This window comes from Lepus europaeus, chromosome 18 (genome assembly GCF_033115175.1).
Source record: "Lepus europaeus isolate LE1 chromosome 18, mLepTim1.pri, whole genome shotgun sequence".
Lineage (NCBI taxonomy): Eukaryota > Metazoa > Chordata > Mammalia > Lagomorpha > Leporidae > Lepus > Lepus europaeus.
The window spans coordinates 74,579,568-74,651,656 of record NC_084844.1 but is presented as its reverse complement, the minus strand read 5'-3'; the positions used below and the strand labels follow the sequence as shown (position 1 = coordinate 74,651,656).

Sequence of the window (72,089 nt, the reverse complement as noted above, 5' to 3'; positions counted from 1 at the left end):
TCCCCCCAAACTGCAACTGATTATTGCATGTAGCTACTCTTCTGGGTAGCAGTCTGGATATAAAACCAACTGGAGTAGTAAGTACCAGAAAGAAAGAGAAAATATTAGGCCAGCACCGTGGCTCAATAGGCTAATCCTCCACCTGCGTCACTAGCACACCAGGTTCTAGTCCTGGCTAGGGTGCTGGATTCTGTCCCGGTTGTCCCTCTTCCAGTCCAGCTCTCTGCTGTGGTGCGGGAGTGCAGTGGAGGATGGCCCAAATGCTTGGGCTCTGCACCCACATGGGAGACCAGGATAAGCACCGGCTCCTGCCTTCAGATCAGCGCGGTGCGCCGGCTGCGGTGGCCATTGGAGGGTGAACCAACGGTAAAGGAAGACCTTTCTCTCTGTCTCTCTCTCACTGTCAACTCTGCCTGTCAAAAAAAAAGAAAATATTAGTGGACAAATGGCAGACTAGAAAACACATATTCACAAGACAAATGAATCAAAAGAGATGAAGTTATTTAATATCTTTACACATTCTTCAAATCAATGTATAAAATGTAAATGACCAAATAGAACAATGCCCCAAGAATTCGAAGAAAGATAAGGGCCCAGGAGTCAACAGTCAGCAAATGGTGACTCACCTGCAGCAGGTCATTGCAGGCTCCAGCTCACAGATCCCTGTGGGAACAGAGGTGCAGTGGCTTCGGCTGCAGGGTAAGTCACAGATGTGGAGGAAGCAGCTTCTCCCCTCACTACCGCAGTCCGCACAACCCCATGTCACCGCCCTCCGTGCTACAGAGGATACTGATTGGCTACACCTTTATGCCGTCATAGGTGCGCTCCAGCGCTGTCAACTGTACGATCAAGCATGCGGGTGGCAGCACTACGTCATCCCGCAGGGTCTTCACGCCGCAGTCCCTTCCCAGCTCTGCTGTAAGGGGTTAAAGGGGTTCAGGCTCTGCCCCCTGTGTAATGGAAGCCAGACGCCTCAGAAGCTGGGAAATAGTGCATGGAGCTTGTGTCCTGGGAAGGGAAGGTGAAGTTGGTGGACCTGCTGGAACTGACTGCAGGGGGACCTGCACCTCCCGGTGGTGAGCTCTGGAATCTGCGGACCTCAGCCCACTACTGGGACAGTCTTCCCTGTGCCCCTTGCCGCCTGTGGGGTGTGGGCTGGGTCGGGGACTCCAGGCAGCCTGTCCCATCCGTGCACACAGGGGCCGCCGCTCAGCCCCTACACCCTCGGCAGCCCTGTGGCACTGCCCGGCCTCTCCCTCTGCCTGAATTCACTGCACAGAACTCCTGGTAAGATCTTGAATACAAAAAACAGGAGTGGACCTCCTCTGATGTTAAGCAAAAGCGTCCCGTGTACACCGAGTCTGATGTCGGCTGCAGGGTGTTCATCTATGCTCTGAATTCCAACACTGCTAATCCATGTTCAAGGTCAGCAATCTCATCTAGATTTAACGGCATGTCCACAGGCAGGCATCATTCCCACATCAGTCTTTTTTTTTTTTTGACAGGCAGAGTGGACAGTGAGAGACAGAAAGGTCTTCCTTTTCTGTTGGTTCACCCCCCAATGGCCACTGCAGCTGGCGCACCACGCTGTTCCAAAGCCAGGAGCCAGGTGCTTCTCCTGGTCTCCCATGTGGGTGCAGAGCCCAAGCACTTGGGCCATCCTCCACTGCCTCCCCGGGCCACAGCAGAGAGCTGGACTGGAAGAGGAGCAACCAGGACAGAATCCGGTGCCCTGACTGGGACTAGAACCTGGTGTGATGGCACCACAGGTGGAGGATTAGCCTATTGAGCCACAGCACCAGCCCCACTTCAGTCTTAAATGAGGAGGTGGAAGCCCCAGAACCACTTTGCAGAGATCAACAAATCTTGCCTCAAGTCTGACAAGGTCTGGGTGGCCATGGCCTTGGGCAAAGTACAGTGAGTGGCAAGCTTGATGGTCCTCCCCTTTACCTCCAGTCCAGGGAGGCCAGAGCACAGCCTGCAGGGTGACAATGCTTAGGTGATGTTTCCAGTCTCTTGCTGAAGTTTTCTATGCTAAGGATGCATTTGTTTCTTCTCAACAATATGGTGTGCTAAAATGAATCTGTTTCAGCCTCTGCTGTGGTGTAGTAGGGTCTGCCACAGCCTGGGAGCCTGCATCCCTTTTTTGAATGGCCATTTTGAGGCCAGCTCCCCTGCTTCTTATTCAACTACCTGCCAATGTCAACTTTTAGTATATCAATAAAATTTATTTGAACTCCTTGTTTAAGTATTAAGACAACCTTACTTTCCTGTGATAAATCATTCTCCTTAATTTAAATAATTCTTTTTCTGTGCTGTGTTTGCTTTCTGTGGCTGCCAGAACAGGAACTTGGAGAGGGCTGCACTCACTCCAGAGGCACTAGTGGTTCAGCCATTCCCTGCTGCTTCCAGCTTCTGGTGGTGGCCGGTGTGACTGGACTTTGGGTCCCATCACTACAACCTTCAAAGCCCAGAGGGGCACACATCTCTGCTCTGGCTTCACAATGTCCTCTCGTTTCTTTCACTGAATCTCTTCCTGGCTTCCTTCTATAGGGAAATTGGTGGCATTTAGGGCCCAATTAATCACCGCAAGGAATGCAGAGTTTGGAATTTGAATCCAGCCGATTGACTGAAATGTGAAACAAAAATCATTTGAGAAGTATCACATGATCTCTATAACATCATTTAAAATATCCAGGAAGAAATTCAGAATCAACACCCACGTGAAGAAAAAATGTGATTCATATTCAAAAGGAAAAAAATCAGTCACTCGAAAGAAACATGTTAGTCCAGATTTTGAAAGTAGAATATAGGATGCTTAAGCTATTCTTAGATATCTCTCGGTGTATAAAGGTTGGCATTAAAATAATGCAGAGGATGATATATCACGATTATCAGCAGAAAAAGCAACTGCAGGAGTAGCAGCCGAGGTCTCCAAGTGGGCGCGGCCGGGCCAGGCCTGGGGCGCAGAGGCCTGGGACCGCGGAGGTGTTCCCGGGAGGGAGGGGCAGAAGCAGGCCCTGGAGGCATGCACGGAGGAGCCCCCGGGAGCGCAGAAACGACCCCCTCCCCGGAGATCGCCGGTGCATCCCCTGCCAGCGCCAGACACGGATGCAACTCCTCCTCCGGGATTCCAGGGCTCCCTCCTGGCAGTGAGCGCTCCGAGGCTCAAGGATGTTGACCTGCGTGCCCAAGGTCACGCAGGCCAGCTGCATACCACCCAGCTCTGCGCAGCCAGCCTCTCTCTGTGCCCCCTGCCAGCGGCGGGGAGGGCGAGGCCCCTGGGTTCCTGCAGCTGCCCCCGCAGACACCGCAGACACCGGCTGACAGGTGAGGTTGGAGGGTCCGGGCACCTGGCTGGTCAAACCCAAGGTGTGGGCTCTGGTGTGACCCCTGCGGTGGGGAGCTGGGACCAACACACCCGATGGCCATGTTAGTGCATCATTTCTGGAACCCGGTGGGTTCCCAGCTGAAGGTCAGACTTATTCTGGGAAAGTCCAGCTTGTGACCGCTCTCTGGTGGGTGGTGTGTGCTGAGCGTCCCCAGGGTAGCAGCCGAGGGATGTGGAGTAGCTAAGGAGTAAGTGCCTGTCTGCACCCCAAACCCCGTCTTTTTCCTCCAGAAGTGTTGAAAGAGCAGAGTATGGTTTCCAACATTTAGTCTGCCACTCCTGGATGGATTCTGCAGAGCCGGCAAGGGGCATCTGTTCAGTCTTGTTCCATAGGGGAGACCTGGGGGCTCAGGCCAGAGGCTGTAGGGATTCCTGGCTGAGGGGTGTCTGCCCCGGGTAGGGGCAGGGTCTGTGGGGGTCTGGTCAGCAGAGGGAGGGGGAGACTCGGGAGATCCCCGGAAGGCCCCAGGCTGCTGACCTGGGAGGCACTGAGTTCTGGTCCAGGAACCTAGGCTGTGTGCTTGCACTGGCCACACACAGCCTGGTAACTCCACCTGAGACTGCCTTGTCTCAGCCTCAGTTGCCTTGTCTGTGACATGAGAAGCTCTTCTTAGGCAACAAGGAGACAGCTGTGCGGGTACACAGAGCACCTGGGCATGACCAGGGGACAGTGAATCCTTGGGGTTGTAAGAGAGTGACCCAGGGTGCTGCCCAGGGCTGGCCTCTGGCCCTTAGCTCATCACCTCCCCTCTCTGACCTGGCCTTTCCGGGGTCTCCTCTCTTCTGGGTTCCAGGTCTAAAAGGCATCTCAGTGAGACTGATTGATTTGGATGATGAGTGGGGATGGAGGTGGTTGTACGTAAGGGGAGCTTGCCCTGGGCAGGTCCCCAGGGGCATGGTGTGCTCTTATCAGGTGGGGGGTGTTGTGGAGCTTCCTGAGGAACACCCAGGCTGTGGGGACACTGCCAGGCTGCGAGGCGGGCAGGCTGACCTGTGTGTGCCTGGACTTCCTCAGTGGTTTGTCAGGCATGGGAGCAAGGCGCTGGCAGTGCCCCTGTCAGCAGTGGGCTCACATTCTGTGCACTTCAGTCTGGCTGCTGGTGTGGGGGCCGAGGGGTGAGGAGCATACGCCCTCCTTGTCTCTTCCCACTTCTCCTCCTCTGTCTCCCTATCTTCTGTCCAGCAAACAACCATGCAGGACCTGGGCTCTGCTGGGCCATGTACAGCTGGCAGAGAGGACCCGGACAGGGCACTGGGACCAGTATTGTGCCTGGGAAGCCTCTGGGGCTCAGTCCATGCAATCATCACTGACTTCACGACGAGTGACCCATCAGTCTTAAAAATCTGTTCAGTAGGCCACTTTTTTAAAGTGAGATACGATAAAATAAAGTGTATGAGTGAACTAAAAAAAAAAAAGAAAGAAAAAAGAAAAAATAACTGTTAAACCCAATGGAAATTGTAGAGTTGTATGATACAGTAGCAAAAAGAAGTACATATGGATTAAACTACAGTTACAAAAGGCAAAATAATAACCCATATTTTAGCTTTAAAAATGCTATGGTTTTAATATCTGCCCTGCAATCATATGTTGAGAATATATATACATACATTTTTTTGACAGGCAGAGTTAGACAGTGAGAGAGAAACAGAGAGAGAAAGGTCTTCCTTCTGTTGGTTCACTCCCCTAAAGGCCTCCACGGCTGGTGCTGTGCCGATCCGATGCCAGGAGCCGGGTGCTTCCTCCTGGTCTCCCATGTGGGTGCAGGGTCCAAGCACTTGGGCCATCCTCACTGCCTCCCCGGGCCACAGCAGAGAGCTGGCCTGGAAGAGGAGCAACTGGGACAGAACCGGTGCCCCAGCCAGGACTAGAACCATGGGTGCTGGTGCCACAGGGGGAGGATTAGCCAAGGGAGCCATGGCATCGGCCAACATATTCTTTAATGGAACAGTTTCTGTCCTTAGGAATGGATTAATGCCAGTGTTGAAAGGATTGAGGCAGAGTTTCATTTCTTGCTCTCTCTCGCTCTCTCTCTCTCTCTCTCTCTCTCTCTCTCTGTCTCTCATCATGCAATTTTGTCTGCAACGCTATGATGTGGTGAGATGACCTACTCTAGATACAGACTCTTGACTTCATATTTCCTGAACTACAGATTATAAGAAACAAATTTCTTTTCTTTTTAAGCTGCTAATTCTGTGGTATTTTTATGAAATCAAAACATATTGAGAAAACAATAATTGTTATCTAATCTTTATGAAAGAAAAATGTGCAGAGGTCTAAAAACACATGGACTGATTTAGAAAGCAAGCTAATATACAAAGGCACTTCAAAGGTTTGTGGAGAGTGGAAATAATATATAATTACATTGTGGGGTGAAAATGGTGAAAGCTATGAATAGTTTTTCATAATATCCATTTTCATCCACCTTATGAAGCCCCTTATATGCATAGATTTGAAAAAAAAAAGCGCCAAAATAAGCTTTGCTTTTATATCTAATTTTTGAAAATTTCGAAAAAGATTTATTTATTTAATTTTAAAGTCAGCATTACACAGAGAGAGAGGAGAGGCAGATAGTGAGAGAGGTCTTCCATCTGCTGGTTCACTACCCCGTTGGCCACAACTGCCAGAGCTGCTCCAATCTGGAGCCATGAGCCAGGAACTTCTTTTGGGTCTTCCCACATGAGTGCAGGGGCCCAAAGTTGTGGGTCATCCTCTACTGCTTTTCCAGGCCATAGCAGAGAGCTGGATCAGAAGTGGAGCAGCAGGGACTCACCCATATGGGTTGCTGTAGGCTGTGGCTCTACATGATACACCACAGCACCGGCCCCTTATTTCTACTTTCCAAAAACTTTTTGAAGTCTACTCAAATATGAAACTAGAATTTAAGAAGGAAAAAAAGAACAAATAAATGTATGTTTGAAGAAATGGCTAAAAGTTCCTCTGAATTTTGTGAAAGACCCCAGTTTATAGGTTTAAAGTGCTCGATAATCAGGATGGATCCATCCACTCCATCTAATAATCAGGATGGATACAAAGAAAACTAGATGAGGCAATCACAAATTCAAAAATCTCAAAAAAATTCATCTTTTTATAAATTAAAAAAGTTATATATGGGGGCCGGTGCCATGGCACGGTGGGTTAAAGCCCTGACCTGAAGCACTGGGGATCCCATATGGGCACTGGTTCTAGTCCTGGCTGCTCCTCTTCTGATCCAGCTCTCTGCTGTGGCCTGGGAAAGCAGTGGAAGATGGCACTAGTCCTTGAGCCCCTGCACCCACGTGGGAGACCCGGAGGAAGCTCTTGGCTCCTGGCTTCAGATCGGTGCAGCTCTGGCCATTGCAGCCATCTAGGGAGTGAACCAGCAGATGGAAGACCTCTTTCTGTCTCTACCTCTCTCTGTAACTCTACCTTTCAAATAAATAAAATAAATCTTTAAAAAAGTTATATAAAGAGCAAGTGAATATTTAACATTTTTGTTTATTCTTATGTACCCAAAAAGGAGAGAGAGAAAGAGAGTGAGTGAGAGAGTGGGAATGCAAGTGGAGCAGGCTGAACTTGAACCATTATTCATATGAGATGATGGTGTTGCAGGCAGCAGCTTATCCTACTGCACCACAAAGTCAGCCCCTCGTCTCTTAATTTCATTAAATATGCATGATTTTTTAAAGCAAAACATATCATATTATGTCTGATACTCATATTTTGATTGCATATGTACATATAAGGACAAATTATATGGATCACTATTGTATAATGAAGAGATCATAATGAAGAAACCATCCATTTTATGTCCCCCAGTACTCACACTATGCTGTGATTAATATGTACTTTGTAGGGACAGTTGTGGCACAATGGATTAATTGCCACTTGAAAGATCTGCATCTCAGACAGGAGGGCCAGTTTGAGTCCTGGCACCTCTGCTTCTGATCCACCTTGCTTCTAAGGACATCCTAGAAGGCAGCAGATGAAGGCTCAAGTTGTTAGACTTTTACAACCTATGCAGGAGACCTAGATGAAGGTCCAAGCCTCCATCTTCAGACTGGGCCAGGCATAGCTGATGTGGCATTTGGGGTAAAGAACCAGCATTGCTGGTATGAATATAGAATGACAGAACTAATATGGAAGGTAGTACTGAATTTCCTAGAAAAACAAAACAGAACTATCATTTGATTTAGCACTTATCATAAATTTCAGTCCTGAGAATACATAAGAGAAATAAAAGCAAGGACTAGAATATATTTGTATACACATGTTCATAGCAGCTTTATTCACAATGGGTAAAAGAGAGGAGCATCTCAAGCCTCTAGGAAATGCATGCATAAACGTCGTGGGGTATTGATATATTATTCTGTTTTCTGTTGCTAATAATACCACATCACAGACTGAGCCAATTGTAAAGAGAAGAGGTTTATTCTTACAGTTCTGGCTGTTGGGTAGGGAGCTTTATCTGGTGTTGGCCTCTTCCTTGCTTACAAAGCCAGAGGCAGTGCTGAGCACCACACTTCAAGACACAGGGTGCAAGAAATTATCTCCTTGGTCTCTGTTTTTTCTAGAGCCACCAGTACCCAATCATGGGGAATTCAACCTTCTTTCTACTTTATAATAGGAATTAAAACCCTTTCAAACTATATTCTAACCACAGTAATGCACAGTGCAATGACATTGACAAATTTATAGACATTTTACTACATTAAATAAACTACCAATAGGAGAACAAATACTGTCTGATTACACTTATAGAAAGTTGCTAAAATAGACAAATTCAGATACAATAGGGTTAACCTCATTAGTATAAAGTAAAATTAAAATAGTTCTTTGAAAAAATTACGAGTCTGAATAGCAGAGGGAGAAGGAAGGAGGGTTGGAGTGTGGGCAGGAGAAAGGATAGGGTAGGAAGTATTAATATGTTCCTAAATCTGTATAGATAAAATACATGAAATGCATATACCTTAAATAAAACTAAGAAAGTCAAGTGGTGATTGACAGGGTATGTGGTAGAGGGAAACAGAGGGGAAGATAAAAAAATTCTTCAGGTGGATGATGTGATGTACTTGATGCCACTGAAGTGTATACTTTAAATGGTTGAAGTGTCAGATTTTAGCCTATGTGTGTGTGTATGAATTAAAAACATTGTTTTTATCTGATGATTGACCACAGTTATAGGACATAATCATTAATGAGTGATAAATATATTTTCTCCTTCTCATGTATAAGTAAATAGATGAATAACAGAATGCAATTGAACATCTGAATGCATGAAAAGTAATTTTTGCTGTGGAAAAATAATTTAATATTAGTAAAATCTGTAGATCCTTGTCCTTAGTCTTTGTGGGTCATTTTCTTGACTCTATTCACATGAAACCCATTAACTCCTAAGTGCTTTCTACCACTGACACTCAGCGTTCTCACAGTACAGCTGAGGAAGGATTCTGTCTCATCACTGAGCTAATGCACCCATCAGCTTTCACTACAGCAAAGGGTGACGTTTCTGGTACAAAAAAAGGAAAGTTCCTTGATTGACTTTTGAGCATCATCAGCCCCTCTTCCTTTATACAAATTGCTTATAGACATTAGATTAAAAAATACATAGATGAATTTGACAGCAGATTGAATTCAATTTCAAATAGAAGGAGGAGTCCAGGAAAAATCCCATCTTTGTGGTCTGGGATGAGGCTAGTTGGTAGCAATCCTATATAGGAGGATAATGGAGGAAATTGACATGAGTTCCTCATTGTGCATTTGCTGGGCTTGAGGTGCCACTTGGAAAGCTACAAAGAAGCATTCCACAGGCAGTTGAATATATGGTCTAGAGGCTAGGGAAGAGGCTCAAGCTGTAGAGAAACAGGCATGTAAGAGAACAGAGGGCCAAAACTATCTTGGCAAATTGTAGAATAAAACAAATGGGAGACCACATGGAACACCAGGATGGACCATATGAAGAAGGCAGTAGAGGAATTCATGGAAAGAAGAAAAATCAGTGAGGTCATGATAGAAACCAATAAAGAATTACCAGGAGATCATGGACAGTGGTTTCAAAAATGGCAGAAAGAAACTTAAAACTGGAGGTGAGCATTTACCTAACAGTTAAGATGTCAGTTCTGTGACCCTAGTTCCACATCAGAGTGCTTTCAGTCTCTGTGCTGGCTCCTGTTCCAGCTTCCTGATAATGCACATCATTGCAGTCTGCCAAGGTGTTCCCTCATGTGGGAGACCTGGCTAACATTCCTGGCTCCTGGCTTCAGTCTTCAGTCTTCATCCAGCTCTGGCAGCTGTGAGCATTTGGGGAATGAAACAGTAGATGAGAGCTCTCTGTATGTCCATCTCTCTCTCTCTTGGTCAACCTGTCTCACTACTTCTCAAATAAATATATAAAAATTTCAAAATGCAGAGCAGAACATTCAAGTAGGAAAAAACTACAAAACAGTCTTTAAATTTACCAGAATTTAAGTTATTTTTAAAGTTTGGGGATATTAAGTTAAGACTATATTGAGTAGGCTAAAGTACAAAGAAGTGATATACATGTTCTCCTGAAAATAAAGCTTTGGATAGTCTGCAATACACTCTGCATGTATAGACTGAGAAAATGTACAGAGAGCTATTTAAGAATCTGCAGTAGGGGTTGGCATTGTGGTGCAGTAGGTTAAAGCCTCAGCCTGCAGTGCTGGCATCCCCTATGTGTGCCAGTTCAAATCCTGGCTGCTGCACCTCCAATCCAGCTTCCTGTTAATGTGCCTGGGAAAACAGTGGAAGATGACCCAAATCCCTGGGCCCCTGCACCCATGTGGGACACCCAAAAGAAGCCTGGCTCCTGGCTTCAGATAGGCTCAGTTCTAGCCATGTGGCCATTTGGAGAGTGGACCAGAAGATGGAAGACCTCTCTCTCTCTCTCTCTCTCTCTCTCTCTCTCTCTCTCTTTTGCTTTTCCTCTCTCAATCTCTGTCTCTACCTCTCTCCATAACTCTGTCTTTCAAATAAAAAAAAACAATCTGCAGTACAGTCTCTTCTCCACGCATTCACAGTTCATGAATCACGTACAGCCTCTCAAAAACTATTGAGGACCACACTATGGTAGCAACTCCAGAAAAATCTTTTAAATTATTGGCATTTTAGCACTAAGTAATGGTTACCAAAATATAATGTCAAGTATTAATTTCCAGCTTGGTATTAATACACCATCCACTATATCATCTATGTGGAAATAAAGATACTTACAGACTTCATGTTTCCCAAGAACTTAACAGTTCTTCTCTAAGCTTCAACTTGAAACTTTGAAAATTGCAACAAATTTTTTGCTATGGCCTCAGAAAGAGCTGAGACCCATTTGCCCTCAGCTTATATGGCTTTAAGATATTACAATTATAGCCACTTGGGCAGGTGCTGCAGCACAGTGGGTTAAAACTCTGGCCTTCAGTGCCAGCATCCCATATGGGTGCCAATATATTATCTGGATGTTCCACTTCTGATTCAGCTCCCTGCTAATGTACATGAGAAAGCAGTGGAAGATGGTCCAAGCCCTTGGGCCCCTGCACAACTCAGGAGACCCAGAAGGAGGTCCTGGCTCATGGCTTTGGATCAGAGCTCAGCTCTGGCCATTGAGGCCATTTGGAGAGTGAACCAGTGGATTGAAGACCTCTCCTCATCTCTACCTTTCTCTGTAACTCTGTCTTTCCAGTACATAAAATAAATTTTTAGAAAGAACTATGGCAGTTTTATCTTATTTATGTATACTCTCTGATGCTGGATTTTATTTTTATTTTCCATTTTATTTAATGAACCACACAAAGCTCCTAAAATATAATGTAAAAAAAGCTGAGGACTAAATGAATACATAACTTACTGTAGATGCATTCATTTTCTTTGGACTTGGAACATATCAAAAACTCTAGAATTACACCCGGAACAGAAGGTAAATGAAAGTGCCAGTATTGTGGTATAGCAAATTAAGTCATAGCTTGCACACGCTATTGGTTTTGATTTTAACTGCTCTGCTTCCAATCTAGCACCCTGCTAATGCACCTGGGAAAGCAACAGAAAAGGGTCCACGTACGTGGGTTCTTGCCAACTTGTGGGAGACACAGATGAGTTCCTGGCTCCTGGCCTGAGTCTGACTCATCCCTGGTGATTGCAGCCATGTGGGAAGTGGATCAGCAGATGGAAGATATTCATTCTCTCTCTCTCTCTCTCTCTCTCTCTCTCTCTCTCCTTCTCTCTCTTTCTCACTCTATCTCTCTCTCTCCATATTTTCCTGATATCTTGTCTTTCAAATCAGTCAATAAGTAATTTATTCAATAAATCAAAACAAGATCATGATAGAAATGGATAGAGAATAATGGACACATTAGCTGGAAGAACAAGAACAATCAGCCTCCCTGTGGGAGAAGAGTCCTTTGCACATGAGGAGGGGCAAGAAAGAGCTCCTTCAAAGACCACCCACTATTTTACTAATTGGCATAGATTAAGCACATGTTATCAGGCTAATAAAATTGATCTAGTAAAAATTGTTATTGCACAAAATAATCTTAAGGATGGTTCTACACAAAGTTTGTCAAAGTAAAATGTGCTGTCACTAAACTTTACACTATAGGAAAGTAATTGGTAGTATTAAATATTTTCCTGTTAATGTAGATGAACTACACAGAACTCCATATTAAGTTTTCTACTGCAATACCTCTGACTTAATATACATAAAATTTCATAGAAAGTATGCATCTTGCAATCCAACATTTTTCCCTAGTTGTAAAAAAGGTATATAATGTATACCGTGCAGTACTCTTTTCCAGTAACAGTTCCAAATGACACTCCTCCTCATATTTATGCCTCTATGTAGCCCTCTATAATGATTTTCATTTCTCATTTCATTTGCTTTCATCATAAGACACCAGGGAATGTAATACAAAATATATTTTTGAAAAGTATAAGTCTAATATTTTTGCCTTATTAGACTTAGTCATGAAAATCCTGGGCCAAGATACAGGACAAACTACCAGACATATGAGTGATTCCATCTTCAAGGCATCAGTCTCAGGCAAGGTCTAATGGCTAAACCCTTATTTGTGATCCCAGGTGGCACAAGCATCAGAACTATTCAGCAGAACCAACCCTAAAATGCTGACTCAAAAGTATAAATCAAATGCTGGAAAAGCAGTGGAGGATGGTCCAAGTGCTTAGGGCCCCTATACTTATGTGGGAGACCCGGAAGAAGCTCCTGGCTTCTGTCTTCACATTAGCTCTGTTCTGGCTATTGGCGGCCATTTGATGAGTGAAGCAGCAGATGGAAGATCTTTCTCTGTTTCTCCCTCCTTCTCTCTGTAACTCTACCTCTCAAATAAATAAATAAATATTTTAAAAAATAATTCAAAATGCACACTTAACATTTTTATTTAATAACAGATTTAAATTTACAAAACAAAAGTCATGAAGCAGTGCAAAGAGTTCCTATATGTTCCACACCCAGCTTCCCATTTATTAACATCTTATATTAGTAATATATATTTGTCATAATCAGCTTCCCATATTAACATTTCATGTGATATATTTGTCACAGTCAACCACACCTACCTTTTCCTATTTTTTATTCAAATTCGTTCTGTTCTCACCCCACCCAATCTCTAGTAGTCAACATTTTGAATATATGTAAATATTCATAAATCATATAACTTCCTTTAACAGCCTTAGAATGATGAGTATATTCACTTACCATGTAATTCATTCGTTAAATGTGTCCAAACCAATGTTTTTCAATACATATGACAACCACCACTGTCAACTTGAGAATATTTTATCACCTCAAAAAAGTTAATCAACCATAAGAATATAAACACCCCAATTAAAAACTTGAGAAATATGTGAAAAATCACTTTTACATCCAACATATACAGATTAGAAATAAGCAGATACATGCATCCAACTGGAGCAGCCTTTGAGTTCTGATCCCCAGCTTCCTTATAGATTGTCTTCCAAGCATCTCATGAACACAAATGCAATGGAGAGCCTTATTTATCTCTACTTTAAACAAGGTCTTATTCATACTTGCAGACCCTGAGAGGAGATGGAAATGTCTTCAGTCATTGTGGCATCCAGATTGGAGGCTTGGATTACATCCCTGCCTCCTGGCTTCAGCCTGGTGCAGTCAGGAAATGGGCATTTCACAGCAGTCTTCTAGTAGATGAGGTGGCCACTGAGAAATCCTGGCTAATAGAAAACCACATAGGATACTCCAAAAATCAGATTTGCTTCTGAAATATTCAGTAAATGTGCCAGAAATGAATCTTTTGAGAATAATTGAGATCACATGCCATAAATCCATTTTAAAAGAAACCCCAAAGAAGCACATGGCAATCATAACACATTTCAATCAAATCAAACAATATTTAAAAAAAAAAAACAACTCACTCTCATTTCGAACTACAGGATAGCTTTTTTTCAAATTCCCATGTCATATGAAGTCAACCACTTTTTCCAAAGAAAGTTGAAGAGAAAATGTTTCCTTTTCAAGTTTGTCATTTTTTCTTTGTTTTCTACATACAGATTTAGAAACACAGTGATACTTGCTACCCTTTCCCCCCTCACCATCATGCTCTCACACCCCTTCCTCATCCCTCTTCTATGCCCCCATTATTCTTTACAAAGATCTATTTTTAGTTAATTTTATCCTTATTATATTAACCCTACACTAAGTAAAGAGTTCAACAAATAGTATGCAGAAAAAAACGCTGTTCCTCAACTGTCAAGATAAGGAATGTAAAAATCATGGAATCTTAAAGTGTCAATTTCACTACTATAGAATACATTTTAGATACTCTATTAGTTACTATAGATTGCAGAAAATATGGTATTTGGCTTTTTAGGACTGGCTTATTTCACTAATATAATGGTTTCCAGTTGCATCTATTTTCTTGCAAAAGACAGAATCTCTTTTTCCCACTGTATAGTATTCCATAGTATGTATATATATATATATATATATACACACACACACACACACATCATCATCATTTCTTTATCCAACCTTCAATTGATGGATATTCATGTTGATTCCATATCTTAGCTATTGTGAATTGGGCTGCCTTAAACCTGGGGGTACAGGGCACTCTTTCATATGTTGATTTCATTCCGTTGGGTAGATTCCCAGGAGTGGGATGGGTGAGTCATATGGTAGATGTATATTCAGATTTCTGAGTTATCTCTGTACTGTCTTCCACAGTTCCTACACCAGTTTACATTCCCACAAACACTAGATAAGGGTACCTTTTCCCACACCTGCTTGCCAGCATCTGTTGTTTTTTGATTTATGAATGAGAGCCATTTAACTAGGGTGAAGTGAACCACCCTTGTGGTTTTGATTTGCACTTTCCTGATGGCTAGTGATCTTGAGCATTCTTTCATGTGTCTCTTAGCCATTTGAATTTGCTCTTTAGAAAAATAACTGTTTAAGGCAGGCACCGTGGCTCAATAGGCTAATCCTCTGCCTTGCGGCGCCAGCACACTGGGTTCTAGTCCCGGTCAGGGTGCCGGATTCTGTCCCGGTTGCCCCTCTTCCAGACCAGCTCTCTGCTATGGCCCGGGAAGGCAGTGGAGGATGGCCCAAGTCCTTGGGCCCTGCACCCGCATGGGAGACCAGAAGCACCTGGCTCCTGGCTTTGGATCAGCGAGATGCGCCTGCCACAGTGGCCATTGGAGGGTGAACCAATGTCAAAAAGGAACACCTTTCTCTCTGTCTCTCTTTCTCTCACTATCCACTCTGCCTGTCAAAAAAAAAAAAACCCGTTTAAGTCCTTTACTATTTGTTAATTGGATTGTTGTTTTTGTTGTTGTTGAGTTTATTGAGCTTTTTATAGGTTCTTGATGTTAATCCTTTATCAGAAGCATAGTTTGCAAATAATTCCCCCCATTTAGTTGGTTGATTCTTCACTTTGCTGAGTGTTTCCTTTGCAGTACAGACACTTCTTATGTTGATCTAATTCCATTTGTCTATTTTTGCTTTGATTGTCTGTGCTTCTGGGGTATTTCCTGAGAAGTCTTTGCCTATGTCAATGTCTTGCAGAATTTCCCCAATGTTCTCTAGTAATTTGATGGTATCCAGTCATAGATTTACATCTTAGATCCATTTTGAGTGGATTTTTGGGTAAGGTATAAGGTAGGGGTCTTGGTTTCATATTGCTGCACATGGAGATCCAGTTTTCCCAGCACCATTTGTTGAAGAGACTTTCTTTGCTCTAGCAAATAATTTTAGCTCCTTTTTCAAAGATAAGTTGGTTGTAGATATGTGGATTGATTTCTGGAATTTCTATTCTGTTCCATTCATCTACACATATATTTTTTGCTAATGCAAGGCAGGTTTGAGTATATCTGCTCTGTACTATGTCTTGAAATCAGGTATCGTGATGCCTCCAGCTTTGATTTTGTTGCATAGACTGCTATAACTATTCAGGGTCTCTGTGTTTCCATGTGAATGCTGGCATTGTTTTTTTTTTTCTGGATCTGAGAAGATTGTCATTGATATTTTTATTGGAATCTCATTGACTCTGCAAATTGCCCCCACTTTCATTAGTGGATAGATCAACTAGACAGAAGATCAACAAAGAAACAACAGAGCAAATTGACACTATGGTCCAAATGGACCTAACTTATAGCTACAAAAATTTTCATCCTAGACTTAGGGAATACATATTTTTGTCATCAGTGCCTGGACATTTCTCTCGGATAGACCATTTGCTAGACCATAAAGTAAGTCTCAGCAAATTCAAGAAAATCAAAATACCATGCATCTTCTCTGATCACAATGGAATGAAGCTGTTAATTTACAATACAAGAATCTCTAGAAATATACAAACACATACAGGCTGAACAACAGGCTCCTGAATCAACAGTGTCATAGAAGAAATCAAAAGAGAAATAAAAATTTCTGGAAATGAATGATGATAATACAATATATCAAAACTAATGTGATATAGCAAAAGCAGGGTTAATAGGGAAATGTATTGCAATTGGTGCCTACATCGAGAAACTGGAAGAGTACCAAATAAATGAGCTATCATTGCATCTCAAGGACCAAGGGGGGCTGGCACTGTGGTGTATCAGGAAAGGCCGCTGCTTGCAGTGCTGGCATCCCATATGGACGCTGGTTCAAGTCCCAGCTACTCCACTTCCGATCCATCTCTCTGCTATGGCCTAGGGAAGCAGTAAAAGATGGCCCAAATCCTTGGGTCCCTGCGCTCATGTGGGAGACCTGGAAGAAGCTCCTGGCTCCTGGCCTCGGATAGGCACAGCTACAAACATTGCAGCCAATTGGGGAGTGAACATGCAGATGGAAGACCTCTTTCCCTTGCTCTGCCTCTCCTCTCTGTGTGTAACTCTGACTTTCAAATAAATAAATAAATATTTAAAAAGAGTACCTTGAAAAACAACAAACCAAACCCCACATTAGTTGGAGGAAAGAAATAATTAAAATTTGAAAAGAAATAAACAAAATTGAAACCAAAGAAACAATACAAAAGATCAATGAAATGAAGAGCTGGTTTTTTTTTTGGAAAGACATAAACAAAATTGACATGCCATTGGCTCAGTTGACCAAAAAAAAGAAGAGGAAAAAACCAAATCAATAAAATCAGAGATGCAAAATGAAATATAACAACATATGCCACAGAAATTTAATAAAGCATCAACAATTACTATGAAGAGCTGGATGTCAACCAATTGGGAAACCCAGAAGAAATGGATAGACAAGCCTTCTGCTGTGGCCTGGGAAATCAGTAGAAGATGTCCCAAGTGCTTGTGCCCCTGTAACTGTGGAGGAGCCCCAGAAGCTCCTGGCACCTGGCTTTATTTTGTCTCAGCTTCATCCCTTGTGGACATTTGGGTAGTGACCTAGTGGATAGAAGACCTTTCGCTCTTTATGTCTCTCCCTCTCTGTGTCTGAAACTTTACCTTACAAAAAATAAATAAAATCTTAAAAAAGCGGAAACATTTGATCAAAATATTGTTACATGAATTAAACCACATGAAATCATAATCGATTAATAGCAATGAATATACTATATTATTAAAAAGTCAAGATAAAAGTCAATAACACTAAAATTCTGTAACTCATCTATGTGTCTGAAAAATACAAGAAACTCTATATGATCATTTAGACTAAATACTAAAAATTTGTTAGGAAAACAGGCACAGAATAGAGAGGAGGCAGTGTATGAAATTACAGCCAGACAGAATTGATTGAGAGAAAATAAACTCATAGAGGTAGGTGACCAGCTGTCAGTGTGCACATGATGGAACACATGGCAGAAGGCCTCAACCCCCAGGGGCTGGGCTTTTTGTATTTTAGGAGGGCTAGGGATGGTGGAGGTGGGCTAGGGGTAGCAGGTGGAGGTAATTCCTGGAACTGGTCTTTCAGATGGCCTTGAGGGGTGGAGTATGAAGGTGATAGGGTGTGAGATCCAATTGAGATTGAAGGGTAAGGAATAAATTCCAGTGATTATCGATGTTTTGGGCAGTGTGCAAGAATAGCTGAGCCTTATGTCTTTGTTCCATCAAAAGTATTTAATAGAAGTCAGCATCTGGAAATTATAAAGCAAGTGATAGCAGAATAGTAAAAATAGTACATTCCGTATTCCAATTAAGACTGTTTACAATTAGCCTAATAAGTAACAGTATAATTAAGAGAGACTTCAAACCTTTATCCATGGGAAGAAACCATCTCTCATTCTCTCTCCTCAACAATTGTACTGGAGATATCGTGAGGAAAATATAACTAAGCAAACATTAAATATGAAGAATAATTTTTAAGAAATTATATTGTCAGTATATGTGGATGACACTATTATATACAGAGATAACATAATCTAACCATAAATACAAACTGATAAGTGAATAAAGTGAAATTACTGGGAAAGGGAGCAATATATGCAATTAAGTGAGTTACTGTGTACCAGCAAGAACACACAGGAAGCACAGACTAGGAATGGAATTTTTTAAAAAACAGTTGTTTATTTATTTGAAAGAGAGCTACAGAGAGGCAGAGACAGAGAAATCTTCCATCCGCTGGTTCACTCCCCAAATGACTGCAATGGCCAGAGCTGCACCAATCTGAAGCCAGGTGCTAGGAGCTTCTTCCGGGTCTCCCACACGGGTGCAGGGGCCTAAGGACTTGGGCCATCTTCTACTGCTTTCTCAGGCCATAGCAGAGAGCTGGATCAGAAGTGGAGCAGCCGGGACACAAACCAGAGCCCATATGGGATTCCATTACTGCATGCAGCGGCTTTCCCTGCAACACCACATCATCACTCCAGGAATTATTTTTAAAAGCAGCAGGAATTTTTAGAAGACAAATGAAAAAAGATTAATCTATGTCATTTCCTGATTTTTTTTTTTTTTTTGCAGGCAGAGTGGACAGTGAGAGAGACAGAGAGAAAGGTCTTCCTTTTTGCCGTCGGTTCACCCTCCAATGGCCGCTGCCGCCGGCACATCGTGCTGATCCGAAGCCAGGAGCCAGGTGCTTCTCCCCGTCTCCCATGGGGTGCAGGGCCCAAGGACTTGGGGCATCCTCCACTGCCTTCCCGGGCCATAGCAGAGAGCTGGCCTGGAAGAGGGGCAACCGGGATAGAATCCAGTGCCCCGACTGGGACTAGAACCCAGGGTTCTGGCACCGCAGGCGGAAGATTAGCCTAGTGAGCTGCAGCGCCGGCCTATATCATGAAATATTTTTGAAATCAATACCTAAGAATAACGCAAGACTATGAGGAAAAAAACCCTGCATCCAATAAACATTTGGTAAATATTCACTCCTGAAGCATGTGTTGCAGGTCCTAAGCTCCCAAGAGGTGGGGGAGGAGGGGGGGAGGGCATCAGGGAGGAGACAACGTCCCCTGCTGTCCGGACAGTCGGGCCAGAGGACAGAGAGTCAGCCTCGGATGGTGCCCAGACCTCACCCTTCACTACCCGCATGGTTACCAACCCAAGTGACCGCCCCCGTGCTAGGGGCGATTCTGATTGGCTGCATCTTCTATGACGTCTTGCGTGCTCACTGGCTGTGCGAACTGTCTATTCAGGCGTGCCAGGCAACCCTGCGTAACCAGGCGGGGTCTTCTCTGGCCGCCACACTGGGCTTCGCTGCTGTGCGCTGAGGGCGCCCGCGGGTGGCTTAGGCTTCGGCAGTCTGAACGTCCGCGCTCCTGAAGCCCTGCGGAGCGCCCGGGACTCCGTGGAAGCCGGGGAATGGTGAGCGTGCGGGGCCGTTCCCGGTGGTCAGCGGATGTGAATGCGGCCTACAGCCGGGACTCTGGCCATTTTGTCCTGCTCCTCACGCCGCGACTTCGGCTCAGACCCAGAGCGCTCCCCCTGCTGCCCGGGGTGCCCAGCCCCACTTCTCAGATTGTGCGGTGGGGACGGAAGTGTCCAGGAAATGCGGAATGCACGTGCGGCGTTCATGGGGGGGGGGTGTGACCTCTGGGGTCCTGTGACCCTCTTCTCCCCGAGGGGCCCCGGTTCCCGAGCTGGGAATCAGGGTCTCAAGTCTGGGGTCTGGTGCTCAGCGTGGCCCTCCTCTGGGACCCAAGTCTGTGTTCTGCTGTAATACGGTTTTGGTCTTAGTTTCAGGGGCAGCATCTGGTGATGGCCTTGTTGACCTGAGATGGCCAGAGACCAAGTGGCCAAGGAAGGGAGCACAGGAGAGGCCAATGCCAAAGGGCTTCTATAAGCGGACCCTTCTGTAGATAACGCATAAAGCCGTTAAACATGAGCAGCTTTAGCCTCATCACCTCCTCTAAGGTCTCATGTAGTAACACTTTTTTTTTTTTAACATTTATTTATTTGGGGCTGGCGCTGTGGCGCAGTGGGTTAATGCCCTGGCATGAAGTGCCGGCATCCCATATGGGCTCCAGGTGTACTCCCGACTGCTCCTCTTCTAATCCAGCTCTCTGCTATGGCCTGGGAAAGCAGTGGAAGATGACTCAAGCCCTTGGGCCCCTGCACCCGCATGGGAGACCGGGAAGAAGCTTCTGGCTCCTGGCTTTGGATCGGCGCAGCTCCGCCCATTGCGGCCATCTGGGGAGTGAACCAGCGGACAGAAGACCTGTCTCTCTGCCTCTCCTCTCTCTGTGTAACTCTGACTTTCAAATGAATAAATCAATCTTTTAAAAAATAAGATTTATTTATTTGAAATATTTATTTCAAATCTTTTTTTAAATATTTATTTATTTGAAAGTCAGAGTTACACAGAGAGAGGAGAGGCAGAGAGAGAGAGAGGTCTTCCGTCCTATGGTTCACTCCCCAGTTGGCCGCAATGGGCGGAGCTGCGCAGATCCAAAGCTGGGAGCCAGGAGTTTCTTCTGGCTCTCCCACGTGGGTGCAGGGGCCCAAGGACTTGGACCATCTTCTACTGCTTTCCCAGGCCATAGCAGAGAGCTGGATTGGAAGTGGAGCAGCAGGGTCTCAATCTGGCGCCCATATGGGATGCCAGCACTTCAGGCCAGGGCGTTAACCCATTGTGCCACAGCAATGGCCCCATGGTACCACTTCTTAATATCTCATAATTGGGTTTATTTTCCCGTGGGTTTAAGATGGGATTAAACCATGTTTAATCCACATGGATAAGCCTAATAATAAATCCCTAAATATTCTTATCTCTGCCACCTTGCCAAATACCAGCTTCCCCGCTGAAATTCGCAACACTATAAAATATTTTCCCCTTGCTACACTTAATTAAGCTTCTATATTTTAATTGTTTTTTCCACAGAATAATTTATAACATTTTGAAAGGCTTATTTTCTATTTCTGAGTATTTCATAGGAGAGAAAGGCAGAGTATACCTACTAGATACTCCAGGGTTTTATATATAATGTAATATAATATAATATAATAGTGCTGGAGTGGATGTTTGGAGCAGAAGATGTTGCTTGGGATGGCCACAGCCCAATTGGAGTGCCTGGGTTTGAGTCCTTCCTGTGCTTCAGATTCAGTTTCCTGCTGGTCTACTCCCTGGGAGACCATAGGTGATGATAGTTGTTGGGTCCTTGTTGCCAGTTTGGGACATCTAGATTTGGATTTGGTCTCCTGTCTTCAGCCTGCTCCAGTTGACGCCGTTTCAGGCATTTGCAGGAGTGAACCAATAAATGGAAGACCTCTGTTTGTCTCTGCATTTCAAATAAAAAATAAATAAGTTAAAAAAATCTTTGCACATCTCCTGCATTCTTATCAGAATGTCATAGATTGGGGGCTGGTGCTGTGGTGTAGTGGGTAAGACCACAGCCTGCAGTGCCCACATCCTTTATGGGCACTGATTCCAGTCCTGGCTACTCCACTTCCATTATTTTTAAAAGTAGTCATTTATTTGGAAGTCAGAGTTACACACATAGAGGAGGAAAGACAGAGAGAGAGAGGTCTTCTATCCACTGGTTCACTCCCCCAGATGGCCACAATGGCTGGATCTGCACCAATTCAAAGCCAGGAGCTTCTTCCAGGTCTCCCACGGGTCTCTATCTACCTCTGCCTCTCTGTAACTCTGCCTTTCAGGTAAATAAATAAATCTTTAAAAAAGTGTCATAGATTTGAGGTCTGGAAAATTAGAGTGATGTCTTCTCTACAAACCTTTTACTCCTTCCCATGTCCTTTTAAAACTACCTGTGGGTAATGACCCAAGATGCCCCCAGTGGTCACAGTCCCTAGGAGTGCGGAGTGAATGGCAGCCACTGTGTCTGCTTGGAGAGCAGCAGGAGGAAGGAGGGCTTGTCCTGGGAGTAGCTGGTGCTCTGAGGTTGAAGGTTTCTGATGTATACCCTCCATCTATATTCCTAACACCTTGGGAAAGTAAAATATTCTCCTCACTCTAGTTCTCATTCCTTGGAGATGAATTATCAGCTAAATTAGAGGCTGACATTGAAAGGACAAGACAGAAGGGATCCATGAACTCTGGAAGCTCTTAGCCTTGTGAAGGGAGGAAAAACTTCAGGACAAAGAAAACTACCCTAGGTAAGTGATGTGAGACCTAGAAAGCAAATGCATTTTGGACACACAGCAGTTTAGTTTTACATCTTCAGAATTGGTTTTGTCATCATAGTTTGATCAGTTGAGAGTGTTTGGGAAGGTCAGATTCTGTTGAATGAGAAAGTTTATGAATTTAGAGAGTTCCTTAGGGTTCCTTGTATAATAAATACTTATTTGGATTTGCCCTCACTTTCTGACATAGAGATCCTAAAACCCTTAGAATTTCCTGAGTGATACTTGTGGCTCTGATTCTGCATAACACAGCCTTTTCAGATAATAGCTAAGTTTATGCTAATGAAGTGACTGGGTGAGATCCCTAGATGTGGGGGCAGGTGACCAGAAAGAGCAAATGTCTTGCGTGCCTACTGTCACTCACCTTGTCAGGGCTTAAGGGTGGCATGTCAGAGCACAGGGAAGAAGGAACACACGGACACAGACTGTCTTTCCAATGAAAGGTTTTTATTGCTCACACCAATTCATACTAGGGCTTCACTACTCTGCATACCAATCTATATAGTTATATTCATTAATCCACAGATCATTTTGTTAAAAGATTTATTTATTTGAAAGACTGAGTCACAGAGAGAGGTAGATCCAGAGAGACAGAGGTCTTCCATTTGCTTGTTCACTCCCCAGATGGCCACAATGGCTGGAGCTGCACCGATCCAAAGCCAGGAGACAGGAGCTTCTTCTGGGTCTCCCACCTAGGTGCAGGGGCCCAAGGACTTGGGCCATCTTCTACTGCATTCCCAGGCCATAGCAGAGAACTAGATTGGAAGAGGAGCAGCCAGGACTAGAACTGGCACCCATATGGGATGCCAGTGCTTCACCTAGGGCTTTAACCCGCTATGCCCGCCCCAAGCCACAGATCTTTACACACACCTAGCATCAAAGCAATCTCAAAAGCAATCCAACTATAGTAATATAAGTACAGCAAAGCATATGGCATTATTCTTAATCATAGGGTCGAGGCACATTCCTTAATATTATACATAGTGAATATCATTATAAATGCATTCTCAAGGATCATATCAGGTTCATGAAAAGTCAAGAGTCCAGGGTCTGAAGTCTCTTACCACTCAGAGAGATTGATCTCAGAACAGCTACAGGCAAGAAGTCTTGGGATGACTGTCACTGTGGGCAGTAGGCTGGAAGGGAGATGAGGAGTTGGAGAGGTCCCCTGCTGAGAGGTCTGGTCCAGCTCTGCAGTTGTGTCTGGCAGTAGGCTGATGAGAGATTGAGCCATCAGCTCTGATGGAGTTTGGTCCAGTAGTCGCCTTGTTCATGTGTACTGGGCCATCATCCCCAAGGGGATGAGGAGTGGTGAAAAGAGCTCTCCCGTTGGGGCTCCAGATTCTATCCCAGTTGCCCTTCCTCCAGGCCAGCTCTCTGCTATGGCCCAGGAAGGCGGTGGAGGATGGCCCAAGTCCTTGGGCCCTGCACCCGCATGGGAGACCAGGAGAAGCACCTGGCTCCTGGCTTTGGATCAGCGAGATGCGCCAGCTGCAGCAGCCATTGGAGGGTGAACCAACAGCAAAAAGGAAGACCTTTCTCTCTCTCTCTCTCACTATCCACTCTGCCTGTCCAAAAAAAAAAAGAGCCCTCCTTTTATCCTTGCCACTCCAGGGAAAAAGGGCACCTGGTTGGGGTCCAGGTGTCAATCAGTCATGTTCTGGAACTTCCCAGGGTGCCACCAGTCTGCTGACTAGGACAGGGCATATCAGCTGTGTCCAGTGCTGTCGGTCACCATGCTAATATTGAGGGGGACTTGAGGTTATCATCCTTAGCACACACATTATCAGACTGCCGGAGGTGCCTGTTCAGTCAGATGAGGAGATGCTTTCTTGCCAGACACTAAACTTAGCACAAGTGGTGTCATCAGCTCCTAGCTTAGCATGAGTAACTCCATTCTTATTTTAGCTTGTTTGTGGTTAGCAGGGCTCTCTCACTCATTTGGGACTACCATAAATTTCTCCATGGTCCACCTGCTATTAGTTGTTGGGTAAGCGGAAATTTGTGACTCGTCTTTGGGACTCCTGTGGGATTCCCCACAGCAAACAAGTGCTTTCCACTGACACCTGTGTGAGACTGTGTGTTGGCACTGAGTCTTTAACCTTTGAGGCTCCTGCTAACTGGAGATGGTATTAACTCGAGATGAATTGGTTGGTGTTCAGCAAACATCGTACATTTAGTGTTAAAAGTGATTTCAAACAAAGACACCTGGGTTAGAACATTAAACTGATTTTGGATGAAGTGTTGGGTTGCTGCTCTGAATCAAGCCCATTGATCATTCCACACTGCTGGGAAGGAAAAGTAGAAATGTCAGCTTTCCTAGTTAGATTTTCTGGCTGCTTATGTATGTTTTCCTGATTATCTAACTAGCATAAGCCTCCTATCTCCACATGGAGAGTGATTGCCAAGGCATGGAAACCTGCATCAGCTTCTGAATGTGGGTTCCTTTGTGAACTGTAGGTTAAGCAGACTGCTTCCCAGAACTGGCTCTTTTGTGTGCTTTGTGGATGCTTGCTGCTTTTTTGTTAGATTTTGCCCACTTATTTAGGAATTATGTTTCATGGTTTGAATTTAGAATTTTTTATTGTCTTGCTTGGAACCTGAGCTATTCAATAAGGCCTGAAGTGGGAAAGCAAATTCTTGATAGTTATAGGGTAGTTACCCAGGTGAATCAATGGGCCATGGTGAGTTCAGGTGCGTTCCTGATCTTTTCTGCTTCTCCTCTCAGAGATGATGAAGTCCTGATTCTTTTTGATGTTCTTTGTGGCTTATTGTAGTTTCTCCCAAAGGAGAGGTTGGTTTGGTTTTGCCTTCATGAATTTTCCAAGAAGTTGATGTCACCTGTTGGTACTATATTAATTTTTTCTTGCCTCAGGCTTTTCCACTTGCTTCCTGCTGCCATCTGAAGCTGTAGGTTTACCCAGTTCCCTCACTGCTTCTGCTGTTTATGGAACTTGGCTTGTTTCCAGATTATTTATTCATTTATTTATTTTAGTGGTTTATTGATTTGAAAGGCAGAGTTAGAGAGAAGGAGAGACAGAGAGCTTCCATCCTCTGGTTCACTCCCAAGATGCTGCAGTGTCCTGGGTTGGGCCAGGCTGAAGCCAGAAGCTAGGAGCTTCATCTGGGTCTTGACGTGGGTGATGGAGCCCAAGAACCTGGGCCGTCTTCTGCTTTCCCAGGCACGATGTCAGGGAGATGGATTGGAAGTGGAGCAGCTGGGAATCAAACTGGCACCCATATGGGATGCCTGTGCTGCAACTGGTAGCTTAACCAGCTTCTTAACCTGCTGTACCATGGCATCAGCCCCTCAAGTTTATTTTTGACATTGGTGATAATGTTATTTTTTGTTTGTTTGTTTTAATTCCACAAGAGGTAATGCATGATCATTTTGTTTTGTTTTTACAAATTGGGAAATTTTTGTTGTAGATTGTGAATAATTGAAATTTAGTAGGAAGTGTTGATAAAGTAGAAAGATTATATAACTTTTCATGGATGTATGTTTGTTTATTTTATAATATGCCAAAACCTGGAGTGACCTTATTTATTGATTTTTCTTCTATCTAATGTTAACTGGCATCTCTGATTATACATTGATAAATAATAATAACCACTTTTTTGTTATGTATACTGTTGTTTATACTGTTTAGCAATAGTGTATCCATATTTTTCTTTGCAATTCTCTGAGTTTTCCTCTTATTCAGTGTGATGTTCTATTATATGTATAGATACAAAGCATTATAATGTCTTTTCAGAGAACTACCTGCTGTATCATTATGTAACTGCAAATATATCTGACCTAAATCCTGATTTGTCTAAAATGAGTATAACTATGCTAGATTTCTTTAGACTTGTGCATTATAATAGTCTATATTTCTGTATATATTTAAATTTACATCTCTTTGCTCATCTTTTAAAATACCTATTGTATATCTTAAATTGACAGACATGCCTTTAACCATATAAAATGAAATTTGGAACTATTTGTACACTGTAGAACAGATAAATTAAGCTAATTAATGGTATGCATTATATCACATACCTATTTTTAAAGATTTATTTAGTTATTTATTTGAAAGACAAAGATAAGGTTATAGAAATAGGGGGATATATATCAAGAGAGAGGGAGGGAGGGAGTGACACACAGACACACAGAGAGATAGAGAGATCTTCTATCTGATGGTTGAATCCCCAAATGACTGCTATGGTCAGAGCTAGGCTGATCCAAAGCCAGGAGCTTCTGGTCTCCCATGTGGGTACAGGAACCAAGCATTTGGGACATCCTCTGCTGTTTTCCCAGGTGCCTTAGCAGGGAGCTGGATCAGAAGTAGAGTACCCAGGACTCAGTGCTGGTATAGGATACTGGCTCTGCAGGCAAAAACTTCACCCATTGTGCCACAGCGCTGGCTCCTATATAATTTCTTTTAGCTGTTAGAAGCTGTAATGACCCAGTAAATTGTTGATATTATCACTTTGAAGAAAAGTATATTTATTAGATCTTGTTGAAATAAAGAAAGTAAATATTTTATTGTACTTTCATTTAGTTTTTTTAAAGAAATAATTATTTATTTATTTGAAAGTCAGAGTTATGAGAGGGAGAGACAGAGATCTTCAATCCACTGGTTTACTTCCCAGATGGCTACAATGGCCAGAGCAGGGCCAGACCAAAGCTAGGAACCAGGGGCTTCCTCTGAGTCTCCTACATGGTTGCAGGAGCCCAAGGACTTGTGTCATCTTCTACTGGTTTCCTAGGCACATTATCAGAGTGCTGGATCTGAAGTGGAGCAGCTGGGACTCTAATGGGTGCCTATATGGGATGCTGGCATTGCAGGCTGTGGCTTGGCTTTTCCTGCTATGTCACAGCACCAGCCTCTCATTTAGTTCTTTAAAAACATTGCTTTATGTGATCTGACATCTAAAGTTGTATGTCTCTTTTTATTAAATGAATTCCTTTTTTGTTTATTAATTTGAGAGACTTAGAGACAGAGACCTCTTTTCCACTGATTTACTCCCCAAATGCTCACAGCTTCTATGTCAGGGACAAGGCAGGAGCTGGGAGCTGGAAACTCAACCCAGGTTTTCCCTGTGGGTTTCATGAGCTGAGTCACTTGAGCTGTCACTGCTGCTTCCCAGGGTCTACCTTAAGAGGAAGTCTGAGTCATGAGCCATATCCATATCCAGGGATTGAACCCACGTACTCCAGTGAAGGACACAGACTTCTGTACTGTTCGGCTACGTCCCACCCCCATTCTGTGTTTTGACTGTGAGACACAGATACAAAATTGAACACCCTGCCTGTAATTCAACAGCAGTATTAACAGTGAATAAAACCATGTAAGGATGCTTCCGTGTGGCTTCAAGGTTAGTTTTACATTAGTGGCATTTGAGAATACCAGATTACCTAGTTGTCACCCAGGTAAGGACTGATCAAAAAATTCAAGGGGAGATCTGGCAGTCTGGCACTGCAAGTCAAACCACCACTTGCAATGCCAGTATCATACCACTTCAAGTCCTGGCTGCTCCACTTCTGAGCCAGATACTTGGTAATGTGCCTAGGAAAGTATCAGATGATGGTCCAAGTACTTGGGCCGCTGCACCTATGTGAGAGACCCAGATGAGGTTCCTTGCTTTAGCCTGGCCCAGCACTTGCTGTTGCAGCCATTTGGGGAGTGCACCAGTTGATGGACTATCTCTCTCTCTGATTCCCCCCACCCCCTCTCTCTACCTCTGCCTTTCAAATAAATCTTTTTAAAGAAACCAAGAAACATAACAGGGACCTGCATTGTGGTACAGCAGCTTAAGCCACTGCTGATATGTGCACCTGTATGAGTCCTGTCTGTTCCACCTCCATCCAATCTAGCTGCCTGCTAGTGCACCCAGGAAAGCAGCAGAAGATGGCCCAGGTGCTTGGGTTCCTGCCATCCACATGGAAGGACCACATGAAGTTCCAGGTTCCTGGTTTTGGTCTGACACTGTCCTGGCCACCTTGACTTGTTGATAATAAGACTGTGTATTTGATTAATCCCCAACAGTACTGGAGGACACTGGCTCCAAACATTTTTATGCTATTATATCTAGGGGATTGTTTGCTAATTTCTTTTTCAGATAGTTCATTGTTAGTGTATAGAGATGCTTCTAATTTTTAAAGTTTTATTTCAACAGTTTTTGATTAACATGCACTTCTTATGTTACTTGAATAGTATACAGTGCAATGTGTTTTTTAAATGTATTTTATTTATTTGAAAGTCAGAGTGAGGGACAGAAAGTGAAATCTGCTATGCACTGCTTCACTCCCCAAGTGGCCACAATGGCCAGGCTTAAACTAAAAGCTGAGTGCTCCATTTTGGTTTCACACATATGTAGCAGAGACCAAAGTACTTGACCATCTTCCACAGTTTTCCCAGGCACATTAACAGATTCGTGGATCAGAAGTGAATCAGCTTGGCTTCAAACTGGCACTCACATGGGATGCTGGTGTCATCAGCAGTGGCTTAACCCATTGTGCTGTAATACCAGTGACAATGAAGTATTTGAACAAATACACAATATAAGCTGATAGAGTCTTTCCATTTTCTTTTCTTTGTGTTTTGATCTTACCAGCTCCTCTCCTCCAGTTCTTCACATAGTACAAAATATGAAGAACTGTAGTCACCACCCTGCATGATGGACCAGTAGAATTTGTGCCTCATTGTATTTTGGTACCTGTTAGTTAACCCCTCCCATTCCCAGTCCCCAAACTTCCTAGCCTCTAGTAATCTAATGTGTATACTCAGATCAATTTTTTTCAATTCCATATATGACAAAAAATGTGTGATATTTGTCTTTCTGTGTCTGGCTTTTTTCACATAATGGTCTCCAGTTCTATTTTGCAACATGTAACAATATTCCATTCCTTTTTTTAAATGTCTCAATTATATTCTCTTATCAATTATTTCACTAATAGATACCCATATTGATTCTGTGTCATGGCTGTGATGACCTGTATTACAGTGTGAGAAAGACTATGACTTTGATATGCTGATTTCATTTTTCCTCTGAAATACATAGCTAGCAGTAAGATAGCTGTGTCATATGGAGACAATTTTTATCTTTTTTTTTCCTGAATGACCATTCTGTTCATCATACTACCTGTTAATTTGCATTTTCATCATGGTATATAAAGTTTTTCTTAATATCCTCCTTAGCATTTTTAAAATCTTTTTAGAGTAAGATGATAATATGTTTTGATTTGTGTTTACCTAATGGCTAGTGACATTGAGCATTTTCTCACATGTTCTGACCATCTATGTTTATTCTTAGAATTGTCTATTCAGATTCCTGCCCATTTCCTTACTGTATTGAAATGCTGGCCTCACTGAGTTTGGGAAGGTTCCCTGCCTTTCAACTTTTTCGAATAGTTTGAAAAGCATTGTGCTATTTTATTTTTAAAACATGGTAGAGATTGGTAGTAAAGACATCTGGTGCTGACCTTTCATTTGTTTGTGGACTTTGATTCCTGTTTTCATTATTGAAAACATTCCTGTTACTCATTCTTGACCTATTCGTGTGTTCTGTGTCTTTGTGGTTCAGTTTGGTAGGATATACATATCCAGAAATTAGCCATTTCTTCTCAGTTTTCAATTTGCTAGTATAGTCCTTAATAGTCTCTCGTGATCTGTTGTGATTTGTGTGGTAGTATCTTCTTTTTTTCTTTGATTTTTTTATTTGACTCTTTTCCATGTTTTCTTAGTGTAGCTAAGGAATTATTTTGCTTTCCAAAGAACCACTCTTGCTTTTATTGGCTTCAATATTACTTAACATTATTTCTTACTTATTTCTGCTCAGATATTATTTGCTTTTTACTGCCGCACTTGAATCTGGCTCATTCTTCTTTTTCTAGGTCCTTTCTTTTTTAGATGTTTGGCCACCTGAAGTCATAGCTTTTAGTTCATTATTGCATTTCTTCCATTTTTATTAATTTAAAGAAGAATAACTGCTATTAATGCCTCTGAGCACCTGCTTTGAGACTTTTTATAAGCTGTTAACCATTTTTCCCAAAATTAAACCCTGTACAAACTTTTCTTACAACTTCCTTCTTTCTTATCCTTTAATATATATTTTTATTTTATTTAAGGTATGCAAATTTCTTGTATTTCCTGTATGCAGATTCAGGAACATAGTGATACTTCCTACCCCATCCTCCCTCTCCTGCCGGTGCTCTCACACTTCTCCCCATTCCATTCACATTCATTTTTTTTCAGATTTATTTATTTATTTGAAAGGCAGAATTACAGAGAGGCAGAGACAAAGACAGAGAATGTCTTCCATCCACTGTTTCACTCCCCAATTGGCTGCAATGGCCAGAGCTGAGCCAGTAAAGCCAGGAGCCAGGAGCTTCTTCTAGGTCTCCCACATGAGTTTAGGGGCCCAAGCACTTGGGCCGTCTTCTACTGCATCCCCAGGCCATTGCAGGGAGCTGGATTAGAACAGGAATAGCTGGGACTTGAAGCAGCACCCATATGGGATGCCAACACTGAGGGCAGTGGCTTTACCTGCTATGCCACAGCATCAGCCCCAGTGTTTCCTCTTAAACTATGATGCTGTTTGCGGGACCTATCTATATCTATACCTATACTATACCTATAGCTATACCTACACCTGTATCTATATCTATATCTATATCTATATCTATATCTATATATCTGTCCTCTACCTTTCTCAGACCATTAGCGGGGAGCTGGGTCAGAATTGAAGTAGCTATGACATGAACTGGCATGCATAGAGGTTGATGACATGCTCTTTGTCTTGATGGGTAGGGCTACTTGTTGCTGTGGATTCATTTCTGAGAGGAAGAGTTTGGTGGGGGCAAGAGGTGTGGAGTCACCACACAGACCCCGGGAGTTGGGTGAAAGCAGGCCTGAGGCAAGCAGCCTGCAGACTGCTGCTTGGTTTATTTCAGTTGCTACAGCTGCTTACATAGCCAAGGCAGCCAATCCAGTCAAGGGGAGGTCTATGCCCTAACCAATCACAGCCTGTTGCCAGGCAGTTTCCAAAGCCATCCAATCACAGCCTGTCAGTGAGGCTCTGTTGTCAGTGACCATCTTGGCATGACCTTCTCACCTTCTCATTCTACTACATTCATGACCTTCTCACCTTCTCATTCCACCACAGCTACTGTTTCTGATTTTTTTCCTTATTTGTCAATTTAGCTCTTACCATTTCCCTTCCAGGGTATTTTTTTTGTAAGATTTATATATTTGAAAGGCAGTAGCAGAGGGAAGGAGAGACAAAGACAAAGATACCTTCCATCCAAGCTGGTTCACTCCCCAAATGGCTGCAACTAGGGCTGGGATAGGCTGCTGAAGCCAGGAGCTTCTTTTTGGTCTCCCACATAGATGCAAGAGCCCAGACCCTTGGACCATCTTCCACTGCCTTCTCGGCTGTATTAGCAGGGAGCTGGATTTGAAGTAGAGCAGCTGAGACTCAAACTGGTACCCATGGGATACTGGCATTTCATGCCACAACTCTGGACCCCAGGGTATGATTTAAAATGTGAATCTGGTCCAGGAACTCACTGCTTTTTTTACCCCTTTCCCAAATATTTCCATCCTGTGTTTTAAGTAGTCAGCAATCACTTTTATCTGAACAGTAATAACTCTTTTGTTTGTTGAAATAAATAAGGGCATGCTTATGAACATATTTTGATTTATAAACAATTTTATAAGACAACTAGCACATACAAATGTTGTTACTATTAGAAAAAATATATAACTAAAGAATCTCTTAATTATTAGCTCTTTGAGCTCCTGTGCTGCCTTTTATTGTTCTCACATTCAAGGAACACCCAGAGGTGGTTCTGTTTGTAGTGTCTCTGTTATTTATGCTTTGCACTGCCTAACATATCTTGCATCATATTCATAAACATATTGTAACAGATCTTGCCATCTTTGGTGGTTTATTAGCTGTAACCAGATAATACAGAAACTAATTTTTGAAGGATTTATTTATTTATTTGAAAGTCAGAGTTAGAGAAGGAGAGGCAGAGAGAGAGAGGGGTCTTCTATCCACTGGTTGACACCCCCCCATTGGCCGCAATGGCTGAAGCTGTGCCGATCCAAGCCAGGAGCCGGGAGCTTCCTCTGGGTCTCCCACGACTCTCAAGGACTTGGGCCATCTTCTGTTGCTTTCCCAGGTCATAGCAGAGAGCTGGATTGCAAGCAGAGTGGCTGGGACCTGAATTGGTACCCAAAGAGGATGCTGGCACTGCAGGCAGTGGTTTTACCTGCTATGCCACAGCGCCAGCCCCACAAAAACTATTTTTAAAGCAAGATCCATTGTGGTTTTGGTTTCTGTGTTATACAGTATTCAAAGTAGGCTGCATTTTATGTAAGAGGCATGTAAGACACATAGAGAATGCATTCCCAGTCCTCCTCTTTTGTAACCCAGAACTGTTATGTTGATGAAACATGTGCTGTTATAGGTGTTGGTGTCTTTTGAAGACCTGGTTGTCAACTTCACCTGGGAGGAGTGGGAGGACCTGGACAATGCTCAGAGAACCCTGTACAGGGATGTGATGCTGGAGACCTACCACAGCCTGCTGTCCTTGGGTGAGTGAAACTCTGTCACACACAGTTGGTCCAGTTTTGTCCCATCTGAGAAATACATAAATACATGATTTATAAAGTGCATTGCCACATAGGCATAGGATTTGAATCCATGCAGAATGGGTGTCCACATCCTATAGCAAAGGATTCAAATAGGTTCTTTTCTCACACAGATCTTGATGTCAATTTGTTGTCTTTCAAGAATCCTGACTTAGTAATTTAACAAAGTCCTACATTAATTTCTGTTAATAGGATTGTGTGCTATCAAACCTGAGGTGATCTTCAAATTGGAGCAAGGAGCAGAGCCATGGATCCTAGAAGAAGCTCTAAATCAGAGCCTTCCAGGTCAGTCAGCACCTACTGGGCTAGGGGACTGGGACTGGGAGAGCTCAGCAGGTGTTCATGGTGTAGTGCTCTTCTCACTACTTTTCCACAGGTTGGCAGCCCTTAAGTACAGCTGGATTCATGCATCAGACATAGGCTTTCCACAGTCCCCAGGGACTTGTGTGTTCACACATCACCCTTGATTTTTGTAGTTGAACATTTTTCTTAGACATACCAAATCCAATCCTTTTAGGTCTATACTAAGGCTATTTTCTAGTTTAGATACATACTATAAATTCTAAGTTGTCCTGCTGTCCACTTTCATTTCCTATTTTCCTGCAGGAATTAATATACTTAATAATTCTTTCATTAGTTGCTAACTGGGCAGTGCATATTTCCTGGTCTTTTTCTAGATGTCAAGATGAATTATTCTTGTTAGCTAGGTAGAAGCCTTTCCCATTGGGGGAGCGAACCAGCAGATGTAAGATTAATCTCTCTCTCTCTCTCTCTCTCTCTCTCTCTCTGTCACTCTGCCAGTTGCCAATCTGCCTTTCAAATACCTCTCTTTTTATAAAATGAAAAAAAATACTTAAAAGTAGAAAAAAATGACTGAACATTGAGAAATCTATTGAAGTAATTTATCATATTAATTTATTAAGGAGAAAAAAGTAAAGTATAATTGGCATCAATGAATCCCTTTAAGTGATATGTTAAAATCTTAAGGCAAGCACGATAGCAAGGATCTTTGTTGCCTTTAGAGAACATTCCAAAAGAAAGTTAGATTTGGTTCATAACTATTGTTATTTTTTTTCTCATTTCAGTTGCCAGGAAAATGGATGACCTGAGTAGGGCCAGCCAAGAAAATCAAGACATAAATTTGAGGCAAGTAGTAATAATTACAACACATCATCTCATGAGAATTGAATAATGAAAAGGATGTAGTTTCAAGTGACGCTATATTTTACAGCTGATTATGAAGAAAGGAGATTATTCAAGAATGGAATCTGAGGCATGTAATGTGTCTTTATAGGAATCCTGATGAGAGGCAAGCTAGAGTAAAAACAGATGCTTCCTAATGTACCTGGAAAACCTCTGGGGCTGCCAGTATTGGTGCATCACAGGATTCAGACAATGCTGCAGCCTCTGAACACTGTGGACAGGGAGAAACCTTCAATGCAAGGGCAATGTTCTTTTCAAGTAAGAGGGTTCTTAAAGGATTTCTCCTGTAAAGATATTGAATTTCGGCAACCCTCTGTTGAGTCAGCTATGATTAACAAGACAACAACTGATAGGAAAGAAAATACATAAAAAGTCTAGCCTCACTACATATCAAAACGCATGGTAGAGAAACTATGAATCTTGAGACTGATAAAACTGTCTCTTATAAATCAGATCTTACAATAAAGCAGAGAACACATACAAGATAAAAATCCCATTCATGTAACCTCTCAGGTCTTTCATCTGTAGATCATCCCTTATTGGTCATCATGGAATTCACACAAGGGAAATATCCTATGGGTACTAAAATGTAGAAAAACATTTATTAGCCTTTCAGACCTTATTATGCACAGGGGAGAATGTATGAATGAATGAATGTAATAAATTTGACAAAAACTCAGCATGTATGAGGAAAGTCATAGGTGAGAAACCTATAATGTAATGATGTAATGAATGTGATGTAATGAAGGTGGAATAATCTATTGCCGGATCTTAGATCTCATTACCAAAGATTTCACACATGGGAGAAACCCATGGGTGAATGTGATGAATGTGGAAAATTCATATGGCAGGAAATCACACCTCAATCTACATCAGGTAATTCACTCTGGGAAGAAATCTTAAGAGTATAAGAAGCAGGAAAATTTTTTGCTGGAAGTCAAGCCTCATTTTATAATAGGATCCATTGAAGGGATAAAGCTTATGAATGTGTTGAATGTGGAAAAATGTTGCCAGAAGTCAGGCCTCAACAGATATCGGAGAACTTAACGAGCAAAAGATGTTATGAAACCAGACCTTATGGTATACAAAAAAACTCACATAGGGGAAATCCTCTATGAATTTGACGAAGTGAGAAAATTTTCTTCCCAGAAGCCAGTCCTCACCATTCATCAGCAAACTCACAGAAAGGAAAATAATTGTTATTGTAATGACTGGAAAATCCTTTGGCTGGAAATCAGTTTTTTAGCTACATCTTAGAATTCACACAGATTGGGAAGTAAATGAATGTGGGGAATCTTTCTACCAGCTCTCACTGGCCTTCATAAAGCCCACATGGGAAAAACTCTGTGAATGTAATGGATTTGGGAACCTTTTACCCTTTCAAAACTTCATATACCAGAGCACTATCTCACAGAAGAGAGAGTCTAAGAGTTTAATGTGGGAAAACTTTTTAGCTGGATGTCACATCTCAGCAGGTTCTAGGGACCTCACATGAGGGAGTAAAGATTTATTTTATTTATTTGAAAGAGTTACAGAGAGAGGTAGAGACAGAGAGAGAGAGAGAGATCTTCCATCTGCTGCTTCACTCCCCAGATGGGCACAATTGCCTGAGCTGTGCCAATCCGAAGCCAGGGGCCAGGAGCTACTTCTGGGACTCCCATGTGGGCGCAGGGGCCCAAGGACTTGGGCCATCTTCTGCTCTCAGGCCATAGTAGAGAGCTGGATCAGAAGAGGAGCAGCCGGGAATAGAATCAGCACCCATAAAGAATGCTGGCACTTCAGGCCAAGGCTTTAACATGCCTTGCCACAGCATCGGCCCCTGACGGAGTAACCTTGTATGACAGACTGGCTCAGTTTCTTTAAAATCTATGTTCTTGGACATATAGTCTGTATTTTTGACTCTCCTTTTTGTGAGGGAGAATAAATTGTGAACTCTGCTCTCAATGATGATTTTTGTTAACTAGTAAATATTCAATCTTATAAGACTCGCTACTTGAAATAACATCTTTATAATTTTCCAAAATCATTGACTTGGTTTAGATTTTATTGTCTTCCCTTCATTTCTCCTCCCACATTGTTCTAGCACAGCCCACATGTGTGACCATAAACATGCCACTTGGCTCATGTGTCAGTCATGATGTCCTCCCAGCCCTGCATGAGTGTTTTTCCAGGGTAGGGAGTGGGTCCCTGGTGACATCTATAGTCATGAGCATCATGCACTTAATTGTGTGTAGGTCTGGAGCTGCCCCCACTGTCAGTGATCTGCTGATATGATAAAGAGTGACCTAAAATCCAGGCAGAGTTTTGGGGATTGAGTATCTGCCAGTGTTTTTGTTTGTTTATATTTTTGGTTTCTTGAATTGTTTTGCTTGGGTTACTTCCATTTGTAATTGAATCCAACTTGAGCAAATTCATCTGGAATGAATCTAAGCCTCCTTTTATTTCCCTGAACTGTTTGGAGACACTTGTACATACATACAATAACATCTGTTATTGTAGCTTTACAGAGATTTTAATACAGTCTTCTTGGGTTTATTCCCATTTGAGACAGCCCTCTATTTTATTTAAAATCTGTGTGGACTGTCATTCTCCACAAAGTTCTTTCTGAGTTCTGATTGACTTGACATTCAGCTGAGATCTTGGTATGTTACCCTTGCAGGATTCACTATTTTTCTAGTAATATATAAGTACCACACAGGATTTCACCTTAATGTATACATTAGAAAACTCTTATTTTTTTCATACCTTTAAGTTCTCTAGAAAGTACAGATTTTGCAACTTCATATTTGTGGCCAAAATTATATTTAAAAATATGAATTTTTTTTGACAGGCAGAGTGGATAGTGAGAGAGAGAGACAGAGAGAAAGGTCTTCCTTTTTGCCATTGGTTCACCCTCTAATGGCCGCTGCGGCCAGCGCATCTTGCTGATCTGAAGCCAGGAGGCAGGCGCTTCTCCTGGTCTCCCATGCGGGTGCAGGGCCCAAGGCCTTGGGCCATCCTCCACTGCCTTCCCGGGCCATAGCAGAGAGCTGGCCTGGAAGAGGGGCAACTGGGGTAGAATCCGGTGCCCTGACCAGGACTAGAACCCAGTGTGCCGGCGCCACAAGGTGGAGGATTAGCCTGTTAAGCCATGGCACTGGCCTAAAAATATGAATTATATGAAATACTTTCTATAGTATAAATTTCAATAAAAACCAATTGATTTAATTCTATGAAAACTGATATTTGTGTCTTTGGTAAATTGACTTATTTGAATAATCACTCTACTTTTTTTTAAGATTTATTTATTTGAAAGCCAGTGTTACACACAGAGAGAAAGAGAGGCAGAGAGAGAGAGGTCTTCCATCTGCTGGTTCACTCCCCAATTGGCAGCAAAAGCTGGAGCTGTGCCAACCTGAAACCAGGAGCCAGGAGCTTCTTCTGGATCTCCCATGTGGGTGCATGGGCCCAAGCTCTTGGGCCATCTTCTACTGCTTTCCCAGGCCATAGTAGAGAGCTGGATAGGAAGTGGAGCATCTGGGACATGAAGCAGCGCTCATTGGGATGCTGGCTCTGCAGGCAGTGGCTTTACCCACTATGTCACAGCACTGGTCCCCACCCTTAACATTTTAAATTGTTTTCCTTGCTGTGACATTTTTAATTACAAAAGTTGTAGAAAATAAATGTTTTTGTTTATCCAGTGAAAACTTGTGTTTCATCTCTATCGATTAATAGAGTTGTGAGTGCTCTCTGTGGCATATTCCTATGTTTTAAGGACTATGCCTCAGAAGGAAGCTGGTGTTTTCCAGTGTCCATTATTTACCTGTTCTATCATAGTCATTTTTGGCAATGCATAATCAGAATGAAGCCAGAACAGTTCTCTTTTAATTCCCTCCAAATACCTCCTATTCCAGGTATAATTTGAGAAACATTCACATGTTTCCAAGAACAAAGGAAGTGAATATATCTCCTGTAAGTTGCATACTTTATTTTTTCTCACATTGTTTTCAGCTTTTATTTTAGGAGCTCTAGGGTGATTTGTAATTAAAATTGAAAAGTAAAGATAAATAAAATTTAAACTTAGAGAATATACACAAACGTGATGGAGTTGGCATGATTATAAAACATTAGAATTGTCTCAGAGAAGGCAATTTGATCTCTGCTCTTTCTGTTGCCATAGCAAAAATATACACTTGTTTCATGTTTCTAGTTTCAGCCTGAGAATATTCTAAATTGTGTGGGATATGATGTGTGAAACAGTCTTCAGATGATGGAGTAGGCAATTTTTTAGTGCCATCCTGGAAATTAAACACTCAGCATTCTGCTAAAAGACAATCAGTTAATTGTTTTGGAATTGCTCGAATAGTATAGACTTAATAGTTTTGTGGAGCTGAACTTGACTCCTGGATAGGACCAGGACTGTCTGAGGAATAGTATCTGCTGTAGGTTCTAAACTCTCCATTGCAGACTTTCCAAAGTTTTTTTTTTTTTTTCAAATAATTCCATTGTTCATTTTTTACCTTAAGTCACACTCAGGATAATTTTATTTTAATGTTTCCAGTGTCTCTCAGAAGCATAATCATAGACAAAGCTAAAGACTATTCTCTATTCTTTGTCTTACTTGAGTGTTCTGCTTTATGTAAAAATGTTTATGTACTTGAGAGAGAGAGGCTGGCTGGGGAGCTCCCATGCACTAATTCACTGTCTAAATACCCACAGCAAGCAGGGCTGGGGCAGTGCTGAAGCCAGGAACCAGGAATGGAGTCTAGGCCTCCCACATGATGTCTTTACCACTTCTCCAGGTCTGCATTGGTTCAGAACTAGGATCAGGAATTGGCACTGGATATCAAACCTGGGCACTCTGAGGTAGAAATAGGGTTAGTTTTTTAAAAATTTATTTTATTTGAGTGTTAGAGTTACAGACAGTGAGAGGTAGAGGTAGAGAGAGAGGTCTTCTACCTGCTGGTTCACTCTCCAGATGGCCCCAACGGCCAGAGCTGCACCAATCTGAAGCCAGGAGCCAGGCACCTCCTCCCTGTCTTCCACATGGGTGCAGGGGCCCAAGGACCTGGGCCATCCTCTACTGCTTTCCCAGGCCAGAGCAGAGAGCTGGATTGGAAGTGCAGCAGCTGGGACTAGAACTGGTGTCCATATGGGATGCTGGCACCAAAGGCGGAGGATCAACCCACTGCACTGTGGCACCAGCTAGGGTTAATTAAAAGGCATCATAAACACTAGGCTAAATGTCTGCACTCTTCTTTTTTTTTCTCTGCCATTTTTGAAATGACTATGTATTATCATTTTCTGGAAATTCTTGTCTATTGCTATCACAGCTTCAATGATGTTTCCCTCCCTCATGGTCCTTTTTCACAGCCTTTAGATCATAGTTTCGACTCTGTTTAATGTTTGTTGTAGCTTTCCAAAAGCTCAAGAAATCTAAAGTGAAACCATATCCTGCATTCTTTGTTTATGCTCTTATAAATGATATAAAACCCCATCCCTATGAACATCTGGTGGGGGCAGGGGAGTGGGTTGAACCATTTATGTATCTTCTTTGTAGAAATGTCTCTTTAGTCATTTGCCCATTTAAAATCTCTTTTTATTGCTTTGAGGTTGCAGGAGTTTCCTGTATACCATATATTCCCAATATTATTCTCTTATCAAATAAAATTTACAAATATTTCCCATCAAATGGATTTCCTTTTTACTCTGTTGAGATCCTTTTCACATACAAAAGGATTAATTTTTTATAGTTTTCCCCATTTTGTTTCCTATGCAGTATAGAGTCTATTTATATGAGTTATTCCTTACCAGCTGTTACTGTTTCTCTCCTCTGTTTATTTTCAACATTTTTAATTCATAATTATGGCTTAATATTATAACATGAAATATGAAGTGATTATTATTTATTTATAAACTGATATTTAACCTAAGTTTAACACATTCTCAATTAGAACATCATGTTTTGTCTATACTCCATATAGTTCTTAATTTCTTAGATACTTAGTGTGAACTATGGATTAACCATGGCATTTTTTGATACATGTCTCTAAGACTATTGAAAAGCCCATAGGGCCATTCTGTAGACTTGCAGTGTCATTTTCTGTGAGGATCAATTGCTCTAGCAGATGCTTATTCTGGGTGCCTCAGAATATCAGGGTAGTGAAGTAAATTATTGTTATGTAACAATCATCCTCCACAGGGCTTCCACCATCAAGATGTGTATGAAATCTATTTTTGTCAGCATGCTAGAATTGCCTTTTTTGGAACTATGTTGGCCATTTTTGCTTTACACAGAAGAGGGAATTGAACCAAGTAGAACCATATTCAGAAGTGACAGAGTGTATCTCTACTCCTAGTTGCTTGGCTGGCATCATATTCCCTGTAAGAATTTCCCTGAATGGATTAGGATATATGATCATCTCAAAAGAAATAATATCAAAGATGAGTGGGCCATGGTCATGACATACTGAAATTTCTCTTCCCCCATTATAGGCAATCCTTTTATAGAATTTTAATTGGAGAAATCTGAATATTGACCTACCCCATGACCCAGGCAATTTAGGAATTTACCTAAAGGAAATGAAATCAGCATATGAAAGAGAGATTTGTATGCTCAGGTTTCTTGCAGTCAATTCTAAATAGCTAAGATATGGAATCAACCCAGATGTCCATCAGATGAAGACTGGATAAAGAAATTATGGTATATATACACTATGGAATACTAGAATGCAATAAAAAACAAAATGAAATCCTTTTATTTACAACAAAATGGATGCAACTGGAAACCATTATATTTGGTGAATAAGGCATCCTCAAAAAGACAAATACCATGTGTTCTCTCTGATATGTGGTAACTAATAGAGTGTGTGTGTTTTTTATGTGATGATTTTGGACAGCTCTTGCTTTGACTGTTGAGGAAGAGTGTTTTTTTTTTCTTCACGCTATTTTTTATTTTATTTTTTATTCAACTTTTATTTAATGAATATAAATTTCCAAAGTACAGCTTATGGATTACAATGGCTTCCCCCCCACCCATAATTTCCCTCCACCTGCAACCCTCCCCTTTCCCGCTCCCTCTCCCGTTCCATTCACATTAAGATCCATTTTCAATTCTCTTTATATACAGAAGATCAGTTTAGTGTATACTAAGTAAAGATTTCAAGAGTTTGCCCCCACATAGGAACACAAAGTAAAAAAATACTGTTGGAGTACTAGTTATAGCATTAAATAAGAGTGTACAGCACATTAAAGACAGAGATCCTACATAATATTTTTAAAAAATTAATTAATTTTCTATGCCATTTCCAATTTAACACCAGGTTTTTTTTTTTTTCATTTCCAATTATCTTCATATACAGAAGATCGATTCTGTATATAATTAGTAAAGATTTCATCAGTTTGTACCCACACAGAAACACAAAGTGTAAAAATACTGTTTCAGTACTAGTTATAGCATCACTTCACATTAGACAACACATTAAGGACAGATCCCACATGAGATGTAAGTATACAGTGACTCCTGTTGCTGACTTAACAATTAGACACTGTTGTTTATGGCATCAGTAATCTCCCTAGGCTCTAATCATGAGTTGCAAAGGCTATGGAAGGCTTTACAGTTCACTGACTTTGATCTTATTCCAATAGGGTCATAGTCAAAGTGGAAGTTCTCTCCTCCCTTCAGAGAAAGGTACCTCCTTCTTTGATGGCCCCATTCTTTCCACTGGGATCTCACTCATAGAGATCTTTCATTTAGGTCTTCTTCTTTTTTTTTCTTTTCCATGGTTTCTTGGCTTTCCATGCCTACAATACTCTCATGGGCTCTTCAGTCAGATCTGAATGCCTTAAGGGCTGATTCTGAGGCCAGAGTGCTGTTTAGGACATCTGCCATTCTATGAGTCTGCTGTGTATCCCACTTCCCATGTTGGATCTTTCTCTCCCTTTTTGATTCTATCAGTTAGTATTAGCAGACACTAGTCCTGTTTGTGTGATCCCTTTGACTCTTAGACCTATCAGAGCCATCAATTGTGGAGTGAAATTGATCACTTGGACTAGTGAGATGGCATTGGTACATGCTACCTTGATGGGATTGTATTGGAATCCCCTGGCACATGTCTAACTCCATCACTTGGGGCAAGTCTGATTGAGCATGTCCCAAATTGTACATCTCCTCCCTCTCTTTTTCCACAATTAAATTTAACAAAGATCACTTTTCAGTTAAAATTTAAACACCTAAGAATAACCGTGTGCCAATTACAGAGTTCAACCACTAGTACTAGAACAACAACAACAACAAATACGAAAAAGGATAAAGTATTACATTGTACATCAAGAGTCAGGACAAGAGCTGATCAGGTCATTGTTTCTTATAGTCTCCATTTCACTTCAACGGGTTTCCCCTTTGGTGCTCAGTTAGTTGTCACCGATCAGGGAAAACAAATGATATTTGTCTCTTTGGGACTGGCTTAATTCACTCAGCATGATGTTTTCCAGATTCCTGCATCTTGTTGCAAATGACCAGGTTTCATTGTTTTTTACTGCTGTATAGTATTCTATGGAGTACATGTCCCATAATTTCTTTATCCATTCTACTGTAGATGGGCATTTGGGTTGGTTCCAGGTCTTAGCTATTGTGGATTGTGCTGCAATAAACATTAATGTGCAGATGGCTTTTTTATTTGCCAAATTAATTTCCTTTGGGTAAATTCCAAGGAGAGGGATGGCTGGGTTGTATGGTAGGGTTATGTTCAGGTTTCTGAGGAATCTCCAGACTGACTTTCATAGTGGCTTAACCAGTTTGCATTCCTACCAACAGTGGGTTAGTGTCCCTTTTTCCCCACATCCTCTCCAGCATCTGTTGTTGGTAGATTTCTGAATGTGAGCCATTCTCACTGGGGTGAGGTGAAACCTCATTGTGGTTTTGATTTGCATTTCTCTGATTGCTAGTGATCTTGAACATTTTTTCATGTGTCTGTTGGCCATTTGGATTTCCTCTTTCAAAAAATGTCTATTGAGGTCCTTGGCCCATCTCTTAAGTGGGTAGTTTGTTTTGATGTGGAGTTTCTTGATTTCTTTGTAGATTCTAGTTATCAACCCTTTATCTGTAGCATAGTTTGCAAATATTTTTTCCCATTCTGTCGGTTGCCTCTTCACTTTCCTGACTGTTTCTTTTGAAGTACAGAAACTTTTCAATTTGATGCAATCCCAAATGTTAATTTTGGTTTTGATTGCCTGTGCTTCTGGGGTCTTTCCTAAGAAGTCTTTGCCTGTACCTATATCTTGCAGGGTTTCTGCAATGCTCTCTAGTAATTTGATGGTGTTGGGTCATAGATGTAAGTCTTTAATCCATGTTGAGTGAATTTTTGTGTAAGGTGAAAGGTAAGGGTCTTGCTTCAAGCTTCTGCATGTGGAAATCCAATTTTCCCAGCACAATTTATTGAATAGGCTGTCCTTACTCCAGGGATTAGTTTTGGATCTTTGATCAAATATAAGTTGGCTGTAGATGTTTGGATTGATTTCTGGTGTTTCTACTCTGTTCCATTGGTCTATACATCTGTTTCTGTACCAGTAACATGCTGTTTTGATAACAACTGCCCTGTAGTATGTCCTGAAATCTGGTATTGTGATGCCTCTGGCTTTGTTTTTGTTGTACAAGAATGCTTTGGCTATTTGAGGTCTTCTGTGTCTCCATATGAATTTCAGCATCATTTATTTTCCAGATCTGAGAAGAATGTCTTTGGTATCTTGATTGGTATTGCATTGAATGTATAAATTGCTTTTGGGAGAAGAGACATTTTGATGATATTGATTCTTCCAATCCATGAGCATGGAAGATTTCTCCATTTTTTGGTATCCTCTTCTATTTCTTTCTGTAAGGTTTTGTAGTTTTCATCGTAGAGATCTTTAACGTCTTTGTTTAAGTTTATTCCAAGGTATTTGATTGTTTTTGTAGCTATTGTGAATGGGATTGGTCTTAGAAGTTCTTCCTCAGCCATGGCATTGACTGTGTATACAAAGGCTGTTGATTTTATATCCTGCTACTTTGCCAAACTCTTTGATGAGTTCCAGTAGTCTCTTAGTAGAGTTCTTTGGATCCCCTAAGTAAAGAATCATATCATCTGCAAATAGGGAATGTTTGAGTTCTTCCTTCCCGATTTGTATCCCTTTAATTTCTTTTTCTTGCCCAATAGCTCTGGCCAAAACTTCCAGAACTATATTGAATAGCAGTGGTGAGAGTGGGCATCCCTGTCTGGTACCACATCTCAGTGGAAATGCTTCCAACATTTCCCCATTCAATAGGATGTTGGCTGTGGGTTTTTCATATATTGCTTTGATTGTATTGAGGAATGTTCCTTCCATACCCAGTTTGCTTAGAGTTTTTATCATGAAAGGGTGTTGTATTTTATCAAATGCTTTCTCTGCATCTATTGAGAGAATCATATGGTTTTTCTTCTGCAGTCTGTTAATGTAGTGTATCACGTTGATTGTTTTGCGAACGTTGAACCATCCCTGCATACCAGGGATAAATCCTACTTGGTCTGGGTGGATGATCTTTCTGATGTGTTGTTGCATTCTATTGGCCAGAATTTTATTGAGGATTTTTTCATCTATGTTCATCAGGGATATTGGTCTGTAATTCTCTTTCAATGCTGCATCTTTCTCTGGCTTAGGAATTAAGGTGATGCTGTCTTCATAGAAAGAATTTGGGAGGATTTCCTCTTTTTTGATTGTTCTGAATAGTTTGAGAAGAATTGGAGTTCGTTCTTCTCTAAATGTCTGGTAGAACTCAGCAGTGAATCCATCTGGTCCTGGGCTTTTCTTTGTTGGGAGGGCCTTTGTTACTGTTTCAATTTCTGTCTCAGTTATGGGTCTGTTTAGGTTTTCTATGTCTTTCCTGGCTCAATTTAGGTAGGTTGTATGTGTCCAAAAATCTGTCCATTTCTGATAGATTTCCCTGTTTGCTGGCATACAAGCCCTTGTAGTAATTTCTGATGATTCTTTTTATTTTTGTGGTGTCTGTTACATTTCCATTTTCATCTCTGATTTTATTAAATTGGGTCTTTTCTCTTCTTTTTTTAGTTAGTTGGGCCAATGGGGTGTCAATTTTGTTTATTTTTTCAAAAAAACAGCTCCTCGTTTGGCTGATTTTTTGTAATTTTTTTGGATTCAATCCTGTTGATTTCTTCTTTGATTTTAATTATTTCTCTTCTCCTACTTGGTTTGGGTGGTTTGCTGCAGATTTTCTAGATCCTTGAGATGACTTGAAAGCTCATCTATTTGGTGCCTTTCCAATTTCTTGATGTAGGCACCTATTGATATAAACTTTCCTCTTAACACTGCTTTTGTTGTATCCCATAGGTTTTGGTATGTTGTGCTGTTATCCTCATTTACTTCCAGAAAATTTTTGATTTCTCTTTTAATTTCTTCTATGACCCATTGTTCATTCAGGAGCATGTTGTTCAATCTCCATGTGTTTGCACGTGCTCTGGGGATTCCCGAGTTGCTAATTTCCAATTTCATGCCTTTGTGGTCTGAGAAGCTGCATGGTATGATTCTAATTCTTTTGAATTTGCTGAGACTTGCTTTATGGCCTAGCATGTGGTCAATCCTAGAGAAGGTTCCATGTACTGCTGAGAAGAATGTAAAGTCTTTATGTGTAGGATGAAAAGTTCTGTAGATATCTGTTAGATCCATTTGGGCTATAGTGTCCTTTAAAACTACTGTCTCCTTGTTGATCTTCTGTCCTGTTGATCTGTCTATCTCTGAGAGTGGAGTATTGAAGTCCCCCAGTACTATTGTATTGGGGTCTAAGTCTCCCTTTAAGTCCCTTAACAAGTCTTTTAAATAAACTGGTGCCCTGTAATTAGGTGCATATACATTGATATTGTTATATCTTGCTGTTGAATGGATCCCTTAATCATTATATAGTGCCCCTCTTTGTCTCTCCTAACAGTTTTTGTGGTAAAGTTTATGTTGTCCGATATTAAGATGGCTGCGCCCGCTCTTTTTTCATTTCTGTTGGCATGGTATATCTTTTCCTAGCCTTTCACTTTCAGTCCGTATGCATCATTGTTGGAAAGATGTGCCCCGGTGAGATTCTGTTGCTCGGCTCCCGCGGCTGGGCTTCCACGTGGTGGGCTCCCTGTAGGTCCTCTGTGTCACATCCACTAGATCCGGAAGCATTTCCTCTGCAGTTTTTTTCTTGAGTCTTTTCCTGAGGCTATAGTAGCTCCACTTTTATTAAACTATCTTTTCCCCGACTATCGGTACACGCCCTCACTATCTGCCATCTTGGCCTCATGGTATTTTTTTAAATAAAGATTTATTTATTTGAAAGTCAGAGTTGCACAGAGAGAGGAGAGGCAGAGAGAGAGGTCTTCCATGTGCTGGTTCACTCCCCAGTTGGCTGCAATGCCTGAAGCTGTGTCGATCCAAAGCCTGGATCCAGGAGCTTCTTCCAGGACTCCTATGTGGGTGCAGGGGCCCAAGGATTCGGGCCATCTTCTACTGCTTTCCCAGGTCATAGCAGAGAGCTGGTTCAGAAATGGAGAAGCCAGGACTTGAAGTGGCACCTATATGGAATGCTGGCACTGCAGGCAGCGGCTTTACCCACTGTGCCACAGCACTAGCCCCTGTTTGAACTCCTTTTTAGTGTAGGTTGAATCTTATGAGTATAAAGTTAATTGAAAATAGATCTTTGTAAAAAATGAAGAAATGGAATAGGAGAGGAAGAAGGGTAGGAATGAGGGCAGGAGGGAGGGTGGGGTAGGAAGAATTACTGGCCCATGTTCTTTGTGTTCTTACATTGTATCACATTCAGGAGAACATACTCATGCAAAATATCTAAAAATATTTTTGCTGTTTCAGTGAACTGCAAACTGAGAATATAGAAAAATCTATTTGAAATTTTTAACTTTGGTGATTGATATCGAAACTGTGCCTCCATCTACCATGTTAATTTAATAATCTGGTCTGCAGATCATACTGTGGGTTTCTTTCAGAATTATTAGGAGAAGGATTACTTACAGAATAATAAATGATACTCTATTGGAGTGATTTATTTTGGAATGATTCAATTAATATAGAGGCAGATATTTTCATTTAGATTTTTCTTTCTGTTATAGCTCTCAAAAGTAGCAGCATCTTACAAGAGGCATGCAAGAAACACAGGCTATGAAGTTAATTGAAAATAATTCTTAGGGTTGGCACCATGGCTCACTTGGTTAATCCTCTGCCTGCAGCGCTGGCACCCCATATGGGTGCCAGGTTCTAGTCCCAGTTGCTCCTCTTCCAGTCCAGCTCTCTGCTGTGGACTAGAACCTGGTGCCTATATGGGATGCTGGCGCCACAGAGGATTAGCCAAGTGAGCCATGGTGCCGACCCCTAATGAATGTTTTTTTACAGGTGTTGTTATCATTTGAAGACCTGACTGTGGACTTCACCTGGGAGGAGTGGCAAAACTTGAACAGTGCTCAGAGAATCCTGTATAGGGATACAATGCTAGAGATCTACAACAACATGCAGTCCTTGGGTGAGTAACACCCCTGCTGTGCCCAACTGAAACATTTTCTGATTTGACAAATCAGTAAACACTTTTGAAGTTTCATGCTGGATGGGTATAGAATTTGAGTATGTAAAGAATGAGTATCAACCTTCTAAGAAATGTTTCAAATCAGAACCTCCATCGTACAGCTGCGAGACCTACCTGCTATCCTTTAAATAATCTAAGTTAGTGATTTGACCAAGTCTTACATTATTTTCCAATTAATAGGGCCCTGCATTACCAAACCTCACTTGATCTGCAAGTTGGAGCAAGGAGCAGAACCATGGATGGTGGAAGGCCTAGACCAGAGGTTCCCAGGTCAGTCTGCACATAGGGTACATGGAGGCCTTGACAGAAAGAGTGAAGCAGATGTTGACTGGGTCTCTTCTCACTAACTTTTCCAAATCCTAGCCCAGAAGACAGCTGGTTTCATGAATCAGACACAGGTATTCTGTAGTATCCAGGGAAGACTCAGAAGTGTACATTTCTCTCCCTCTCCTACTCTCAGTAACTATGCTGTTTGATTGTTAAAAATTCCAATTTCTTTCTGACTCTACTAAGGGTTTTTTCTAGATTTGGACATTGTCTAAATTATAACTTGTGTTTTTCTACACGTTCACATACTGTTTCTGTCATGCAGTTTTTTTTTATGTAGTTATTAATTCCTTTAGAGCTGCTAATTGGGCAGCTCATAGGTCCTGGTTTTTTACTAGTTATCTAGATTGTGTTCTCACTCCTGGTTTTGGTCAGGCACAGAGCTTGTTCTTGTACACATTTCAGGAATGAACCATTGATGGGAGTTTTTTGTCTCTCATGTTACTCTTTCTCTTTCTGCATCTCAGATAAGTAAGAAAATGAGCTGCAGCAAACCTTTGAGGAGTGAACCGTGGATGACAGCTCTCCATGGGCTTTTTTTCCTCTCTCTCTTTGTTTCTAATTTCCTGTCTCTGACTCTGAAGTTAGTAAACAGATAAATGATAAAATTTGTTTGGGAGAAAGCTTCTGTCTTGTGATATCCAGTAATAATTCTTCACTAACAGAAGTGGAGATTCTGGGTCCTGAGTTCAAGTCAGACCATGCTTTTGTTGAATGGCCCAGTTTTGTTTACTAGTTGAGTTTGAAGTGTGAATTCACCTTTCTTTCAATGTAATTGAAAAACAAAAAGATATAAGTGTAAGAGAAGCAGTATTCTGTGAAACTAGGAGACAACTGATCCTACAATACTTAAAACAAAGGCCTTCAGAAACTCAAATTATCAAGGAGGAGTGTGTGTATATAGGCAGTTGATAGGAGAAAAGCAGGACTGTTGATCTCAGAATGATCTAGAGTAAACAATTGTAAAACACGATGAGCAGACACTGCATTACAAAAACAGTACCTTAATCTAATGTATTGGGATTTTTCTTTATCTGTTGTGGTTCTGAGAAGCTGAAGATGTCATGTTTCCCTGTGAAAATGGAGAGAGCTGTCATCAGAGTACAGATAAAATCAGTTTTTCACTAGAAAAAACCCACAAATGCCATTCAAATGAGATGACTGAACATGAAACAATCATAGGTCCCTTTTCTCTTCCTAAATTATGATCTTGCTTAGGATATAAGCACTTGTCCCTCTCCACTACCTGCAAGTAAATGATCCAATAAACTGGTCCATCTTCTAGACTGAAAGATAGCAGGAAAACACAAAATGCTTTTAAAAAATTATTTCATTGTGAAGGTGAAATACAAAGAGAGTGAGAGAGATATCTTCTACCCACTGGTTCACTCACCAAATAGCCACAATGGCCAAGACTGGGCCAGACTGAATCCACAAGAGAAGAGATTCATCAGGTACTCCTAAGTGGTTGTAGGGGCCCAAGTACTCAGGCTATCTTTCACTGCTTTCCCAGACCATTAAGAGGGAGCTGGATCAGAAGTGGAGCAGCTAGGACTCAAACCGGTGAACACCTGGGATGTTGTTGCTGCAGGTGGAGGCTTAACTTTCTACACCACAGCACAATCTCTAGACACAAGTTTTATGAGAAAAAAAAGTACAGAAAGAGGATGGAAAAATCAGCTGCTTGAAAGCACTCATTGTAAAGACAAAGGCCTGGGTCTCTCAAGACCCCATCTGGGTCCTCAAATGTGTGTAGGATCCAACCACATGTAATGTAATCCTAGTTTACAATCCAGAAAATGGCATATGAAGCAGAGTAGCTGGAGCTCAAAGTGGAATGGGTGCAGGTGTCCATTATATGAAGCAGACATTATAAGCACTGGCTTAACCCACTTTACCACATAACTTATTTTTTCACATTTAAAATAGTAAAGAGTAGCCAGCTCCGTGGCTCAGTAGGCTAATCCTCCGCCTTGCAGCGCTGGCACACCAGGTTCTAGTCCTGGTCGGGGCACCGATCCTGTCCCGGTTGCCCCTCTTCCAGGCCAGCTCTCTGCTGTGGCCAGGGAGTGCAGTTGAGGATGGCCCAAGTTCTTGGGCCCTGCACCCCATGGGAGACCAGGAGAAGCACCTGGCTCCTGCCATCGGAACAGCGCGGTGCGCCGGCCACAGCACGCCTACCGCAGCGGCCATTGGAGGGTGAACCAACGGCAAAAGGAAGACCTTTCTCTCTGTCTCCCTCTACTGTCTACTGCCTGTCAAAAAAAAATTAGTAAAGAGATCATGATTGAACATTGGGAAAACCTATTGGTATGGTTTATTATGTTAATGTGTTAGGAGGAAAAGCCATTTAATGATCATAAATATCTTACAAATTATACTAAAGCTAAATGACACTGAGATATCAAGTCCTTTCATTCCTTTTACATGAGCATTCCAAGAGAAACAGATGTGATTCATGAACAGTTTTTTTGTTTGCTTTTTCATTTCAGCAGCCCAGAAAAGAGATGAACTCAGTGGCCCCAACACATCAGTTCACAAGAGAGTTGAATTAAGAAAAATACCTAATTTAAGTTCAAGCCATATTTCCAAATCAGTTATCAAAAAGAGAATGAAACCTGAGGCATACAGAACATTCCATGATGTGTTTCTCCCTAATGAGCCCAGTGAGATGCAAACTGGTGAGAAATCTGGTGACAGTAATGTACCTGGGAACTCTTCCCAATGCTGTGAACCTTCTAGTCAACCTCACAAGATTCAGACTGCAGAGCAGCCATTAGAACACAGTGCACAAACAAAAGCCTTAAAAAGGAAGAAGGTAGTGTTTACATTTGAGAGAGAGCATATGGAAGAGACCTATAAGAAGTCAGCTGTCATCGTTGAAAATATAACTCACATAGGAAAGAAAACTTTCCATAAAAATTCCAACCTCAGTAAGCAGCAAGTGGGTTTGTTAACTCACACAACAGTGAAACTCTGTGAATCCAGTGAGTATGAGAAAACTATTAGTGGCAATCCAGACATTACAGTGAATCAGAGAACACATATTGGAAAGAAACCTTATGTGTGTAAAACCTGTGGGAAATCTTTCAGCTGTAAATGTTGCAGCACGATTCATTACAGGACTCACATAGGCGAAAAGCCCTTTGGGTGCAATGAGTGTGGACAAAACATTTACCAGGAGTCAAACCTCACTAGAATGAAAATGGTTGTGAAACCCTATGAGTGTAACACATGTGAAAAAGTGTGTGGCCGGAAATCACACCTCACAGCACATCAGAGGGTTCACACCGGGGAGAAACCATTTGAATGTAATGTGTGTGGAAAAGCCTTTTACCAAAAGGCATACCTCACTAGACATCAGAGAATTCACACTGGGGAGAAATCTTATGAATGTAAGGAGTGTGGAAAAGCTTTTAGTAATCAGTCACTCCTCTGTGCACATCAGAAAATTCATACAGGAGAGAAACCTTTCAAATGTTATGAATGTGGAAAAGCCTTCTGCCAGAAGTCACATCTCTTAACACATCAGAAAATTCACACAGGGGAGAAACCTTATGAATGTAATGAGTGTGGAAAAGCCTTTGGCCGGAAGTCATATTTCATCTTGCATCAGAGAATTCACACAGGAGAGAAACCTTATAAATGTAATATTTGTGAGAAAGCCTTTTGGTACAAATCAGACCTTGTAAGACATGGGAGAATTCACACAGGCGAGAAACCTTATGAATGTAGTAAGTGTGGGAAAGCCTATTGCCAGAAGTCCCAACTAATTGTGCATCAGCGAATTCACACAGGAGAGAAACCTTATAAATGTAGTGAGTGTGGAGAAGCCTTTGGTAATAAATCAATGCTCAATACACATGAGAGAATTCACACAGGGGTGAAACCTTATGAATGTAATGAATGTGGAAAAACCTTTGGCTGGAAGTCATACTTAATTACACACCAGCGAATTCACACAGGAGAGAAACCTCATAAGTGTAATGAGTGTGGGAAAGCCTTTTGCCATAAATCAATTCTCTGTACACATCAGAGACGTCATAGAGGGGAGAAACGTTATGAATGCAATAAATGTGGAAAAGCCTTTTACCAGAAATCACATCTCCTAAGACATCAGAGAGTTCACACAGGAGAGAAACCTTAGGAATGTAGTGAGTGTGCAAAAGCCTTTTGTGTCATCTTTCAGTAGGCATCAAAGAATTCACACAGGGGACAAACCTTATGAATGCAACAAATGTGGAAAAGCCTTTTGCCAGAAGTCAAACTCATAACACACCCGAAAATTCATTCAGCATAGAAGATCTTATGACTATACTAAATACTGGAAAAGCTTCCTACCAGGGTACCTCTTAACAGAATCCAAGTGGGAATGAAACCATGAATGCATCAATTGTAGAAGATTGTTTTCCAAGAAATCAATGTAATATGTGTGACAAGGCATTTTTCTGGAATTCACACCTCATCACACATCAAAGAACTAAGAGAAATCTTGTAGATATAATGAATGTAGACAATCCTTTAGCCAGGGGCTGGCAATGTGTTGTAGTGGATGGGGCCACTGCCATATATGGGTGCTGGTTTGAGTCCTGGCTGCTCCACTTCCAATCCAGATCTCTGCTATGCCCTGGGTAAGCAGTAGATGGCCCAAATTCTTGGGCCATTGCACCCATCTGGGAGACCTGGAAGAAGCTTCTGGCTCTTGCTTCAATTGGCTGAGCTCCAGCTGTTTCTGCAAATTGGGGAATGAACCAGAGGATGGAAGCCCTCTCCCTCTCTGCCTCTCCTATCTCTGTATGGCTCTTTGAAATAAATGTTGAAATCTTTAAACAGAAATCAATTCTCCTTAATATCAGATAATTCACAAAGCAGAGAAATCTTGTGAACTTAATGAATGTGGTAAATCATATCCTGGAATTGAATCCTACATAGGCTTAGATTTCACAAAGCAGGGAAACCTTTTGAATATAGTATTTAAAAATCTTTTAAGTATAAGAAAAGGACATCAGAGGGCTTCCACAAAGGAAAAGAAAGCCCTAGTATTATATTGAATATGAGAAATCTCTTTGCCAAAGTCAGTAGTTAGCTTAGACCAAGAGACTTTAGAGATGAGGAAGTGAACATACCTCAGAAAACATTCTGCCATAAGTCATTTCTCCTTATCAGACAACATGTACATAGTAAAAGTCCTATGACAAATAGAAGTGGGAAAACCACTACTATACAGTAAACTTCAATAAAATTACAGAATGTACTGCAAATGTAACTTGGGGCAAGCATTATGACACAGCATGGTAAGTCATTACTTGTAATGCCACCATCTCTTAGAAACAACTCTAGTCTCAGCTGCTCCATGTCAGACCCAAGCCACTATTAATGCTACTGGGAAGTTGGTAGATGACCCAAGTATTTGGGGCACAGCACCCATGTGTGAGACTTGGAGAGAGTTGCAGGCTCCTGGCTTTGTTCTGCCCCAGTCTTGGCCATTCTGCCCAATTTGGGAATAAACCACTCTGTAGAAGATCTCCATTTAAAAGTCTTCAACAAATATAATTTGTGTGGAGAAACCCTTTACTGGAATCACACCTTAGTAGATAATAGGCAGTTAACATGATGGAGTAATACTGTGTGACAAAGAACTGCTAAGAGTTCTTCAAAACTACTTTTTTTTCTCTCTTTGCATAAGAATTCTACACTGTTTTGTTTCCACCTATTGAGCAGGACTAAGTAAATGAATTGTGGTTGCATATATAAGATTTGTTAAATAGTCTATAACACTTGAAATACCATCTTCACAATTACAAATTATTTGGTGTAGTGGTTTTTTTTTATGTACCCATGATTCCATTACAGTTTAGCACAAATGAATGGTGTGTCACTTGAAATCATGGGACAGTCTTAATCCTGCCCCTTCCCCCCACCAGTGCTGTGTTATGAGTGTTTTTCCTAGGGTATAGAATGAATCTCTGACCTAGATGTATTTGTGTGTGTCCAGATTTGCCTATCAGAATCCTATTTCCATATTCAGGTGTTGTATCACCACCCATAAAATAAAAAAAGATAACATTGTGTCTTATAAATTGCAGCTCATTTTTCTCTGATGTTGCCCACATCTTTAAGTGTGTACTATCCCTTTAAATGTTTTTCAAAGATGGGGACTCTATTAAGAAATTTAAGGTATATGAATTTCATGTATATCAATATGAATTTTGGAACATAGACTTTTCACCCTATCTGCCCTTTTTCCCACAGTCTCTTCCTTTTTCCTCCTCCTCCTATTCCCCATCTTAATTTTTACATTTTTTTCCAGTTTACTTTATACTCATAAGATTAACCCTATACCAAGTAAAGAGTTCAACAAATAATACAAAGAAAAGAAATTGCCTCAACAGTAGAGACAAGGGCTGCAAACGATCTAATCTGAAAATGCCAATTTCACTCTAAAACAATACATTTTAGGTACTCTATTAGTTACCACCAATCAGGGAAAAATTATGGTTTCACAAAATCAAGAACTTGTACTGAAATGTTTCCAGAGTGTCCCTTGAGTGGAGAAACCAGGACATGTACACTATCCCTCTCTTCAAGGTCACCTGCTAATTATTTAAAATTTGTGTTTATTCCCTTCCTGATTTATAAATTCTTTCTGGCATCTCAGGACATACACGGATGGACTTTTTACTCGGGTTGCATGGTCTTTTTTGGTGCCTGTGCTGAAAATGTAATGAATGATCTAGCTGCATTTGCTCCTTTTCTATTTTCCATCAAGAGGACAGGATTGTCATCCCTTCCACCTCCGCTCATTTATTTGCTCCATTGTGTTTACTGCCTATCAAAGGGGACTGGCATTCAGGTTTATTGTACCCCTTACTCATCATGCATACAAGATATGTCTGGAAATCAGAGACTTTGTTCCTCTGGTGATTTGCTTCCCAGGTAACCACAACAGATGACCCTGGGACAGGCATACCTGGAAGTCATGAACTCAGTCCATATGGATGGCAGGGACCAAAGTACTTGATCTATCACTTACTTCCTCTTGGTATGCACATTAGCAGGAAGGTGGATTGAGAAAACCTGAATCTTAGGCACTCTGGTATGGGATGTGGCCATACCAAGTGGCATCTTAACCACTGGGCCACTCACCTTTTTTCTCAGATGAAATCCATTATGGTCAGAAAAATTATTTTACATGGTTTCTATCCTGTAAATTTGTTTAGACATTTTATAACCTAGAAAATTGTTTTCTTTTAAAAAATGCATATACACTTGAATGCATATTCTCTGGTTCAATGGTGTAGTATTTGCCATTGATGTTTTATAATGTTCAAATGGGCTGCATCCATTTCAGTTGTTTTCATAACTGTCCATTTATGAAAGGGGGTATTGTCATCATAAGTACTGCTATTGATGGTTTGTCTATTCCTTTGTCTTTTTATTCATATAATGCTGAGCATTTTTAAGATAAATATGTATGTATATAATTATGGTATCCACACTGTTTAACACTTTTATTATGTCATGCCCCTATTTGTCTCTACTAACAGGTTTTGCCATGTTAATTCTATTCTGTCCAATGTTAGGATGGCCAACCAGTATAGCCATGTCTCTGACATTTTGATGTATCTTTTTCATCCTTTTACTTTTCACATTTTGTGTCTTTGAGTGTAAAGGTTTTCTGTTTCAGACAGTATGTTATTTGATGTTATTATTTTAGACTACATGAAAATCTTTGACCTAAAAACATTTCTTTACTTGAAAGGCAAAGTGACAAAGATTTTTCATTCCTGCTTTCACTTTACAAATGTTCACAATGGCTAAGGCTGGGCCAGGCTCAAGTCAGAGACAGAAATTCCATCCAAGTCCCCCACTGTGTAATAGGTATCCAAGTATTTTGGCCATCATCCACTGCCTGCTGGGTGTATTAGCTAGAAGATGATTGGAATTACAGAGCAGGGAAAGCCCTCACACTGTATACTGTTGCATCAGATGTGTGCATTCCAAGCAAAGTCTTAGCCACTTCACAACAGTGGCACTTTTATTCTTAGCCTTTTTAACTTTTTATTTACAACTGACAATAGGTTGCATATATTTGTAAACAAAATTTAACATTGTAATAAATATATACCTTCTATAATTACAGTATCAGTCTAATTTATCTCCATGTATTTTAGAAACCACTCAAGAAAATTTCAATAGGCAAAACATAGTAGTCTCCACTGTATAGGGCAGCAATGAAACTAGTTCCTTCTCTCTGCAGGAAACTTTGTACCCTTTGAGAAATGTCTGCCTTCATCCCTACACTACCACTTCTACAAACATACAGTAACCACTGTTGAACTCTTAGTGTATATGAATTTGACTTTGTCAGTGTGCACATATAAGTAATTTTATGTATTTGTGTTTCTATGGCTGGCTTGTGTTCATATTTACCTGGTCCTTAAACACAAAGACGTTAATATGACTTTTTGTAATTGATAAAATATGGTTCTCAATAGATCTTGGAAAGTTGTACTTGACCCATAGATAGTACCAGGAATATGTAGAAGATAGATCTATATGTCCTTTAAGAATTCTCCATACATTTCTCTCAGCTAGTTTATAAATACAGGTAGAACTTCCGACTGTCCAAAATGATAATTTGAGGAAAATCATCCCATTGCTCATTGACATTGCAAATTACTATATTCAGTTTTTCAAATGATTACCAATAGCATAAATTATAGTTTGAAGACTGTTCTCTATCTTTTGTCTTCGTTGAATCATCTGACCTATTTTAAAAATTATATATTTGAGAGGTGAAGGGACAGAGGAGTAGAATGAAATGGAAAAAGAGATGAACAGGCATTTAAAAAAAGAGGAAATATAAAATGGCCAACAGACACATGAAAAATGCTCAGGAAAAATATTTACATATTTTAGGAATTTTTCTTTAAAGATTTCTTTATTTGAAAGAGTTACACAGAGAAGGAGTTGCAGAGACAGCAAGGTCTTCCATCCGTTGGTTCAATCCCCAGTTGGGATCAATGGCTAGAGCTGTGTCAATATAAATCTAGGAGCCAGGGAGCCCCTTCTGGGTCTCCCATGTGGGTGCAGGGGCCCAAAGATTATGGACCATTTTCTGCTTTCCTAGGCCAAGGCAGAGAACTGGGTTGGAAGTGAAGTGGCTGGGACTTGAACTGGAGCCCACATGGGATGCTAGTACTGCAGATGGTGGCTTTACTCACTATGCTACAGCACTGGCCCCAGAAAATATATATTTATTAAATGAATAAATTCATTTTATTAAAAATAGTCTTGTAATAGATTGGATATTTCTAGATTAAGTAAAATTCTCTGGTTTAACAACATTTGAAATTTGTTTTGAAAAATCTTTTATTTACCTATTTCTGCCTTTGTGGTACTCACACAAGCACATTCTTAGTTTCACACCAGAGTGAAAGCCAATGTATCCACAGAACTTGAAAATGATTTATCTTTACAATTCATCCATCTGAATTCATTCATCCATCAACTCAAAATCTACTGACAGCTAAGAAAACTTGTTACCTGAATGGAAAAAAATTTGATAACATAAAATAAACTGTAAAAATACACTGTCCTGGGGCGGGCACTGGTTGGCACTGTGGCACAGTGGGTTAAAGCCCAGTCTGCAGTGCTGGCATCCCATAGGGGCACTGGTTCCAGTCCTGGCTGCTCCATTTCCAATCCACCTTTCGACTATGGCCTGGGTAGAAGATAGTCCAAGTCCTTGGGCCCCTGCACCCACATGTGAGACCCGGAAGAAGCTCCTGGCTCTTGGATTCAGATCAGCTCAGCTCTGCCCATTGGGGTCATCTGGGGAGTGAACCAGCAGAATGGAAGTCCTCTCTCTCTCTGGCTCTACCTCTCTGTAACTCTATCTTTCAAATAAATAAAAATAAATCTTTTTTAAAAAAAAGATACAGTGTCCCTCGATTATTTACCTTTGATTCAAATATTAAACTGTGTAATTCAAAAGTAGCCATATTGTCATTCAGCATGGAATTCACTTAGTGAGAAGCCTCATTGTCCCTTTTATTCTAAAATGATACCATGGGGCTGGCACCATGGCACAGTAGGTAAATCCTCTGCCTGCAGCACCAGCATCGCATATGGGCACTGGTTTTAGTCCTGGCTGCTCCACTTCCAGTCCAGCTCTCTGCTGTGGCCCAGGAAAGCAGTGGAGGATGGCCCACGTGCTTGGGCCCCTGCTTCCCATGGGAGACCAGGAAGAAGCTCCTGGCTCCTGGCTTCGATTCGACACAGCTCTGGCCATTGCAGCCATCTGGAGAGTGAACCAATGGATGGAAGACCTCTCTCTCTGTCTCTCTCACTGTCTGTAACTCTAATTCTCAAATAAAATAAATACAATCTTTTAAAAAAATAAAAAAAAATTATACTGGAGGCCGGCGCCGTGGCTTAACAGGCTAATCCTCCACCTTGCGGTGCCAGCACACCGGGTTCTAGTCCTGGTTAGGGCGCTGGATTCTATCCTGGTTGCCCCTCTTCCAGGCCAGCTCTCTGCTATGGCCTGGGAAGGCAGTGGAGGGTGGCCCAAATCCTTGGGCCCTGCACCCGCATGGGAGACCAAGGAGAAGCACCTGGCTCCTGGCTTCGGATCAGTGCGATGCGCCGGCCGCAGCGGCCATTGGAGGGTGAACCAACGGCAAAAAGGAATACCTTTCTCTCTGTCTGTCTCTCTCTCACTATCCACTCTGTCAAAAAAAAATTATACTGGAAATGTCTGCAACCTGAAAATTTTGAAAGGATAATGTGAAAAAGTCAAAAGTGTATGTATTTTTTAAAGATTCATGTATTTATTTCAAAGATTTACACAAAGAGAGGAGAGGCAGACAGGGAGCGAGAGGTTTTCCATCCACTGGTTCAATCCCCAATTGATGTCAATGGCTGGAGCTGCACCGATCCAAAGCCAGGAGCCAGGAGCTTCTTCCAGGTCTCACACATGGGTGTAAGGGCCCAAGAATATGGGCCATCTTTCACTGCTTTCCCAGGCCATGGTAGAGAGATGGACTGGACGTGGAGCACCTGGGTCTTGAAGTGGCACCCCATGGGATGCCAGTGCTTCAGGCCAGGGCATTGACCCACTGAGCCACAGTGCCGGCCCCAAAATTGTATGTTATTGAGAATATTCTCCTCAAAGAGATGAAAACATTAAAAATTCATAAAATTCAATGATTTTGCTACCTTACTTAGGTCTACATACTAGTAGGAGTTTTAGAGGCACCTAGATACTCAAGGGGTAAGACTGCTAGAAAAAAAAAAGAATCTTGATCCTTCAAACTATATTTTCTTTAGTTCTAAGTGAAATATCTCCCTTCTTTGGGCTGTCACAGCATCAATCTTCTTTGTAGTGCTAAAAGGAAATGTTAATGTTTGGATAGGAGTTTTCCCCAACAGATTCTCATCATATATTGGGGACTTAGTGCTTGAGTATCATGCTAATGAAAATGGATTCATGACCAAGATCTATGGGTTAAGTGTGGAACAATACAATTAATTTGTCTAATTTGCAATGTCTTTAGATTCAAGGTCAGTTCCCAGGGAAATCTTGATTATATATGCTGAACCAGAGTCAAATGCTCAAGGTATGCAACCTGGATGATCATATCATCCTCTGTACATAAGTGTTTCAACATAAGCTACCCTTATCATATACTAGTCAATTGGTATTTCATCATAAGATATCATTATCACATACCAGTCAATTGGTCTGGGGCCGGGTCAATGGTGCAGTAGGTTAATCCTCTGCTTGCGGTTCTGGCATCCCATATGGCTGCCAGTTCTAGTCTCAGCTGCCCTTCTTCCAATCTAGCTATCTGCTATGGCCTGGGAAAGCAGTAGAAGATGGCCCAAGTGCTTGGGCCCAAGCACCCAAGTGGGAGACTGGGAAGAAACTCCTGGCTCCTGGCTTTGGATCAGTGCAGCTCTGGTTGTTGTGACCATTTGGGGAGAGAACCCACAGAAGGAAGACCTTTCTCTCTGTCTCTTCCACTCACTGTCTGTAACTACATAGCAAATAAATAAATAAAATCTTTTTTAAAAAGAGAGTCAATTGTTCTTAGACTACAAATCTCCAAAACAATTCATCAAAGTAAACTGCTTGTTTATAACATAGTTTCTCTCAGCTACTTTAAAGTTTAATAAAGCTGACTCTCGCCGGAATTCTCAAGTCTTTATTCATGCTATTAGACACACAATCTGAAAAAGGCTTAGCTCACATATACAAGAGTAGAAGCTCTTGTTTCCTTTCTACTGAAAAGCAGGATATATGATTCTCCATCATCTGCCTGCATCACAGGCATAGAATTAGATACTCACTGAAGCTCTATGACTAATTTCCTCCCAATCCTTTTTCCTTGACCTACCCTACATACAACATGTATGAAAGTTGAGAAAAGAAGGGGAGGTGAGGCATATTTGCCCTAAACCATTATTCTATGTATTTCAGCAACCTGCATGCCCCAAGTGCTTGAGGAGTAACTGGCCACCTCTGCATATTAGGGTGGAAGTAGATTACACAATGCTAGTATCTGCTGTAAAGACTTTTTCCAGCATTCAAATTATTTGAGTATCTTTCAACAGGAGTCTGGAGTTTGTAGCTCCTCCAAAGGAGCGAACTAAACTCAACAAACTTTTTAGAATTCCTTTGAAATCCATACCTTTATACACCCTTCTACTTAAATCCCAATATCTTACAGCCTTCATTCCTGTACCTTACCTTTATCGAATATGTCCTCAAATGTCTACTGTGATCACTTTGCTAAAACTCCTCTTCCCATGCTTGCCAGTGTTTTTCTTTTTCTTCAGGATTGTTCTTCCTCTCTGATGCTATTACTACTGGGCTCTCCTGCTAATTCCATTATACCATTCCACTTATTACAGAGGACCCACTTTAAGATTTCCACTTACATGTTAACAAGTCATAGAGAACTAGGCTTGAAATTAAGAAACTTGGGTTCACATCTCATTTATGCCACTTACTCTTTTCAGATAAATCACAATAGTGTCTTGAATATCAAGGCTCCATCTGAACAATCACTTGAATACTATATAAATACAGGATGAACCCACAAAGGACATCTCATTGGTTTCTAAGATTTCTTTTTTTTAATGTTTATCTATTTGAATGGTAGAGTTACTGAGTGGGAGACAGATATTCCACCTGCTGGTTCATATTCCAAATGGTCACAATGTCCAGGGCTGGAATTGGCCATAAATAGAAGCCTGGAGCTTCATCCAGGTCACCCAAATGGTTGGCAGGGGCCCAAGTACTTGGGCCATTTTTGCTGCTTTTTTGAGATTTATTTATTTATTTGAAAGTGAGAATTACACAGAGAGAAGGAGAGGTAGAGAAAGAGGGGGGGGGAGAGGTCTTTTATTTGTTAGTTCACTCCCCAATTGGCTACAATGGCCAGATCTATGCTGACCTGAAGCCAGGAGTCAAGAGCATCCTTCGGGTCTCTCACATGGGTGCAGGGGTCCAAGAATGTGGGCCATCCTTTACTTTCTTCCCAGGCCATAGCAGAGAGCTGGATCAGAAGTGGAGCAGTTATCATTCACAACCACACATCAGGAGCTAGGAAATATTCAATCAACATCAAATACTCTCAGAGCCAAAACTATATGTCGTATAGTTCCCACATCATTCACACATGCCTTGCAGAACAAGGGAATAGTCCCCCACTATATCCCTCAGCAACAAGATGTCTACAGCTTTCAAAAACAAAACCCTGGTGTGGTTTTACCCAACTCTCCAAAGACTGAAGACTCAGCTCATTAGGAAATACCATTCCACTTCAAAGTCATCCTCCATAAACTGATGCAGACTAGACAATATTGGCATTCATATGCAATGCTGATACTGATCAGAGCTGAAGAAATCACTCAAAGGTTACACTTTGGGACTTATGTAGAAAAAACTGCAACAATCCACATGACACTCTGTATTCTAGACAAAATGTCTCTTCCAATGAAATATACTCCAAAATAATAAAGGTACACATGCTGCTTTATTTACTCTTTTCTAATCTTCTAATTTATACTTTATTGCATTATGAAAATAATACATTTTTTGGCACACCCTCAACCCTGAGGAACCAAATACAGCTCTCAGGCCACACTCATCTCAAGCCTCTAAGGCTCCATAGAAAGCAGACAGTCCACTTAATATAGAGCCATAGTATAACAAGAAAAAAACACCACAGCAAAAAAAAAAAAACCATAAATTATCTCGAACATGCCAAACAAATGCAAAAACTGAGGTAACAAGAACAAGGAAGACACTATGATGCCCCCAAATGAAAAAGACACCCCAATCAAGATTATGAAGATGATGAGATAGAGGAAATGCAAGAAGTGGATCTCAAAAAATTGATAAGAATGTTAAGAAGTTCTTTAAAACAAATTCTTGAACTACAGAAAACCTTAACGGACAAGATAGAAAATCTCTCTCGTGAAAATGAAATATTAAGGAGGAATCAAAATGAAATGAAACAACTAGTAGAACATGAAGCTGTGATAGTGATGAGAAATCATAATGAAATGAAGAATTCAATAGATCAAATGACAAACACATTAGAGAGCCTTAAAAACAGAATGGGTGAAGCAGAAGAGAGAATATCGGAATTAGAAGACAGAGAACAGGAAAGGAAACAGTCAAATCAAAGAAAAGAGGAAATCAGAAATCTAAAAAATATTTTCGGGAATCTACAGGATACTACTAAAAAACCCAACACTCAGGTTCTAGGAGTTCCTGAAGGCATGGAGAGGGAGAAAGGATTAGAAGGCCTTTTTAGTGAGATACTAGCAGAAAATTCCCCAGGTTTGGAGAAGGACAGAGACATCCTAGTACAGGAAGCTCATAGAACCTCTAATAAACATGACCAAAAGAGATCCTCAACATGACATGTTGTAATCAAACTCACCACAGTGAAACATAAAGAAAAGATTCTAAAATGTGCAAGAGAGAAAGGTAAGATTACTCTCAGAGGATCTCCAATTAGACTCACAGCAGACTTCTCATCAGAAACCCTACAGCCGGCGCCATGGCTTAACAGGCTAATCCTCTGCCTTGCGGCGCTGGCACACCGGGTTCTAGTCCCGGTTGGGGCTCCGGATTCTGTCCTGGTTGCTCCTCTTCCAGGCCTGCTCTCTGCAGTGTTTCGGGAGTGCAGTGGAAGATGGCCCAAGTGCTTGGGTCCTGCACATGCATGGGAGACCAGGAGAAGCACAGCACCTGGCTCCTGGCTTTGGATCAGTGAGATGTGCTGGCCGCAGCAGCCATTGGAGGGTGAAGCAGCGGCAAAAAGGAAGACCTTTCTCTCTGTCTCTCTCTCTCTCTCTCTCACTATCCACTCTGCCTGTCAAAAAAAAAAAGAAAAGAAAAAGAAACCCTACAAGCTAGAAGGGAATGGCCAGACATAGCCCAGGTACTAAGAGAGATAGACTGCCAGCCCAGAATACTATATCCTGCAAAGCTCTCCTTTGTGAATGAAGGTGAAATAAAGACTTTTCATAGCAAACAGAAATTGAAAGAATTTGTTGCCACTCGTCCTGCCCTGCAAAGATGCTTAAAGATGTGTTACACACAGAAACACAGTCATCAATATGAAAGAAGGTAAAGGAAGGAAACCTCACAGCATAAGATCACAGGAAGCTCAATTTCTCTTTGACATAGAATTAAAATCTGATGCTCTGTTAAAGCAATGTGTTAAAGTCATCTATTATATTCTCTTGATGTCTGTTAAATTCTAATTGTTCAAAAACAGCTGAATTTGTATTAAGAGCTATGGGTTATTTAAATATGTGCTTATTTTCAAAGATTTGAATAATCACCTTGTAACAATGATCAAATTTGGTCTATGTTATGTCATGATTTTAAGGAATCTTATTTCAACCAGATATTTTGGATTTTGAGCCTTCTTGGCATTCTGGACAGGCATTCAAAAAATCAAAGTTTCAAACAATCTGGACTCTAAAATTTCCAGTAAATCTTGGACTTTGGTTTTTCCAGTTTGGGCCCAGCTGAAAAAATCGAAGGACCTATGTCTCTCATCTTATAGAGACACCAACTAACCAGGCTATTTGGATTATATTAGAAGTACTGTCAAGATGCGACGTGGTACTAAATTTTAAGTTTCTATAATGGAAAATGCTATTAATATAAATGTTTGAGAATTAAAAAGTCTAATGATCTTGTGTTATTAGACATGATAGTTATCTTAATGAGAAAGCCCCAGAGGCCTAAAGGGTTAAATACTTGTAAAATCCTAAAGGTGCTTTCAAAAATGCTGTGAAGTAAGCAAGTGCCCCTTGTTGGTTGATTAGTTTATAATTTTAAACGTGGCATCTTAAAGTCTTTTGTCATCCACAGTTAAATATGATTTGCTGCTCATAAAACTAAAGCGTTGTTGGCTCTGTGTTTAGCTGTCCACCTATAGGTTCCTATAGACTTTTTCCAGCCAGTTCTATTGTATTCAGTACTTTGGGACGGCTCTGTAAACAGATGAAGCCAATAATGTATTAACAGTACTAACTGAGAGAAAGTATGGTTAACTGAGGTTACTAAAAACAAAAAGCAATTCAAATCAATTGGCAATCTACAAAAAGAGTTAAAGATTTTAATAGCTATTATTAAAATTGCTATATTGGTCTATTATGTTATGTTATATGTGTGTACATATTGTATGTCCACATGGGAAAATTTTATTAAGAGTTTTATTTTAATTGGCTTATAGATAAGATTGTCCATAAATTTAAACTGCTAAAATCAATCAAAGATATATTTTAATTCATGTGACCTGAATCTCTGCATCATATGTTTTATACATGTTGGTAGAAAGAAACTAAAAACATTTTATATGGTTGTGCTTAAGTTTACTGGTTAAACAAACTACACCATGTTAGATATTTAAGAGGTGTTTTCAAATACATTCTTAAAATGTATAGAAGGCATTGGACCTTCTGGTAAATGTTTTCTTAAGTTGTTATCTCATGGTTGAAACTGTTTGCTAATTATTTATGTAATATTGCTATTGTCAGCAAGCGATCTAGGACTTGCTCCCTCATTTCTCTATTCTAAGCCCAACTTGTTCTTTCATTTCTCTATTCTCCTCAAGGTAGGAAACTAATACTATTATGAAGGAAACTGTAGGATGCACAATTTAATCTTTAGACCTTATAAAAGAGATGGCTAACATTTTTCTTTAATAGCATAGCCAAAATAAGAGCTTAAATAATAATCTCATAGCTAGATTCACTTCGCCATCAGTGAAGTAAACAGTAAGTAGAAAAAACCTCCCTTTCAGACCAAAGGGAAAGAAAGTTTTTAAATGAGAATATAATTTTCCTCATGGGCACTGTCTACCTTAGAAAAACTACTACAGAACATGCCTGTGACTATAGACTTGTAGTTCAGGCCACCGAAGATTAGAGATGGGACACGGGCACTCCCATGACTTGGATCCTCTGGTCTGCATTAACACAAACCAGGAGGAAAAGAAAGCTAGGCATCAGAAGCAATGGGTGGCAGGCCTATTAGTGGCTGATCTGTACAGTGATCTGCCCTCAAGAAGACCCAACAGGCCAGTCTACTGCAGTGGCTTTCAATGTGGTAAGCCTGGGCTTCAGCAGAAGTCAACTTGTGAAGAGCCCTGGCAGCTCTGCCAAGAGTTGGATCACTGGAAATGGACCTGCCCTGGAGTCGAAGGATGCCCAGGTTAGAGCCACACATCTTATTGGCTCTAAGCTGAAAAGCCCTTCACTCAGCCCAACTTCCAAAGTGACCACTGAAGCTGAGGGTATGGTCAAGTAGGGTCAGCAACATTGAAGGCAGAACTGTAAGTTTCTTGTTAGAGATGCCATCTGCCTTTACCTGGCCAGCTCTCCTCCCAGCCCAGCTAAGCAATGAAAGTCAACAGAGTGCCTTCCCCTAGGAGGTTCACACCTCCCTTAGGATGTACCCCATGTGAAGAGATAGATAGGTCTGGGCCTCTTAACTTACAAGGCCTAAAGCCCAACAGATTATTATCAAGCCCCTTCTGTCAGATTGTATTTGCCTCTCAATCAGAAAACTTAATTGTAGCTTAGACAGCACCTTTCTTAGCTCCTCTAATAATGACTCTGTCCTTTGTTCTAGACCCTGTCTAATGCACTTGGGCCTCATTCCTTTGTAATCATAACCTCTACTCTACCACCAATAGCTCTACTCCCAACCTGTGTGTACTGATGATCCTCTTCCCCACTTAATGTTGTATAATTATTCAGACCTGGTTAGTGCCACTCTTAGGATAATTGGTTACAATCCTCACCCTGTCTTTCATGACCTTGTCTAAATATGATCAGAGTCGACGAACTTGTAAGGCTTCCATAGCCTTGGCAACTCATGACAACAGCCTAGGATGGTTACTGGCGCCATAAACTAGAGTGTCAATTTGTTGGGTCAACAACAGGAGTCACTGTGCACTTGCTCCTCATGTGGGATCTCTGTCCTTAATGTGCTGTACATTTTGATTTAATGCTATAACTAGTACTCAAATAGTATGTTTCACTTTGTGTTTCTATGTGGGTGCAAACTGTTGAAATCTTTCGTTAATATATACTAAATTGATCTTCTGTATATAAAGAGAATTGAAAATAAAAAAAATAATACATTTATTTGGCAAAGTAATCTAGACTCCAAGTTGAAATAAAATCTGAAGTGTACTCATTTTTTTCAACGTGAAATACATGTACTCTAACCAATACATTCTTGCATTCTTATAAGTAGGCCAATAACCCAGTAAACCTAATTGCAATAATTCCATATGAAATTACAGATATTTTTGCATTCAAACATTTTATGTTCAGCATATGTCTCAAGAGAACTGAACTTAATGTCATCCAAAACAACGTACTTAAGAAGAAGCAATTTAAACTACCCCAAATTTTTATGCCTCTGCTTATACAAGTTGCATTTTCATCCTTACTACAAGTTACAGTTTTTCACAAACATTGTAGCTTTAGATTCTGTCCAAGTACCTTTGTAAGTAAGCTAGTATAGTACATTTAAATTTTTTGAAAAATTGCTGATTTTACAAATGCATAAATACATGCCCATCTACACTGGCAAAATAAACTACTTTGAACCTCACTGGTGTGAGAGGCCACATCTTCTGGCCCATCGCTGCTGGGACACCTTTCCAAGCCAAAGGACCCTAACAGTCCCCCAAATGGCAAGTCAGTACTCCAGGTACACTTGGCAGGTGTAGTTTTATGACCAACAGTCAGTGGATTAAATCTAATAATCAACATTTAAAATAGGACATGTTCACTACATATTTCTGTTCTGCTACAACTTTAGAAATGAACTAGATTCTTCAAAAATGTATGAGGCAGTTTTCACTTTTTAAGAAAGAAAAGTGCTAAAAACATATATACTCTCATTTTCCTCATTAGCATCATCCAATTCTTGTGACATGTTAGATTCAGAGTCTATAGTAACTTGCAAACAATCTGTTCAAGGTAAAAAATGTCTTTAATCACCAAGGTCTTGACCCTTCACTTCAATCTTTTAATAGGACTTTGCTTGGTGTCTGTTAAGAAAATGTGCCTAAAATTTGCCTTTTTAAAATTCACAAATAAATTGGAACTGATAATTTCATTAAGCAAAGTCCAAGTTAAATGCACCTATACATACCTATGGAACTTTACTTCAAATTGTCATCAGTACCTAAAACCAGCTGAACAAGGTTTCCCAATTTAACTACAGAAGTATTCCACCTATCCTAAAGATACTCCATTAGCATTCTACAATTATCTGTATAAACAGAAACAACTTTGATCTATGATCAACATGAATATCTAATAAATAGTGAAACTATTAACTATAGAGTAAAGTGTAGGATTTCTCATAGAGTTAAGTGATGTCATTTTGGTGCATTCATCATTATTGTACTTTATTTAATAAAGAAATACATTTGCACTTGCAAAAACAATTCATTGCAAGTTTACAAATAAAACCACAGACCACAAAAGTCATGATGTTAAATCTTCAACTAATAACCAACAAAAGTAAATTGACTTGTTTGCAAATGGCCCATGGCAGAATAAAAAAAAATATCAAAAGGTCACAGGATCTTAAAGACTAGGTTTATTGACAATAATCTCATAAATATTCTAAAGAAAATTTCATGTTCCTATTGGCAAAATATCCCTTGATAAAATTAATAGGTCACTACAAAATGGATGTCACATTTAAAATTAGCCTCATCTTAACATTTTGCAGAAAATTTTTGAAAAATTAGTTTGTTTTTTCTTCCCTCTTGAGTACAGCGACTCATTATTCAGTTTTTATTTCAAATATACGATATATAAGACATATTCATAAATATATTATCTAGCTGCTGTGAATTTGACAGTCAAGTTAGTCAGTAGTATATTATCCTACAAACTTTTATGGATCCAAATCATTCTGGTACTTTTAGTCATAGCAATTTTACTTGATAACATGCACAATTTTGTGGTTTCCCTGCAAACAGCCCAAAAGCATATGGTATAGTGTCAGGAATTATTTGCATCAGTTTTATAAGTTTATCTGTGTATTTCAGGTATCTGAAACTAAAAAAGGTGTTCTCTTATGTTTTGATAAAAATTGTACTCCAAATTTTATAGCATTATTACTTTATATGAATACTTTATTGAAAGCCTAAGCCAAGTTTACACACAGAAATTATACAATTATATACCGCTTCACAAAGGCAGTGAACACATTACATTCTACAAAATCTACTTTACAGAAATTTAAAAATTCTAATATCAAAAATTACAGCTGAGGAAACAGGTATAAATTTGGCAAGCAGTAATTTTGACAGGGAAGTTGCAGCTCACATGACTTTAAATATGTGAATTTGAAAATACTAAGTTTAGAGTAATCATTGTGCTTTGTGTTGATTTGAAAACTATAACACTGGTTTTTGAAGAAGCATTTTCAAAAATATTAAATTCACTTCAAAATGTCACAGGAATTACGGTGGTTTCTATGCACCCAATGCCTCCATTAGCTCAGGTACATTTCTAAAGCAGTATATTAATTCTTCCAGTACAGTGGTGTTCCACATCATTGACATTTGCATATTCTAGAACAATTTAGAAGGAATGTGTAATATTCACAATGTTCAGAAAAGCAAGCAAAAAGTCAAGGATCCTGCCTGGTTCTTCTGAGATGGTCCCCTGTCAGCTCCATAAGCATTAATGCCACAAAATACTAAGCTACTGTTGGAACACAATTTCCAAGATAAGTACATCTTCTCATCAGTAACCATGTCCTTTTTTCAGGCACCTTGGAAGCAAACAGAAGAACTTCAAATCTCTTCGAATGTCTTTAACCTGGTATTTCCACAGACAAGATTTCCAGGGTTTCACAAGGGCCAGATTTTATTCGAATTACTCAGAAGAGAAAGAAAATGTCTTCTGAAAGAGGTGAGCTCAATCATTACCAAGAGAAAAAGTATCCACTGTGTCCATCTCTTATAGAGACAGAAAAATATGACATTTCCCCCCTGAGAATAATATATATGTATGCTGCAGGCCGCATTCACATCCCGCTGACCACCGGGAACGGCCCCGCACGCTCACCATTCCCCGGCTTCCACGGAGTCCCGGGCGCTCCGCAGGGCTTCAGGAGCGCGGACGTTCAGACTGCCGAAGCCTAAGCCACCCGCGGGCGCCCTCAGCGCACAGCAGCGAAGCCCAGTATGGCGGCCAGAGAAGACCCCGCCTGGTTACGCAGGGTTGCCTGGTGCGCCTGAATAGACAGTTCGCACAGCCAGTGAGCACGCAAGACGTCATAGAAGACGCAGCCAATCAGAATCGCCTCTAGCACGGGGGCGGTCACTTGGGGTTGTGACCCCTGCGGGTTGAGAAGGGAGAGGCCTGGGCTCCTCTGACGCTGCCTCTGCGTCCTCGGGCCCGACTGTCCGGACACCAGGGGGCGCCGTCTCCTCCCTGATGCCCCCGCCTCCTGGGAGCAGGGACCTGCAGCAATCACTGATTTGAAGAATATTTCAGAATACTACATAGATTAATCCTTTGTTTCAGTTCTCTTATAAAGTCATGCTGATTAAAAAATCCTTTCCTAGTCTGTATTTGGTCATTTAAAATTGTTTCCTATGTGTTTCTTTTTTATTAAGACTTATTTTTTGAAAGGCAGAGTTACACACACACAGAGACATAGACACAGAGACAGAGACAGAGACAGAGTCTTCCATCCGATGGTTCCATCCGCAATGGCCAGACAATTTAGCTTCTCAAAAAATGTTCCTCATATCTAATATTTTCTTTGTGTTTTGTTTTCCTCACTGCATCTCCAGTATAATTGTTGGGGAGAGAATGAGCGGTGGCCTCCTCCCATGAAAAAGGTCTGAAGGCTCTGTGTTAATTATACTGTTACAGGATAATCGTACACAGCCTTAACTGGAATAAGCAATGTACTATTTTTACTATTATGCTGTCACTTGCTTGATGATTTCTAGATGCTGAATTTTATTGAATACTGTTTTACATTTAATTAAGTAATCATATAGAATTTCTTGTATTTTTCACCCACATGGATAATTATTTATATAATTTATTTTAGTGTTACTTTTTATTTTTACTTTTTAATAGTATCTTATAGTGTATTCACTTTGTAATTAGTCTATTATACTTTCATATGTGGTTTAATTGATGTAATATTTTACTTATTTATACTTTTTTAAAATTTTTATTTATTTGAGAGAGTTACAGAGAGAGGGAGAGACAGAAAGAGAATTCTTCCATCCACTGGTTCACTCCCCAAATGGCTACAAAGGCCCGAGCTAAACAGATCCAAATCCAGGAGCCAGGAGCTTTCTCCAGGTCTCCCAGGTGGGTGCAGCATTCCAAGCACTTAGGCTATCTTCTACTGCTTTTCCAGGCCATAGAAGAGAGCTGGGTTGAAGAGGAGCAGCCCAGACATGGACCAGTGCTACCGATGGAGGGGTTAGACTACTACACCACATTGCTAGCCCCTGTACATCTGTTTATGGAACAGATGCTCCTTAAATACCTTTTATTTTATGTCATGGTCTGGATCATTAATTTTGTTTTCAAAAAAGAATTCAGACTACTGTGTTTAATTTCACTTTATGTGAATCTGCAGATTTTTGAAATTTTTTCCATCTTTAAAAATTTAGAATGTTCATTAAATCTAGGCCTAAAATTTTGCTTATAAAATATTTTGGGGGCTGGTGCTGTGGCATAGTGGGTAAAGCCGCTGCCTGCAGTGCTGGCATCCTATATGGCCGCTGGTTCAAGACCTGGCTACTCCACTTCCATCCAGCTCTCTGCTATGGCCTGGGAAAGCAGAAGTCCCCCCCACGTGGCAGACCTGGAAGAAGTTCCTGGCTCCTGGCTTTGGATTGGTGCAACTCCAGCCATTGCAGCCAATTGGCGAGTGTACCAGCAGATGGAAGACTTCTCTCTCTCTCTGCCTCTGCCTCTCCTCTCTCTGTATAACTCTTTGAAATAAATAAATCCTAAAACAAGTAAAATCTTTATAATAAAATAATTTTTTTGGTTGCTAAGGTTTTTCAAATATCAATTAAATATATTTCATTTATATGTTTCCTATTTTTATATTAAATTTATGTTTTGATAAAATGACTTTCAAAATTCAGTGGATTTCTTTATGTCTGTTTTAAAAAGTTACTCTTAAATATTTCAGAAAATTCATATCTTGCTAAGATCTACAAACTCAGTAAATAATGATTTCATTTTGATTCCTGAGGTTGATTTTGTTATTTTTCTCTTTCATTGATTACTTTTGGTAGTCTTTATTAGTTTTATTGTTTTAGGAACTGTTTTTTTGTATGTATTTCATCTATGCCTACTGTTATCTTTTTTCTTTTTTATATATTTTTATGGTGCATA

The 72,089-nt window shown here is 40.9% G+C and overlaps 1 protein-coding gene across 1 annotated transcript; it reads left to right on the top strand.

Annotated features, from left to right (window-relative positions):
- Positions 1-19,601: 19,601 nt before the first annotated feature.
- LOC133747033 (zinc finger protein 260-like) lies at positions 19,602-52,396 on the top strand. The gene is given in 6 exon segments (XM_062175170.1): positions 19,602-19,760; positions 32,839-32,965; positions 39,620-39,717; positions 47,609-47,735; positions 50,615-52,307; positions 52,309-52,396. Coding segments are annotated over 6 exon segments (2,292 nt in total).
- The last annotated feature ends 19,693 nt before the right edge of the window (positions 52,397-72,089 follow it).